Source organism: Ixodes scapularis, unplaced genomic scaffold (assembly GCF_016920785.2).
Source record: "Ixodes scapularis isolate PalLabHiFi unplaced genomic scaffold, ASM1692078v2 PGA_scaffold47__10_contigs__length_4178495, whole genome shotgun sequence".
Taxonomy (NCBI): domain Eukaryota; kingdom Metazoa; phylum Arthropoda; class Arachnida; order Ixodida; family Ixodidae; genus Ixodes; species Ixodes scapularis.
In genome coordinates, this window is record NW_024609876.1 from 1,498,594 (window position 1) to 1,570,682 (window position 72,089).

Sequence of the window (72,089 nt, forward strand, 5' to 3'; positions counted from 1 at the left end):
GAGCCACCGCTGCAACGGCCCGATCCTGACCGACAGGACGCACGTTGCGGACCTGTATGACGCGGTCGAGGAGAGCACATACATGTACAGACTCGCCTTCTACAACGGTTCGGGTCTGACGCTCTGCCACCCCAACCTCCACAAGGACTTTTTGTGCGCCGTCGTAAATTCCGTCTCCTTTCTACGGGTGCAGGAAAATCTGACCGCACTGTGGAGTTACTCCAGGGGCTGCGTCATCTCGGGCGCCGAGTTTTTCGAAAGGGTCTTTGTGCTATTGCGGATCTGGTTGTTCAATTCCTTCGGTAGGGATTTTTACGAGATTATGGAAGAAGTTAGAATTGCGACCAAATAAAAAACTTTTTTTTTTACAATTTGCCTGTATGCATATACTCGCGCCGACAATGGAGGACCAACAAGACGACCAGGAAGAGGTCCACGAAACGGCCATGAAGTATTCGATGGTCTGCATAGCATTCCGATTGTCGATCCTCTACAATAAGTACTACTCGGCCGTCTACGATAGCTTTTTCGAGTTTGCCTCTGCGGTGCAGGTCTCGCCAAAGAACGAGGCCGTCTTTACTGGCGTGGTGCTACCTCTATGTAAATATCTTTTTGAGACGCAGACTTCGCGGACGACGGGCATTCGCGTCGCCGTCGTAAAGTACTTGCGCTTCCCGGACGCGTCTCTCTTTCCGATGACCGTGGCGATGCCTGCGCTCGTGTCGAGGGACGGGATGCGCGCTCTGATTTACCTCGAGGACGAAATGCCGTTTGCGATCCTCAAGGCCCTCGAATTTGCCTACTCCATAAAGGTCACCACGTCCGAGCGAATCTCGGCGGTCGACGGCGACGACGCGAAAGATAAGGAGCGCGTCGTCATGGACCCAGACTTTTACGTCCACCTGCCTACCGACGACCGCGTCGTGCGATACCTGAACCACGGCGCAAGTTACCGGGACTACGCAAACATGGCCCCCTTCGTATACTGGACTTGCATCAACCTAAAGCGCTGCATGTATCTCGTTCAATTTTCCCGCCTCTCCTACTCAATGGAGGACCGAGAGGTCTTTATTCATCTTCACGCCATCGAGCGCTGCCTTTACGAGCTACCTCTGGACAAGACCTGTGAGCTGCTCTACGAAGCGGACGCCGTTCCTCTATTGGCCTTTGGCAAGAGAGATTCGGCGGTCGAGAAGTTGCTACAACCGTTGCTCGTCATGTCACGCATCGACGAGGGTGGGGAAACGGTTACTCCGAACCAAGTCAACCAAATGACCATTGATTTCATAGACTCTACGCTAGTGAGGTACCTGGCGGGTTGGAAGGCGCTGAGCGATTCTTATCCCGTTTTTGACGAGTTTGAGCAAAAGTACGTGGCTACTGGCGTTCACAACCACTACAGCGTCCTATGTGCAAACGTCAACCCGCCCTTGGCGTCGAAAGATTCGTCTCTACCACGTCGACTATACGAGATGGCTGGTGGATCGTCGAGCATGGACACGCTCGTGGAGGAAGCCATCAAGATTCAGGAAGGAAGGCGGCGTCGCAACCACAAGGTCTTGAGAGCCGGCGACTTCCCCCGAATGCTACTTTCAAATCAACGAGAAGAGATGGTTTTGGAATCGAAATAAATTTATTGCTCTTTCAAAATCTCTACAGAAGAGTGTACTATCGCTTCGTGAATAAACTGCAAATAAACGGTCTTGCCTTCGTACTTTCCTGAAAATTGGGCAATGTAATGAAGTGCCCAGAGATCCTTCCAGATAGTGTCTTGCGTCTTGACGTATAAATTGCAAATTTTAACGTCGGGATGGCCCGTAATCAATACGCTGGGAGAATACCCAAAGTCAAAAACGGTCAGCGATTGCGGCGTTTTTGTCATGAAATTTACTATGCCGTCGTACGAAAATGCATTGTATGATCCGACCGAATGAAAAACGTAGTCTCTGTTGTATATGTTGTCGTTGGTTATTCTTAGATAACGTAGCTGCTCGAGAGTTGCCAGATGCTCCAGGCTCGACGCCCGGATGCGACAACACTCTTCGAACGTGACGCTGACAAGTCTCTTCATGTTCTTCACCATGATGGCTACCGCACGATCGGTCATTTCTGCGGATCCAGTAATTTGAAGATGCGTAACGTTGTTCAATCCGCGACAATGAACGATGCTCATGATGGCACTGTAGTTTGTATTTCTCGATTCGAGTCGGAGGACGCTGTCGGGTACCTCGTCCACGTCGAAGGCGCTCTCGACGCGCACTCCGGTAACGCGTCGCCGCCGCATTAGGTGCGAGTCGGTAGCCGGGAGGGGTACCACGCCGGTAGTCCACATGCGGGGAGATAGTAGGATGTCGAACCAGACAGAGCACACTCTGGCCGCCGAACGTTTACTTTCGGCATCCAAGTGCTGTAGAATCATGTACCATACCTCGCACGGTAGATGCATGGTGTGTTGGAGAATGGTTTTAGTCATTATTTATATATACAAATGATGACGTAGGCAATATTACATAATTTAAACACCCTCCGATCATTTTCATTTCTATAGCGTCGTCGTCGTCGAGCGTGTTGTCATTCCTACCGAGTGCCTTTATTACAGGCGTGGCCCTATCGCGTCTCAAGGTTTCGTGTTCTCGGAAATACGATAGCATAGCGTAAAGTCCTTGGACTAATAAGTTATCGGGTAGGAGCGGTTTTTTTTTTCGATAGATAAGTTAACGGTATAACAACTAATAAACTGCTTCTCGATATCCCTATCAAGTCATTATATAAAGTCCACGCCGAGCGACAAGAACGAGAGGCCGGCCGCCAGTAGCGAGTCCACTCCGAGCGAAGTGCCCTAAAGTTCTCATGTCCTACCAACGCAGACGACCCACGTCGAGCGAGTCGCATCCGTACGAGAGGCCGCCCCACGAAGGACGCGAAATACTGGTGCCTTCGTTGACAATTGAGCGCCGCACATCATACCACAACTTTGGAAGACGACCCACGCCGAGCGAGTCGCATCGGTACGAGAAGCCGCCCCACGAAAGACGCGCACTATTGGTGCCTTCGTTGACAATTGTGCGCCGCACATCATTCCGCGACGTTGGAAGACGACCCACGCCGAGCGAGTCTCATCGGTACGAGAGGCCGCCCCACGCAGGACACGCGGCACTGCTGCCTTCGGTGATAGCTGATCGCCGCACATCATTCCGCGACGTTGGAAGACGACCCACGCCGAGCGAGTCTCATCGGTACGAGAGGCCGCCCCACGCAGGACGCGCGGCACTGCTGCCTTCGGTGATAGCTGATCGCCGCACATCATCCCGCGACGTTGGAAGACGACCCACGCCGAGCGAGTCTCATCGTTACGAGAGGCCGCCCCACGAAGGACGCGTGGCAATGCTGCCTTCGGTGATAGCTGATCGTGCCGATTGGTTCAAGAATTCGCTACGAGTTTCGTGGGTCAAAGAAAACAGAGACTCCGAAGGACACGCGGCAATGCTGCCTTCGGTGATAGCTGATCGCCGCACATCATCCCGCGACGTTGGAAGACGACCCACGCCGAGCGAGTCTCATCGTTACGAGAGGCCGCCCCACGAAGGACGCGTGGCACTGCTGCCTTCGGTGATAGCTGATCGTGCCGATTGGTTCAAGAATTCGCTACGCGTTTCGTGGGTCAAAGAAAACAGAGACTCCGATTTTGGACGCAACCGACTGGCGAAAATACCGCGATCAAACTATGTTTGACGAGAACTGAAAGTGTAGAGAGGTGACAGTAGTATACCCATAGACATACATACCCTGTATTTTTTGAAAAGAAATAAACGGCGTTTGACCCACCACCTCCACTCTTTCAGCCGCCTCTTATCCCATTAGGCATGAAGTCCTAAAGGGTTCCTTTCCACCTGTTCTTAAACAAATGTCATTACGAAAGACAGATCAATACACGTTTTATTTCGTACACGACTCTTACGTCGTGACTTTTTTAAAAGGGCGCATTCGTCTGCCTTTTTCGAAAGGCAGCCTTCTGAAGTCGTTAGCTAAGGCGGGGGTAAAATTTCCTTTTTAAAGGTAAAAATGCATAAAGTTCCATTCAACTCATAATGATGGGGGCGCGGAAGAAGGCCTTTCGAAAAGGCAGACGCGTGCGCAGAATAATTATTGCTTTACACTAAGTCTTATATCGACGTTAATACACGATACTTTAAACGCTCTAGAAACGGGCGGATTCGTCTGCCTTTTTCGAAAGGCAGCCTTCTGAAGGCTTTAGCTAATGAATGATGACGTCGGTAGTATTACATAATTTAAAGACCCTCCGATAATTTTCATTTCTATAGCGTCGTCGTCGTCGAGCGTGTTATCATTCCTACCGATTGCCTTTATTACAAGCGCGGCCCTATTGCGTCTCAAGGTTTCGTGTTCTCGGAAATACGATAGCATAGCGTAAAGTTCTTGGACTAATAAGTTATCGAGTAGGAGCGGTTTTTTTTTCTTCGATAGATAAGTTAACGGTAGCACAACTAATAAACTGCTTCTCGATATTCCTGCTAAGTCATTATACAGAAATAAAAGGATGGTGTAGGTTCTATGACCTACCTCGAGTGCGTCTGAGTATTTTTCAAATTACGATCGTATCTTTTTTTTTCGCACCGAGACAATATCCTGACGCAAGACTTCGAACGATGGAGTCTGACACGCAGACAGATAGCGAAGGATCTTCGCCACCGTCCACGCCCTACAAACGCATAAGACCCACTCCGAGCGAGTCGCCTACGCAGGAGAGGCCGACCGCCAGTAGCGAGTCCACTCCGAGCGGGTCGCATACGCAGGAGAGGCCGACCGCCAGTAGCGAGTCCACTCCGAGCGGGTCGCATACGCAGGAGAGGCCGACCGCCAGTAGCGAGTCCACTCCGAGCGGGTCGCATACGCCGGAGAGGCCGACCGCCAGTAGGGAGTCCACTCCGAGGGAACCGCCGTACAGTCTCACGCCCTACCAACGCAGAAGAGCCACGCCGAGCGAGTCCACTCCGAGGGAACCGTCGTACAGTCTCACGCCCTACCAACGCAGAAGACCCACGCCGAGCGAGTCGGCCGCCAGTAGGGAATCCCCTTCGAGAGAACCGTCATGCAGTCTCACGCCCTATCAACGCAGAAGACCCACGCCGAGCGAGTCGGCCGCCAGTAGCGACCACCACGAATCTAGTCCTTCGTCGGACGACGAAGTAATATCTCTACTCGCGCATATACCCGGGGCAATCACTCCGTCTCTGGTCACCGCGGGGTCGGAACCTTACGAAGTATATTATGCGAATCGCGAAGGATGCGAACCGCACGTGCTTATGATGAAACTTGAACACCGCACCTCATCCCACAACGTTCCCGATTGGTCCGAGAATTCGCTACGAATTTCGTGGGCCGGAAGAAACGGCGCCTCCGCTTTTTTGACGCATTTAATGATGCATCCGAGGGCGAAAGAACTCTGTATTCAACCGACTGGCGAACTTGACGTGATCGATGCATTACGTGTAGAATTGACGCAATTACCGTCCTTACCCTGGCTCGAGACGTTAAAAATGGCCGGATGTTATATGATCGGAGATGTGGACGCGTCCAAAATACTCGCTTCTTATACAAATCTGACCTTTGTGGACCTATCGTCTTGTATGTCGGTAGGGGACGTTGCCGCCATGAATGTTCCAAAAACTGCGCAGACCGTGCTACTAGCAAACTGTGAGAATGTCACCGATAACGGTCTTGCCAGTTTGGCTGCTAACGCGGGAAATATTCTCGTACACGCGGACCTTTCGGGACTAGTTAAAATAACTGACAGAGGCGTGCACGGTTTCTTAGCCAAATGTGTAAAGTTAGAGACAATAAAGTTGTCCGGATGCTACCAACTCCGCATGGACATATTTGACGTGATTGCCAATCGAGCGCCGCAGACGTTGAAGTACATCGACGTATCTTTCTGTTACGATGTAAATGTAGACCTTTTGCATCGAGGACATACTATGTTTGATGAGAAGCGAAACTATAGACACGTGGTAGTAGTATGCCCCTATAGGCATACGCACCCGGTATTTTGTGAAAGGAAATAAAAGGCTTTTGACCCACCACCTCCACTCTTGCAGCCACCTCTTAGCCCATTAGGCAGAACGTCCTAAAGGGTTCCTTTCCGTAGTATAAGCGTACCCATCATCGCTATTGAATGTATGCTTGGGTGAATAACCTTCATAGAGAGCTCTCAACTCGGTCTTTGGTGGTCCATCAGGCTACGGCAAAGTTCACCACAGGCTTCCAGAGTGCCTGTAAAAAATGGAGACTTTGAAACGTCTCAAAGACTATTTGACCTGAACTGCTCCATACCGATCCAATTGATCGTCCCTCCGCCACCACACTTACAGCCACCTCTTTATTACATAACGTACCTGTACACGACAGAGACCTCTTCTAAAGAAAATGTAGGTTAATACACGATACTGGAAACGGGCGCATTCGTCTGCCTTTTTAAAAGGCAGACTTGTGCGTGAGCAGCATAATTATTGCTTTACACTAAGTCATATCGATAATACACGATACTTTAAACGCTCTGGAAACGGGCGCATTCGTCTGCCTTTTCGAAAGGCAGCCTTCTGCGTGAGCAGCATAATTATTGCTTTACACTAAGTCATATCGATAATACACGATACTTTAAACGCTCTGAAAACGGGCGCATTCGTCTGCCTTTTCGAAAGGCAGACTTGTGCGTGAGCAGCATAATTATTGCTATACACTAAGTCTTATATCGAGGTTAATACACGATACTTTAAACGCTCTGGAAACGGGCGCATTCGTCTGCCTTTTCGAAAGGCAGTCTTCTGCGTGAGCAGCATAATTATTGCTTTACACTAAGTCATATCGATAATGCACGATACTTTAAACGCTCTGGAAACGAGCGCATTCGGCAGCATAATTATTGCTTTACACTAAGTCATATCGATAATACACGATACTTTAAACGCTCTGGAAACGGGCGCATTCGTCTGCCTTTTCGAAAGGCAGCCTTCTGCGTGAGCAGCATAATTATTGCTTTACACTAAGTCATATCGATAATACACGATACTTTAAACGCTCTGGAAACGGGCGCATTCGTCTGCCTTTTCGAAAGGCAGCTTTCTGCGTGAGCAGCATAATTATTGCTTTACACTAAGTCATATCGATAATGCACGATACTTTAAACGCTCTGAAAACGGGCGCATTCGTCTGCCTTTTCGAAAGGCAGTCTTCTGCGTGAGCAGCATAATTATTGCTTTACACTAAGTCTTATATCGAGGTTAATACACGATACTTTAAACGCTCTGGAAACGGGCGCATTCGTCTGCCTTTTCGAAAGGCAGTCTTCTGCGTGAGCAGCATAATTATTGCTTTACACTAAGTCATATCGATAATGCACGATACTTTAAACGCTCTGGAAACGAGCGCATTCGGCAGCATAATTATTGCTTTACACTAAGTCATATCGATAATGCACGATACTTTAAACGCTCTGAAAACGGGCGCATTCGTCTGCCTTTTCGAAAGGCAGTCTTCTGCGTGAGCAGCATAATTATTGCTTTACACTAAGTCTTATATCGAGGTTAATACACGATACTTTAAACGCTCTGGAAACGGGCGCATTCGTCTGCCTTTTCGAAAGGCAGTCTTCTGCGTGAGCAGCATAATTATTGCTTTACACTAAGTCTTATATCGAGGTTAATACACGATACTTTAAACGCTCTGGAAACGGGCGCATTCGTCTGCCTTTTCGAAAGGCAGTCTTCTGCGTGAGCAGCATAATTATTGCTTTACACTAAGTCATATCGATAATGCACGATACTTTAAACGCTCTGGAAACGAGCGCATTCGGCAGCATAATTATTGCTTTACACTAAGTCATATCGATAATGCACGATACTTTAAACGCTCTGAAAACGGGCGCATTCGTCTGCCTTTTCGAAAGGCAGTCTTCTGCGTGAGCAGCATAATTATTGCTTTACACTAAGTCTTATATCGAGGTTAATACACGATACTTTAAACGCTCTGGAAACGGGCGCATTCGTCTGCCTTTTCGAAAGGCAGTCTTCTGCGTGAGCAGCATAATTATTGCTTTACACTAAGTCTTATATCGAGGTTAATACACGATACTTTAAACGCTCTGGAAACGGGCGCATTCGTCTGCCTTTTCGAAAGGCAGTCTTCTGCGTGAGCAGCATAATTATTGCTTTACACTAAGTCATATCGATAATGCACGATACTTTAAACGCTCTGGAAACGAGCGCATTCGGCAGCATAATTATTGCTTTACACTAAGTCATATCGATAATACACGATACTTTAAACGCTCTGAAAACGGGCGCATTCGTCTGCCTTTTCGAAAGGCAGACTTGTGCGTGAGCAGCATAATTATTGCTATACACTAAGTCTTATATCGAGGTTAATACACGATACTTTAAACGCTCTAAAAACGGGCGCATTCGTCTGCCTTTTCGAAAGGCAGACTTGTGCGTGAGCAGCATAATTATTGCTTTACACTAAGTCATATCGATAATACACGATACTTTAAACTCTTTGGAAAAGGGCGCATTCGTCTGCCTTTTCGAAAGGCAGTCTTCTGCGTGAGCAGCATAATTATTGCTTTACACTAAGTCATATCGATAATGCACGATACTTTAAACGCTCTGGAAACGAGCGCATTTGGCAGCATAATTATTGCTTTACACTAAGTCATATCGATAATACACGATACTTTAAACGCTCTGGAAACGGGCGCATTCGTCTGCCTTTTCGAAAGGCAGACTTGTGCGTGAGCAGCATAATTATTGCTATACACCAAGTCTTATATCGAGGTTAATACACGATACTTTAAACGCTCTAAAAACGGGCGCATTCGTCTGCCTTTTCGAAAGGCAGACTTGTGCGTGAGCAGCATAATTATTGCTATACACCAAGTCTTATATCGAGGTTAATACACGATACTTTAAACGCTCTAAAAACGGGCGCATTCGTCTGCCTTTTCGAAAGGCAGACTTGTGCGTGAGCAGCATAATTATTGCTATACACCAAGTCTTATATCGAGGTTAATACACGATACTTTAAACTCTTTGGAAACGGGCGCATTCGTCTGCCTTTTCGAAAGGCAGCCTTCTGAAGACTTTAGCTAAGGCGGGGGTAAAACTTCCGCTTTAAAGGTAAAAATGCATAAAGACGTTAGCAGACGTTAGTGTAAAGTCTCCGTAAAAAGGGCGCATTCGTCTGCCTTTTCGAAAAGCAGTGAGTTGTATAAAGGAGGTTCGTTTTAAATGTAAAATTTTTGAAAAGACAAACGCATACGCTAGTGTTTGGCAATCACTCAAAGAGACATATTGGATGTGCCATCGAAGGTTTTATTTTTGACCTTTGAAAAATGGTAATCGAACTTTGTTCTTTAACGTGTATACCACGTTGGTCATGACAGCACCCAAGCTCATGGCTGTCCCACCGTAGAAGAGGTAATAGCCGATCTCCTTAAGCACTCGTATCAAACTGTCGTAATCGGTAGATGTGCCGTTCTTTAAGGAAACTAAATCGTCCACCCACTTTTCCGACGCATCATTGTTCTCGAGTTGAACGTACGGTACGTTCAACTGGTCGAGGCGTTTCTTCTCTTCGTCCGTGAGCCGAATGTCGGGAGCGATTTTAAAGAGCGTAATTTGCTGCAAGAGTGTTTCAGTCATGTCCTTGAGTCGATGTATATGCTTTTCGAGTTCGCGATTTTTTTCTCGACAAAGCTTAAGCTCTTTCTGACTGATCAACATGGGTATGTCTCGCCCCGTGTCTATGGGAATCCCGATTTCATTCCTGGTGATTGGGGTAACGACGAACACGTCGTCGTCAGTCGCGTCCTTAAGATTCTCCTTCGCGCGGTCGCTGCCGTCTTCCCCGAGGACCATGCAACGGCGGCAATGTCCCAACGCTTCCTCGACGTCAAGGTAGCTCCTGTCTTCGCCAAAAATGTTGTACGCCAGGAGTCGCATCACGTGCGAACTCTCGTTTAGACGACTGATGGTATTTTCACAAGCCGGAAGAGAGTCGGATGCGGACCACTCAGTGGCAAACTTTAATGCGCTGATGGCAGACGAGGGTATACCGCCGTCCCCAAAAAAATCGGTACAAAGCGTCAAAAGTCTGGAGTAGCCAATATCTTTGTCGTTCGACTCGTAATAAATGTGATCTAGTACGGGTTGGTAAATCGCGTAGAGAGACAAGTTGTTGGCCACGTCTATCGCGCACGAAGCGTCGTGTAAAGTCATGTCGTTAAGCGACTTGCGTCTAACGACCTTACCAATTACTGCATGGAGTTCCGACACGACCTTGCGGACGGCGGCGTCCTTTACGGCGCCGCAGCGAATCTCGTCGTGCACCGTCCGCTCCTTGAACGTCCGGACTCTATCGACGTTAAAGTAGGCTTGTTGGTACTGCGACTGGTTGGCGTATGCCGCCGTGCACTCGTCCAATTCGGACTGTAGCCTCCCGTTTACGAAATAAACCTTGTTGTATATTTCGGTCAGCGCGTCAAACTTGAGCCTCAGATCGGCCTCGCGACGTAGGCTTTCGTCGACTACGTCCATGTAGTCTTCTCGGTCCACCCGTTCGTAACACATCGCCATCATCTTTTCCAGGTTTCGCACGCGGAGTCCCGCTGTCTCGAAGTCCATCGTCTTGTGGCGTAGTTCCAAAATCTTTTGGTCGCGCGCAAAGTGCAGTCTTTCGTTTTCTTCGCGGCATCTCTCCAGAGTCTCGTAACACTTTGCCGCGTTAGTCGCGTTGGCAATGCTGTAGGTCACGTAGTCGCGAAACAGGTCTCTCTTTTCGTTCACTAGAGTCTCGCAACGATGCATGTAGTCGCGTATCTGTGCGTTTGGCGAACATTGCCGCGAAATGGCGACGGCCTCAGCCCGCATCAGTGCGATCGTCGCCGCGCATTCGTCCCGCCTCGTCCGGGCTTCGTCCGCCTCTCGCAAGAGCCGAACGGCCGACGTCCAGTTGAGTCTAGTCTCATTTTCATAAAATCTCTCCAATAGTCTCTCCCGTTCGACGAGAAGCAGATCGTCACGGTTTCTTTCGATTTCGCTCCACACGTCGTCCTTGAGCGATTCCCAGTTGGTTCGGAAGGACGCGGTGTAGTTTGCCCACGCAGCCTTCATTTCCCTGGCGAGGTTCTCGACCGCCGCTGCGTCTCGCTCAAACAAAGTCTGAATTTTTAGCGACGCGTTGTTGTTTACTCCACTGTTGGTAACGCGCGCATACGAGACTAGATCGGCCGTCATATTTGCGCTCGTCTCGTCCAGCAGCGCGTTCCAGCGAGCCCGTACGCGCATCAACTCTGCATTCAGTCGATCCACCGTCAACTTGAGCTTGGCCTCGTGGCCGTACCATATGTCGACATCTGTATCTATGCCGCTTCCGCATTCTCGCTTGCGAGCGTCGTACAGGTAATCGGCCCACACCCGACACTCTCGCTCGTGTCTCAAGACTCTACCACGATTCAGATGGTCTTCATTGCCATCCCGATCGCACGTCGAATAGCGCAAAGAGTTGTTACCCGAAAAGTATCGTGTGCGCACGACATCGCAGGCCCCCGCCTCGTCGTACCAGAAACACGTTCGCATCTCGTCGGCTATAACTTGCAAAAGACGGGGCGCGTCTTGCGGAAAATGAACGATGGGTGACTGCGCGGCTACATAGGCGCGGTAACTATCGGCCGATTCTGCGCACACCACCGACACGTAGTCGCGCAATCTATCGAGCGTTTGCTCCAACCACGAGCACGAAAATTGCGCGTATTTTCCGCGCAAGAAATTGCACGGATAGTCCAACTGACCAATCATGGCCGCCGCCTCAAAAAACTTTTGCATTGTAACGTTGGCCTCAACAAACACCTCGGTAGGATGCAATAACTCGCCGTTTTCGGCTATCACTATCATGTCGTTTTCGTACGCGACGCGTAGGTCGTACGCAGTCGCAGATAATAGCGCGGAACAAACTATGAAGGCGGCGATTGCCATCACAGTAAAACGCTGCGTAATTTTATTCCAGAATTGCATTGCCACGGTTGAGGTTCTTCTTTAGTTTCTTCCTCTTTCTTGTCGGGATTGGATTTCTCGGTCTTCTTTCTAAGGTACTTGCCGGCCTTGAGGCTAGCGACGGTGCCTCCAGACATGACGAGCCCCATGCCGACGCCGTACGTTCCTTTTTCCAGGGTGTCGGGATCCACGCCAAGATACTCTCCACCCTTTTGAAAAAAGTTTGACCGCGTCCAATTCGTGCATACCTGGCGCAAGTGAGCGTCTGAGTACTTTTTCTCGTGAAGGTCTACGAGCTTGTTTACGTGAGCCATGAAGAGTCGCTTCTTTTCAAATATGCTCATCCTCCACGCGGTGCTCCATTCTGTGTGGTTACGAAACACTTCATGTGAACAGTTACTCAGAGCTACAAATAGCTTCTCCGAAGCTCGTTGTACCAGCTCAGAGTCAAAGTACTCTGAAAAAGAAGAGGAAGACTCTCGGAGCCTGCATGCGGCCATCACGGAATTCGTATCTTCTAGTTGCCGCTTGACGTCGTCTACGTGACTCCTACACCAGGAAATGTAATTCTCGTAACGCAGATCGCACTCCGTGGCCGAATTTTTAAGAGTTTGAAAACACTTTTCTAATCTTTCCTCCGTAATTTCGTTATTTTGCGTCATGGAGGAGACTGTTTCTTCGTAGAGCTTCTTGTTTCTGAGCTCGTTAACGTAGAAGGACGTGCGCGCGCGTTCCGCGTCGAGGCCCGCTCGGAGATTGTCTCTCAGTACAATGTTTATGGGCGAAGGATATGCACAAGTCGAATGCGAAAAACCGATCTTGGGAATGGACGCGAAAGTCTCTGCGATCGAGTTTGAAGACATGTAATGTTTCAAAGATTGCGAGTACTTTTCCGACGCACAATCCTGCCTACATTTTATCTCTAACGCGCGCAGCCTAAACTCACACACGGACGTGGCTTTGAATACGGTCCTATCCAGCTCCGAGGCGAAAGACTTGCGGCAGTTGTCCAGCACCTCGGCGTCGTCCTTGAGATCCACCTCGATCAGTTTCGATTCGCTACACAAACACTTTGTCTTCTGTTGATTTAGATGCATTATACTGTCGAGTATGGACACGTCGCACAAACTCCGAAATCCGCCGCTGTTATTGCCCACGCGGGAGTTGCCCGTGCCGTATAACTTTCGTTCCGAGTCTATGGAGAGCTGGAGATCGGTCACGTCGGTCTCGAGGCGGCTGACGTTCGCAAGACACTCTTTTCGCTTCCTCTCAGACTCGGCGTACGACTCGCTGGTGACGTTGAGTCGACGCTCAAAGTCTTCCGCAGTTGACCGACAATCTTTAAGTGAGATTGTGAGATTGTCCCTGTTCTCGAGACACTCGTCGAGACTACTTTCGGTTGCGTTGAGTAAATTCTCGAGCTTCTTTATGCGCTCTTTATTGTTGTCGTTCATCCGACCCGCTGCTACGTCGCGAGCCTTCAGTAGCCCCATACACGTCCGGTTCGTCAATGTATAATTTGCGTCCAATTCGGCTTTCCAAATCCGGTTTGTTGCGGTAAAGTTTGTCGACATATTTTTCGCAAATTCCACCTCTTTGTCTCTCGATATATTTTCACATTCGGATAGATCGAGCTCTTTGGCCTTAAACTCTTTCCTCAATCGCGTCAGCTCCTGCGTCAGGTTCTCTTCGCGAACTTTCAAGTCGTTGTGTATACTTTGCAATTCGCTGATATTTCCTCTGAGCCACTTCGACCACTCTTCTGTCACTTGGCTAGTGTTTCCGTCGAGCCACGCCGACCACTCTTCTGTCACTTGGCTAGTGTTTCCGTCGAGCCACGCCGACCACTCGTCTGTCACTAGGCTAGTGTTTCCGTCGAGCCACGTCGACCACTCGTCTGCCACTAAGCTAGTGTTTCCGTTGAGCCACGCTGACCACTGATTAGTTACTAGGCTAGTGTTTCCGTTGAGCCACGCTGACCACTGGTTAGTTACTAGGCTAGTGTTTCCGTTGAGCCACGCTGACCACTGGTTAGTTACTAGGCTAGTATTCCCTTTGAGCCACGCGGACCACTGGTTAGTCACTAGGCTAGTGTTCCCTTTGAGCCACGCTGACCACTGGTTAGTCACTAGGCTAGTGTTCCCTTTGAGCCACGCTGACCACTGGTTAGTTACTAGGCTAGTGTTCCCATTGAGCCACGCTGACCATTGGTTAGTTACTAGGCTAGTGTTCCCGTTGAGCCACGCGGACCACTGATTTGTCTCTTTACTAACATTACCGTGGATCCATTGATCTACCAAGTCTGAATCGCACGCGTATAGGTCTACGCATAACTTTGACTTATGTTTCAGGCTCTTGAGAATACGTGTAGCCAATTGTTTATTATTTTTCGGAGCCAGGCAACTGGCAAGTCTATTATTTTTGCACGTACGAACGTTCATAAACTCTCTAATAAAGGACTCCAACTTGTAATAATCTGTCTGATATCTCGTTAAACTCTTTGTACACGTCTGGTATGAAGACGCGCAATTGGTCGGATTAGGAGTGGTACACGCCGTACGACTACATTGCGTCTTGTTACCGCTGATCCAAGTTTCGTACAAGCTTCTGTTTGTTTGTAACCAATGTTGCCAGTCATTGTTACACTTAGTAACGTTATTTTGTAACCACGTGTCATACGCGATCCTATTATCACGCGCCATACGACTACATTGCGTCTTGTTACCGCTGATCCAAGTTTCGTACAAGCTTCTGTTTGTTTGTAACCAATGTTGCCAGTCATTGTTACACTTAGTAACGTTATTTTGTAACCACGTGTCATACGCGATCCTATTATCACGCGCCATACGACTACATTGCGTCTTGTTACCGCTGATCCAAGTTTCGTACAAGCTTCTGTTTGTTTGTAACCAATGTTGCCAGTCATTGTTACACTTAGTAACGTTATTTTGTAACCACGTGTCATACGCGGTCCTATTATCTTTTAACCACTGTACGTATAGACTAACCTTACCGTTTTCGTGTTTCTTACGTTCTTTGTTATGACGATGCCTACAGTGGCAACGCGCCGGAGGTGGACACGTTATCTTTTGCAAAGGTTCGACTGTGGTGGTACTGGTGGATGTGTCTACCACACAGGTCTTGTCGAGATACTCCCTTCGACATCCTTCCATCAAAGTAACGGCCATATAGACGCACGATGCAAAAACTAATTTATACGGTATATTATATTCCAAGCTTTTAAACTCCAAAAAGGTATGTGTACGATCCCCGTACGGAAATTCCATTTCGATGGCGTTTATCTTCTCTAGTATGTATTCTTTCTCGCGCGGAAAATCGCCGAACGCTACTCGATCGACCCTATAAAATGCACTTCGGGGAATGTCTTCCGTTTTAAGGCTATACTGTGGAAAGTACTCTCTCCATCTGTATATAAATTGGTTTCCGACAATTTTTCCTCCGAATCCTCCTCCTCCTCCGTAGACGACGAGCAACAAAACGACGTACAACCACATCTCTTTTTTACGACCGCCCAAAGGCCGAGTACGGACGCCGACGCAAAGCCGCCGCTAGCGTAAGCGTATTTTTCGATAGTTTCCGTTTCCAGTCCGAGGTATTTGCCGACGATCGATAACAACGTGTCGTTATCTCTTTTGTCTTGTCCCGAATCGACGCTAATCGTTTTTAATTTTTCTTTTTCCAATTGCATCTTCAAGTCGATTTCGTTGTATAAAAAGAGGTACCTGTTTTCAAAGTCGGTCCATTCTTGGTCCGATTGCTGCGGCGAATTTAATATCGACTCGACACAGGCGTTGTAATAGCCCTGGTTAGGATGCGGGGGGAGTGGCGGCGGAGGCCGCAACGACACCGTACGAGTATAGTTGTTGCAGTGGCACCGAGTCCTCAGAGATAGCTTTTGCAGTTCCAGAGCTACCTTGCACCTGTCCGTTAGAATTACCGTTTCGTTTGGAGTAGGCGTCACCGTCGTCGACCCGTTCGTTTTAGCAATAGCCTTGACGGCGACCATGTTGAGAACGCGCACTACCGTGAGAGCAACATCTCTGAGCTGATCGTTCGCCAGGTCGTTCAATTCGATGTCGCCTTCTAGATATCGGTAGACGAGTTTGGCGTGTGCTAACCTCACTACGTCGTCCACCTTAACGCTACGAGCGGTCGACACTAAAAGAACGAAAATAACGAAAGGCGATATCATTTTTATAAAAAATAGTCACCAGTACGTGATGGGTGCAAAGGTTTCCACGAGAAACCGCACTGCTACGGGCAGCCTTTGCGAGTTGACCGTCTTGTCCAAAGAAAAGAAAGGAGACATGACCAGACCGCTGAACGAATACTTTATAAATTCTTCTCACAACACGTACATAGAGAGCGGTCACCAGTGGATCGGTGCGGCGTCGGTGGAAAACTATGCCTACGCTATAGTCGGTGTAGGATGCCGGTGCGTCGAAATAGACGTGTGGGGAGATCCGAACCCCGTGGTCAGGCATAGCCCGGTCTCCATGATCAAACCGTACCTGTCTCTACGAGACGTATTACGCGTCGTGCGAGAAACGGCCTTTGTAAAGTCTCCCTACCCCATGATCATCAGCGTCGAGAATCACTCGAACGAAAACACGGTGGGCTATCTAATCCTGGAGGCGCTTGGCGCAAACTCTATATTTAAGCATCGTCCCGAGTTTGGTCCGGAGTACTTTCCGAACCTGTGCGATCTAATATACACCTTCGTCGTGCGCAGCACCATTCGCGATGAGAGCAGCGTGCTCTCCAAGATCACCTTCCTTCGTAAGGGATTCAACACCGAGAGTTTCGCCGAAGCGTGTAAAAGACCACCCGCGTACCGCACGGTGAATCGAGTGTATCCGTCGCGCATGGCTTCCTCAAACGTCGACCCCGTCGTCCATTGGGCCATGGGCGTTCAGATGGTGGCGCTCAACGTGCAAAATAGGGACGCCGCCTTCGCGTACAACGAGGCGCTCTTTAGGTTAAACGGCCAGAGCGGTTACGTGCACTTTAAAACCAAACAGACAAACGGCAAGAGTCGCGTGCGACTTTACCTACTCAAGGGTTATGGCCTTTCGGTGACAAACAGCATTGTGTTTGTCCACTTTAAGGACGGCCCCAACGAAATTCAGGTCAGGAGTAGCAAGCCAGATTCGTCGCACGATTGGAATGAGACTTTCAAGTTTCGTGTGCAATATCCGCATCTATGCTTTGTAGGATTTGGAAGGGAACCTGCGACGATGTACCATCTCGAGTCGCTATGCGGGGGTGTTCGCTACGTAGAGCTTCAGAGGGAGGGTAAACTGTTGGTACATGCCCGAGTCTATAAATAAAATAATGCATCCCACGTATTTTAGCAATACCATGCCTAGCATGGCGCAGATGCTGGTCGACATGTTTCTAAACGAAGTGTTGGATAAACAGAATAGACTCTACTTCCCCAATAAAGAGACGACCACCCTGTTTCACAACTTGACAGATCCATGCATTACGGCGCAACAGCTCAACATTATCAACAACAAAATCATTCGTCATACGACGGGATTCGTGCAGCCGTCAAACAACGCGGGCAATAACAACCCGAAATATACGACGTGCGCCTTCGTAGACCGCAAGAGGGCTGCCGAGTACGAGAGTAACATAAAGCGAATGTCCAAGCCCAAAGGTGGTGAAAGGACCGTTTACTATATCGTAAGGAGCATACCCAACAACCCCATCGTGTCCGTGTCACAGACAAACTTTTCGCACAACGTCGCCTATAGCATTCTGGGCAAGCGTCTCTACCCCGCGGCCTTCGCGGACGAGGCTAACGTCACCCGCTTAGCAGAGTTGAACGGAGTGCGCGATAAGACCACCACCATCGTGGCTCCAAATCTACTGACGACCGATTCGCTGGAGGGCAACACCGTCTTTACTCTAAATTCCGGTCTCAGTGGCGGTGGTAAGGACGGTGTCGGCATAGACGATTCCGTCAAGCGCGCTAGGATGACCGATACAATCCTTGGGAATAAAAAGATTGTCCCCATCCACAACTACCTACGAGGCGAAGGGCGGTTCCACACGTTGGACAGGTACGAGAGCCGCGGTATAAATTATAAGGACGTCTACTACAATGGCAAGTGCAACCCGATACAGTGCTATAGCGTCAACCTGTTGGCAGACGAAATTGTGGAAAAGTGTTACAAGTTTGTACGCAACAGCGACGCTAAAACGACTCAGGAAATTAAGAAGATTATTCAAGAGCACGGGAATCCATCGGCTCTGATAGCGCGCGTATACGACGTATTCGCGACCATGCCGACTACCGCGCGCAACAAAGCGGCCTACAACGTATTTGTGAAAGTTGCTCAAGACTTGAAGTATTACGGTTATAGAAAAATTAAAAGCCAAGTACAAGACGTCGAGCCCATACGTCACGTCATATCTGATGAAGATCTCGCCGCTCGTCGCGAATTGGATGCACTGCTCACCAATGTGGAACTCAACCAAGACGACGCAGACGCCCTTCGTTTAGAGAGCGAGCAAAATTATTATCCTCCTAGAGGCGTCGTAGAGCAACCACAACCGGAGGCAGCGGGCGGCGCTGCTCCAGTCCCGCAGCAACAAAGACGAACGGTGCTGAGGATGTTTACGCCTCAGGTAAACGAAATAAGCAGTACCGTGGAGGATCCAACGCTCGAATCCTACGACGCCTTCGACAGCGCGCCAACCATCAAGAAACACGTCATGAATATTGTCCCGCTACCTAGTACGACCTCCATGCGATTACTGCCTCTCCCGGCCGACTTTGGTGATATCCCGCCAGACACGCTGTTACCGAACGAAATATTAGCGGAACTCGCGCGTCAAAACGTCAATGTTAGAACGTTTGCCGACGTACAGGAACTGCGAAACATTCTCGGAATCAACACTTACACGATCATTTTGGGTCGATTGTCCCAAAGGCACAATCTTCTTTACGCGTCCGTGAAAGAAACGCAAAAGTTAATCGAAGCCGACAACGAGATAATCCGAGATACGTTCGCGCAACTAAAGTCTCTGCAGTCCCGAGAATACTCCGACGAAGTCGAGGCCGACATAAACATGCGCAACGCTACCATTACTCAGAGACGCAAGTCTATCGAAGAAAAGAATCTTTATTTGAAAGAGACAGAGCGTCAATTGAGCGACATTGCTCTAAACTACGAGTTCATTTTCAGCACGACGAAACGGCAACAGGAGAAGTACAACAGTATCGTTGCGGATTTGACGAGATATGTACGCGACAGACAGGCCGAAGCGGAGCGGCAGCGGGTAGAACAGGAACAAGCTGCTGCCGGCGGCGCTGTAGGTGGTGGTCTTCAGTAAGCGACGCTCTCGATGGCTCGAAGCACGTAGTTGCGCACTTGTTCGTCCGGCTCGTCGTACAGCGTGTAGCTTTCGTCTCCGGCCAGGTCTCGCATCACGTCTTCGTACGCCTGTTGCTCCGAAAAACTCTCGGCTATTCTATTCGGATTTTCGCCGTCTTCGAATCGGGAAGAGAGGAGCCGAATGGCATTGTGCACGTAGCTGATGTAATAAATCAGAGCCTTCTTGACCTTGCACGGATCTCTAATCTGTTTTTCCAAGACTTCCACTTGGTTTATCATAGGCTCCATTCCGGATGAGAACATAAGTGCAACGAGCAGTTTGGCGTGGCCTATCCACATGCGAACGGAATCCATATTCTCTATCTTGGAGAATACTAAATCAAAAAATCTACGCGGTAGGTTTTTCTTGCGATGGCTCCTCCAACCATGATAGATAACGCAAACGCCTATTTATACGCGATGCAAAAATATTTGAAAAAATTGCGAACCGAGAGGAGGGACGATTTTTTTAGTTTTTTTGGAGAAGGGAACGTTACGTGGGAAGACACGCCCACTTCATACCCATGTCCGCCAGGACTCGACTGTCCAAACGGGAGACACGTCTTTACCGAGGCCGGCTGTAAGACAATCAGTTGCGCTCCTTTCGTGCCGTACAGAGAACGCGGCTATCATCCGGACGATGGAACCGAAATCGTTCGCATCACGCGAGCCAACCGCAACTCCTTTTCAAAGTGGTGTTTCTTAGACGCACAGACCATAGGGAAAGCTGCCTCGTCTCGCATCCCAAGATACGCTCCGGACGCACAGGGGATATTTCGCGAATACTTGGACGTGCCCGACGTTCAAAAGCACGTGTGGGCCAAATTGTACAAGACCGACAAAAAGTACAAGTGTTTCGTAGAGAACGTAGAGATGCAGATGATTTGTAAGTTGTTTCGGATGGACATGAAGTTGCCGAGCGATGAGGACTACGATCGCCTGTACGATATTTACGGGCGACGAGCCCTCTTGTACGGCATGCCGCTCCCCACGTACAACGAGGCCTACTGCCACCACAGAGTCGCCTTGTCCTACGACGCAAAAAAGATGCAGTGTTATAGAAACGCCAATCAAATAATCGTGGAGGAATTTCTCATGGGTCAACTCTACAGGGAAATATGGGTATCTATACACGGCTTCCGTAGATAACTCTCTCCTCCGCGTATATATGTAGAGACCGATCGGAGATAGCTTAGAACGATGATGTACTTGGGGGTGGATAGACGCAACGTCTGCCTCTACAACAAGACTCGCATCCCGGACAATGGCTGCGTGGATTCCCAGATTTTGCGAGTCGTTAATGAGTGCAAGAGCTACGACAAGGTCTTTGATCGCATCGACGACGACTGCGTCGTAAATCTCTGCGATGAACTCAACAACAACGACATCGAGACGCAAGACGACCTGTGCAAAGCATTTGTGCGCGCCTGTAACCTCTCAGACAACATCGACTCCTTCCTAAACTACACTCGTCTGACCGTAGACGTGATTGACCGGAAGGTCTACGAAACTAGACGACGGCTGGACAGGCGATTGGTGGAGGCGACGGATAAAACGCGACCTTGGTACGTGGTCCGAGTCTTGGAAGCGGACCTAGATCTAGGCAAGGGAATCTCGTTTTTCGCCTCCGACGAAGCGTCACGCAGATGCATGTGCGTCTTTGATCCGGAGTACTTCTTTCGTATCTGGTCAGTCAATAACCCTCGGAGCAAGGTCAAGCTTCACTTTGCTCTGTTCGAGTCTGACACCATCACCGTCCAGTGCGGCTCCAGTCGCTTTGTCGCCGACATTCTGTGCAAATTACGTGGGACTAAGACCCTGCACCCCATGGTGCACATGTACAAGAACTTTGCCTATAACGACTCTCTGTTTGTGCGAAAAGTGCGGGAGCGTAAGATCAACCTCTACGATGACAAAAAAGAAGTCGTCGCTGGAAGACATTCGCGACATGTTCTACCCAAAGCGTCGGCGTCCGACAATGAAAAGAGGGGAGAGAACCATCTTGTGCATCGACTGCTGCAACAAGACCGCAACAACAGGCGACGTGGAAATCTACGAGGACGAGGACAGGGAATTGGTGGACTGTTCCGACAGATTGACAGATGCCGTGTGTGCAATGCCCGAAGAATGCGTCGAACCGAGCACGCAATGCGATGGCGATTTCCTACGATCGGATATAGAGCTACGGCATCGAACGTCCGGCATACGCAGGATTGGTGTTTCGATAGAATGCAAATCTACGCTACGCTCAGAGAGCTCTTTTTCAAACATTTGTAGTCGGCTAGGACACAAGAGGACCGTCTTGCGCAAAAGGTACGATCAATTTCTAGAAAACCTAACGTTCGGTTCCAAGACTCTGTCGGAATTGGAAGAAGACTGTAAACGAGCCATGGGACGAAAACAATAAAATTGTTTTATTTCAAACCCTTCCACTTGAGTGTTCTTGCAAAGTTGCCCTTCTTGGTGATACCCGGTGTGCTTGTCTTGGGGTGTTGAATGCAACAACCCGTGGATTCCGTGCTGCTCTCGCTACCCTCCCTTTTAACGGTAACGACTTTGGGTTGGATGTCTATCTTTGTCTTTGGAGTGTAAATGTAGGGTGTCTTTGTAGCAAACAGCATGGCGATGGTGCTCCAGTACATTTTCCAAAATTGTCGCGCGAAAGGCTGCATAGCTCGATCGACCTTGTCGTTGCACTGTCTACAGCATATTGAGGTGGACGTGTATTCACTGAGAAGTTTGCATTCGCAGGTCGTAGCGACCGCCGCAGTCGTCGTCGTGGAGTCGTTGTCGCAGCTGGACAGTTCGGACACGACGTCGGCGTACTGTTTCACGACGGCGGTCGAGATTTTTTGTCGCGAAAAAATTTTAGAGAGCCATAGACGCAACGGTTCCACCAAGCGGCAATTTTTTGTTTCCAAGATTATCTGGAGCGTTAAATCTCCGAAGCGTATACACTTTATTTCAAAAAAACTAGGCAAGAAATTATTTAATGGACATACACACGATTGGAATATGGTCTGACAAAGGGCCGGTAATGCATAATCGCTGCATCCGTGTCCGGAAAGCTCTATTCTTAAGACGCCCTCTTTTGCTTCCGCCCGATCGACTTCGTCCTCTCCCGACGCCGGCACAATCTCTTCGTCCAGGACCGATTGTTCAAACTGACGAACCAGTAGCAGAAGCAGTTCTAGGCTACCCATCTCCATGATGACAAATAGCCTGTATAACGAAACTCCCATACTTTCCGATCTGAGGTTTTTTTTTGGAATACCCGAGGACGTACACAGGCGCGAAGATTATCCGATAAAGTTTGTCATGAACAGAGATTGTGGACTATTCAAGATTCTCGTGGACGTTGTACTAGCCAAGTTGCTTAAATTTGATCCCGAAACGGAGATGATTCGCGACTGTTACCCCTGGATGTACGTCCCGTGTTCCGTCAACGATTGTATATCCAACTATATGAGCTTTCTGGGGTTTGTGCACGTGAGGTTCCGCGACAAAAGAGGCGAGACGGTAGATTTGTACCACGGCTCTTACTACCTACCAATAGGCTGTTTCACAAACGACGGGACCAAAGGCGTGCTCGGGCGCATAATCGTGCGCGGTAAGGAGAAATATTTCACTAGCTACGAGAGCATTTCACCAGACATACCCTGCTTGGGGCGCGACAACGTGCTCAACGTGGGCAAATACGGCAAACTAATAGACAGCGTGTGCAAAAAGGAAAACATTGCCGACGACGACCTGGAAGACGCGACTTGGTCAGGGGTACAAACCAAGACGTGGGGAGGGCGATACGACGGTAACAACGGCCTGTCCCTCGCCGCCGCGAAAAAAATTAGCTGCACGTTCAAGTCGTACAACAGCACGCATTACGTCCCCGTGAACGTGGTTCACGGGGTCTGTTCGCGCGGCAAGGACAAGTACGTTTTGGCCACGCGCATATCTACCTACTCGCCGGGAGTTGAATACTTTTTGCTCACGGAGCGCGACTATCGCGAATTGTACCGCGCCAACAAGGAACTATTTTTGATTTGTGCAATTAGTAAACGCCAGCTCTCTTCGTGCGTTTCTGGTTACAAGGGAATCACCAACACCAACGACTACACAAACAAGACGATCAAGCAGCCTTCCCAGATCATAGCCGACTACGTGAAACGCTGCATTCGCAAGAACGCGAGAAACATCGGCGTCCTTCCGAAGCGGCTCCAAAAGTCGGTGCCAGTACTGCGGAACTTGCTGCGAATAGATCACACCAACATAAACGTCATAACGCCTCATTTTAATCGGTTCGTGCTAAGTGCGACGTACGAAACTCCCTTCGCGAGCGTCGCCAACGAGCACCGCACGGTCGTCAATTTTAGCAAGACCAACAAACAGAGTTGCATGCGACAGGTACAGAGTTCGCAGTACGGTTTCGTTTCGTCCACGGCAACCCCGGACGGAGCCGAGATCGGCATGTCTAAACACCTTACGCCAGGAACCAATTACACCAAGAACCTGCCGTCGTACGAGTGCGTCGCCGTGCGCAATGCAGTCGTGGAGTTGCTGGGCGCGACCTTGACGACAAACCCCAGCGACGATCAGGTTCTCTCCATGACGGAAAGCGACGACCGCTGCTTCGTCACCTTCAATTCCAAGTTTATAGGAATATACACCCCTAGCACCGGACCGCACGGCGTGGAATACGAGTTGGACAAGCCGCCGGAACTGTTGAGGTTGGCGGAGACCATTCCCGACCTGCACGTAATTTACGAGCGGATGTGCGTCTTGCAGTTGGGCTACGGACAGAGTGGCCGCCTGTATCGCACGACCGAGGACGGCAGGCGCCTGCTTCAGTCTAACGCGGTCTTTAGACGGTCGCTGTCCAGCTTTACTCGCGAAACGTCAAACATCTCCATGTGCATCTCGGCCTGCCTCAATCGTTTCAATAAACACAACGACCCTTCGCGCAACACTCTGGGTTTCGGCATGTTAAAGCAGGCGACGTCTCGTTCCCAGATCAAGGAAAAACCATTCGTGGTTCATAATTCCGAGTCCAAGATTTTGCTAAACGGGGACAACGACGCCGACTTTGTGGAAGCCGTCGTCTTGCCACTGGCGATTACCTGGTGCGTAGAAGACGGGATGGTCATTTCAGAGTCTTTTGCAAACAAGGCTACCTCGATACAGACCAAGACCATGATCATCGCCAACAACGTGCGCAACCAGAGAATACTCAAGAGGCTGCCGCCCAATTTTGTTCGCTACGACGACGACCTATGGGGTGTCGCTCCCGGTACGATAATAAACTACGAAAAACCCCTAATAACCGTAACCTTTGACGACGTGCACGCTGTGGTCGCGGGGAAACACGTGCTCTACAGTTCGGACGACGAAGACGGCGAAGACGACGCCTCGATTCCGGACGACAGGCGCTACGCGGTCGTTTATCAAGGAAAACGTATTCATTACGGGTTCGCCTTCCAAAAGTGCGGATGGGTTCCAAATTCGGAAAAATCAAAGATTTACTGCGTGACAACGAGGTACCTCAAACCTACGTATGGCTACAAGTTCGCTACGATGCACGGTCAGAAAGGTGTAGTCTGTCGTGTTCTCCCCGACTCGCAAATGCCGGTGGGAGTAAAGAGCGGAACGGTCCCCGACGTAATCGTTCACCCAAACACGCTTCTTTCCCGCCTGACTATGGGTCAATTGAAAGAAGGTGAGGCGCGGAACAGCTTCGTAACGGAGAGATACGCGCTACCGCACATGAACGGACACCTCTTGACCAAAAACGCCATAACGCCTCACAAGGTCATGTTGTTGCACCAGAAAAACATTCCCGAGGACAAGTTTCACATGAGGCACAAGTTGCACGTGTACAATTTATTCACCAAGCAGCCGACCGAAGGTCGAGCCAACGAGGGCAGTTCGCGTTTGGGCGAGATGGAGATGTCGGCTTTTATGGCTACGGGGGCCACGGTGAGCCTTCGTCACTTGGGCACGCACCCAGACATGATGCACAAGGCGTCCAAGTGCACCGCGTGCGGGACGGTGTTCGACACGTTTATCACCTCGTGCGAGTGTGATAAGAAGGGCGGCACTTTAGATAAGAAACGAACGGAACCGATAAATATAAAGTACGTAGGCTCACTAAGCAGACACATTCTCTCCAGCATTCGCATAGGAATTCGATTGGAACACTCGTGATGGAGTCTCTATTGTTTCGACTCGCCAGCGGCTACGCTCTCAAAGACACGTTGGAGGTAGTGAGCCAAGACGAAAATCACGTCGTGCTCGATCCGCTCCCAGACAAGCCGGGTGGTCGAACTCGTCGAGTATGCATAAACAAGGACGTGGCAGCCCAAGTGGTCGTGATGTACGTGAGCGCCAAAGAAGATCCTCGAGGCGAGGGCCGGGTCATCGATGGAGCGCCGCCTCGCTTCATAATGGAGTACGGAAGCGTGCTTGATTTCTTCAAGCGACGTCACGGCCTACCAGACTACGTTTTTGTTCGGACCGAGAAAAAGAAGCAACAACTGTGTACGGTCGGCATCCACAACCGCAGAGACTTTGAACAACAACTAGGACAATCGGTGCGGGTGATTTCGTTTTTATTCGACGTTTCGCCACACAGCATGTACACTGAAAAGCGACTGTACAGCACGGCTACGTATCCCGTTCAGCGGAGACACAACAGCTTGCCCATGATTGTGGATCCAACGTGCATCTTAAAGTCCACCTGGTTGGCCGAGTTACTCGCCGCCACGTTTGTTGGGCGACCGCCAAACACGATCGACGAGGATGAGAGTCCGGATCCGATGTGGGTGGCCAAGACCGCCGCCAAGTTGAAGCAGAAGCCGCTAACCGAGGAGCAGCGAGCCGAGTTCGTGGCCACGATCAAAACACACTGGTGCAAAAACCTCGATAAACTTTACGAATAAAGTTTGTTGAACAAAAGCAAAACTGCAGAGTCTTGCGTGTGTATCTTGAAGTATTTGGCTTCGTTTCTTTGTAAGCGCGCAATTAGGTTGCTGGCAACGTCCAAGTACTGGCTATTTTTACCTTTGACCATTTTAGACGTCCGTACGAAGACCGATTTTGAGTAAATTAGATTTGCAGCGCGCGTCGCGGTGAACGCGAAGGGGCAGCGATCGCTGCGTCCGCAAAGAAAGAGAACGTCGGGCAGGGGTGCGTCGTGTTTGTTTCTCGTGCTTTGAAAGTCTGTAAAGACGTACAGCGGATGACTTCGTAGATCCAACGACGGCGATGCGATGCACTTGGAGAGGTAGTCGTAAAAGTAGGCCGAGTCGTTTTGCAGCGAATGAAGACAGAGTCCGGTGTGTGGGTACTGCAGCGTTTTGGGGTCGGTCGCTTCGTACGCCTCTACGGAATCGAATACGGTCAAGTGTTGGATGGTCGGTGCTCTCGCTCTTGTATCGTACGGCGCGTGGCGATTGGACTTGCGTCTTTCGGCGGCCGTCGCTGCCGCCGTGACACCGGCGGCGTCTTCTCTCAACGTTAGGTTAAAATCGGGTTTGGAAGGGGGTGCGTGTAGAATAAACATTTTTGTTAGAGGTGCGTCGATTCGGATATTTTATTAGCGGCGCGTGCGATTCTTTTTTTTACGCTACTATTAGGAGCGTGAGGAGGAGGGGGAGGAGGAGGGGTAACTGTTTGCTGGTCCGACGGAGTTGGTGGCGCCTCTAGTGAACTGACAATTTCCTTTTTTGGTCTCTTGTAATTTTCGTACTCGGACTTTGACGCACTTCCCAGATCGGGCGAAAAATCTACGTCGGTAATGTCGAATATGATGGACCGTCTGTTTAAAGACTCGGAGTCGTAGACGAGCGACTCGCGCCCATCGTCGAGCGATAAAAAGCTATTGCGGTTATGGTCGTCCACCACCGAATGCATGTCGCGTTCGGTGACTTTGACTGCGGACACCACGACCGAGCCCCTGATGACAAACATCCAAAAGGGCTGTGCAACCACGATCGGAGCACCGTCGTAAGGGTTTTCCAGGAAGGCCACGTATTCCCCTTCGTAATCGGTCTTCTTTTCCATGGGTAGGCAGTGATCGAGACGCGTGTAGTGCAACAATTCCGGTCTGATCGGATCGCGAACGACTCGTTCGACGGAGAAGGTCGGGAGTTTGACGGTGCGCATTTGTATGGTCGTTCGCTTGTGTTTACCAGTCGAGTTTGCGAGGAGATCGGATCGCACGGCTTCCAAAAAGGTCGCATCGTCCGTCTGATGAGTTATCGGAGTGTACACGTGCACAAAGACGGTCGGGTTCTTACCTGCAAAGCCCCTGGCCTTGCAGGTGAACATGAGCGAGGTGCCTATGGGTACTCCGTCGCCGGTTTCGTTTCCCTGATACAGGCGACCCACCTTACAAAAGCTCTTGAAAGAAATGGCAGACTGCTCGGGCTGCTTATGCGATATGATTATGCGATCTACTTTCGCGTTTGGTAAAACGAGGGCCACTTCCTGTCCGAGCAACATGGTCAGCGAGTCAAAGTTTGTCTCTTTAAAATCTACGGGTATCTTGAGCGACTTTGCGATTCGCTCGGCCTCGACTTGGCTCGGGCAGACGTACTTGATCAGTGGCGATTCGCGAATCGACCGTTTAAAGAACATGTTTTTGCAGCCAAAGTATCGGAATACGTGCTGGCTGTAATAGTCGTATTCGCGGGGCGGCGGCGGCGGCGGCGTTTCACCGTTCTCCGCGGTGCCGTATTTAATCAAGTAATCTGCAACCGATCCCAGTATGGCGTTTACGTTGTTGCATCCGTCCTTCCTGAGGGCGTCTACGGCGTAGTTTATGCTTACGATCGCCGTGGTGGGAACGCGTTCGTGACCGAGTAACGACATTTTTATTCGTAATCACCTTCGTCTGTTTTTATTAATCGGAAACGAAGTGTTGTAGAGTCCGATGGTGTCGAGTCTTCGTTTGAGGTAGCGGATCACCGCGGAGTTGCGTGGGTCTCCCCCGTCCTCGTCGTGCGATAGAATCTTGAAGTAGGCCTGCTGTATAGGGAGTCGTAACTCCTCTTCTCGCGCATTGGACGCGCTCTTGATGCAGACTGTGACGAGGTAGACGATGCACTCGAAAGAGACCACCGAGACGACCAGGGGCATGTGCTCCGTGTTGAGCCCTAGCGCCAGTTGGGAACTGTCGTGCCGCACGGCGTTAACGACAAAGTTGCGAGTGTACGGAAGTGCCGGCCCGATGTGAGAAGCGGCCGCCGTCTTTGACATGCGTCGAGCCACCAACTCTTCGTACGTCCCGTAGTCCGGCGGTTCTTCCTGTCGGCGGTAATGAACAACGCTCACCGACAGAAAGGCGTGCTCCGAATTCACCTTTTGGGCGTACACGTAGTTTACGATCCGCTTGCCGTCGTACCAATTGTCCGATCCGTAGCGTATGGGATAGGCCACGCAGTCCAGTCTGATTCCACCCGTCAAGACATCGTCCCCGACGCCCTCTAAAACGTAGCGCACAGAACACCTTTGCAAGTGTTTGGACGGTTGAGAGTCGCACATCACCACAATCTTCAGCGGTGGTTGATTGGTAGGAAACGCCGAGCCTCTGTTCATGTTTTCAGAGAGTTTGGAATTGCGAACCAGTTGCTTGTCCTCCCAGGTGTACACGTCCACGGTCAAGTCGACCTCGCCGCGCTGTCTTAGCACGGACATTTTGACGAAGGCGTCCAGAGTGGTGTGTCCGACGTCCACGCACCTCGAATGTGACGCTAGAACGGAACGCAGGTGCCTAGGCACTTTGTACACCGTAATTTCGGAGCAGTGACTGCGATCCTTGAAAAAATAGTACGCCTTTGTCATCGCCGAAACGGAGTTGGCGCGCCTCCTGGGCGCGATCGCAATGTCGTCGACAAACTGGTAGGCAGACGCAAAGGGCAAGGTCGTCTTGGTCTTGTAGAGCGCAGGACCGCACATTGAGTCGGCGTTGCAGTCGTCGTAACAGCCTTCCGAAAAGAGGTGAACGAGCTCTCTTTCGAAGCGGTGATACTTTTTGGGCAATCTCCCGTTTAGTTTTCGCTCGGCGGCGGTGGGCTTGAAAACGACGACGTCGCAGATTGGACTGCAGGTGGCCACGCAGCCGGTCCATTTTATCCGCGGACGCCGACTGAAGGTGGAGACGAGTACGTGTCCGTCTTCCAAGACCTCGAACCGTTTTCGGTACATGTCTTGGTGATTCGTCTTTGTCAAGACCACGGTTTCGAGAAAGGGTAGGTCGCACAGGAAGGCCGTGTTGGGGACGTGGATCGTCTTGAGTCTAGACACGGAGGAGACGGTGCATTCCATGGAGTATAGTAGCGCGTGGCTGACAATCTTGTACTCCCGCTTCGAGTAATCGGTGAATCGGCTCCGCCGCTTGGAAGTGAGCGTGCGCACGTGCGAAACGACGGTGGTCGGGTGAAACAGTTTCTCGTCCATATACTTTAAGAAGCCTTCTCGGAAGGCGAGTACAAACTTTGCGCGCATTTCGCTTTCGCGCTGGCCGACGCCTCTAACGTTGGTCGACACGCAGGTCACGATGATGCCGTAGATGCTCCTCGCGTCGACCGAGGTCACGGTAACATCTCCGATCTTTACGCAACGGACGTGGTCGTTTGTCAGACAAACGTCGTGACAACGACGCTTTACGAACCTCTGAATCTTTGACAGAATCAGCGAATGGTCCAAGGACGAACAAGGTACAGGTAGTTTGTCGCAGTCCGAGTTATCCAGGACGTATCTAAGAACCATCGAGTCCATGGCGGTATTTGCGATGCACCAGGCGTCTTGTGCTTTCTCCACGTCGTTGTCGTCCTCTGCTACGGGAAAGACAAACCACTCGCTAACGACAATCTCCTTCATCCCTAACGGGTCGTAGTAATGTGTCGTCGCACAATAGTCGTCGCACACGTACACCACCTTGTCCTCCTCCTTTGGATTATCCGACCAGTAAACGCTAGAGACTTTGCTGTGCCGGTTCGGTCCGCACGAGACCCAGGGGATGCGCGTCGAGGCTTTGACCGTGCTACGCCGCAGATGATACTCGTCAGTGATGTTGTAGATGGGTATGTTCTTGTGGTTCGGTTGGGCTCGCGAATAGCCACGGTAGCGCTTGTAGACGGTCGACGTGTCTCTGGACGATACGTGCGTAAACTCCTGGCCCTGGAAAACCTTGTCCAAGACCGTCTGAAGACTATCCATGTCGTACATGTATGTCACGTTGTAGTCGATGGGCGACAGTTCGTCGTTGCAGGTATACAAGTAGCGAAAGCCGTCGCTTTTACCGGTTCGCTTGTAGTATCTTGCGTAATCTTCTCGAAGAACGTCCGCCACGATGCTTCTGAAACGCTCGCCCATGTGGCGATTAAAGACCCGGTAATGGAAACTGATGGTGTCCGTCGTCTCGACCATGCTGATGTGGTCCTCCAACACGTCCAGCGGAAGGTCCTTGTACTTTTTGGCCAGGTATTCCTTGTCGGGACGGCGAACGACGTCGTCCATGAAATAGTCCCGACCCGAAAAGTATTCGGGGCATGCCCTACGCAAGATGGATTCGTCCATCAGGGCAGCTGCTGCACGAATGACGCGATACGACACTCTTTACCCATCACGTCTCGAAATCATCGATAATAGCATATATACCTAATGTACACATCCGCCACGTGATCTTAAAACTTGGCCTCGAGAATCTCGAGTAAAAGCTTTGCAGACTAAGTATGAAACAGGATACGATATCCCAGTTTCGATCAAGGACACGTGGGAGGAGTTAAACATTTTATTCAACGTCATTTAGAAGGAGAAAGTCAAGGACTCGTTGCCAGCACTCGTAGTTTAAAATTGGTTCGTTCCTCCTCACCTAAACCCCCGTCATTTTCCCCACTCCCCTCACCCAGGGCGTAACAACGCTTGCACCTACAGCAAAGCTAACCCTGCCCTCTCCCCCACATCACGACATGACTACTACTACGCGCACAGCGGAACTGGGTCTCTGCAAATTCCGCTAAATTCGAAAAAAAAACGTTCTTCGATAACCCGCTTGGCGTACGCCAGTAAGAAGGGCAAGCGGTCCTTGTCTCGGGGGGTGGCATTGCCCAAAGTGCCTGGAGAACGAAGCCGTGTCTAGTACGTCTTCGAAATCGCGTACATACTCGTACTCGTCAAAGTTCTCCGGGTCGGTCACAAACTCGACGGCCCTCTTCATCCTCAGAAGGTTTTCGCGAAGCACACCACCCACGTCAAAGTCTTCGTATTTGTTTTTCAGAATCAGCGTGAGAAGCGTCTTTGGTATGTCCGACGCTATCTGTCCGCATTCCTCCATCGACAGAAATGTCTTCATTTCTAGATGACCAAGCGACGATATCGCTTGAAAATTCGACGCTTTTTATGCAGCGATGACGGCGTAGTAATAGGTTGATTACTACGATGGTCTAGCTATAGGGGGGGGGGCTTGCGTAGCTGTTCGTCGCCGAGCCGAACAAATGACGTAATACGAAACGCCGGGGGGTTCGATTTCAACCAATTCCATACAACCGTTATATAGGCATAGGTTGATGTTGGTCAGGTCCTTTCCGATCCAGCATCTCCGGTCCAGGTCGCAGGTGCAGTCGGCGTGTATATCGAATCCTCGATATTTCGAGATGCGTGTTATGTATTGTCGGTGCCGTTTCATCTTTTTCAAATTTTTTTCCATCCTGGTAGTCGTGTCGTGATGTGGGGAGAGGACAGGGTTGGCTTTGCTATAGGTGCGTAAATGGGGCGTGTATATATACATGTAATACAAAGTCGCTAAAGTGTTATCACGCCTAAAGAAAGTCGGGGCCGGGCGCCTCGTTAATCGAGGAGTACGTTCCGTCCAGGGTCGTCAGGGTCGCATATCTCGGATGATGGAAAGAGTAGTGGAGGGGGGTGGGGGTCTACGACCTTGAAATGTATATATATATACACACACTGAGATGGAGGCGGCTAATCTACACACAAACTATGGAAAGACACCAAGAGTATATGAAATGCATCCCGAAAGAGCTCGTAGAATCGTATTTAAACATGAAGCGAGCCTTCGAGTTGCGAGGCTTCGACTGGCACGCCGACTGCACCTGCGACCTGGACCGGAGATGCTGGATCGTAAAGGACCTGACCAACATCAACCTATGTCTATATAACGGTTGTATGGAACTGGTGGAAATCGAACCCCGGCTCTTCACGTTACGGAACCTGGTGGGATCTGTGTATTTCGACAAGTCGACGGCGATCTGCAGAGTTCCAGAGAGCTACAGCATCATCACAGTCAACCTGTTGCTACGTCGTCATCGGTGCATAGAACGCCTTGAATTTTCGTCCGAACTCATCGCTTCGAAACATTTTGACTTTGTTCTGGAGAGCTTGGCCGACAATGACGGTGTCACCAAATTTGGCATTCACAATCTACACGGCGAATATCTGAACGAAGTGTTTGACGCGGCTTCGCGACTCGGCAATTTAAGGGAGCTGTGTCTGGTGGATACCGTACTACGTCGGGACGTTGCAAACACCTTCAAGAGAGTTCTAAGATACAATCCGTGGATCGAATGCGTGGAGCTCATCCGAAATTCTGTCGAGGGTAACGACGAATTTTTCCTAACCACGCTAACGATGCTACCCAAACTACGCAAATTTGTCTACGACAATAACAGTGTGTACGAAGATGGCATCTATCACCTCGCCACGTTGATGGAGCGAGACACCTGCCTCCTCGAAGAACTCAGACTATCTAGGTGCCTGCAAGAGGAGAGTGCCGGCGTGCGATTTTTTGAGGCACTGGGCGAAAATTCGACTTTAAAGGTTCTCCAACTAAAGGCCTGCCTACTATCCAACGAAGCGATCGACAACCTGGCGGTCGCGCTAAAGAAGAATCGGCGACTCGAGAGACTGGAAGTGATCTACTCTCGAATGGAAGGGGATTGGATCGCACCGATAGCCGAGGCGCTACGCCTGCATAATCGGACGCTCAAGAGACTCGACCTCGAGGCGACGAACGTGTGGCCGGAACGATGCGTTCTCCTACTCGAAGCCATGAGCAACAACACGTCTCTAGTCGAAGTGAATCTCGGCTATCTCTGCGGCATAGACGAGGTCTTGGAAACGATCGTGGAGCGAGGTTTACAAGATCGAATTCGTATTGGAGTCGTCGGCACAGTGATGGGTCATGCTCTGTGTGATCTGCGGGCCGTGAATCTTCTCTCGACCATTACGAACCTGACCGTAAACTATAGCGGCATCAGTGTGGTGAGTGCCTATTCGAAGCTACTCTTTCATTTTGCGGCACATTCGACTGCCTTGAAGGTCTTTAAGGTCAACCTACTGCCACTCGTCTACAAAGAGACCTGCGACAGTATAACCGAATTTTTACGAGCCACGACGACGGTCGAAACCTTTCATTTCAAGTCTCTCATGAGCAACCTCACCATGGTGGACAGCGTCATGATGGCGATGGCAGAGAACCGAAGCGTGGTCGATTGGTCTTGTGCAGACTGCGTGATTTACCCGCAAAGTCTACCGGTTCTGCTCCATATGCTGCGCACCAACAAGACGCTCGCGTACTTGGAGATGTCGGCATATTTAACTGCGGAAGACTACGGGCAAATTGCGTCCGCCATGTCCAAGAGTATTCTCAGACTCGCTATGCAAAACGCATACGAGGACTTTGGAGTTGGCGAGGTGCTTCGCCAAAACCTTCTGAGAATGAACAGGGCCGTCGAGTTTGTAACCAACCCGGAGGACTTTGTCGAGTGCGAGTGTGTACGTGACTTTGAAGACGTGCTGGACACCGCCTCGTTTGCAAGGCACTTTGCTCAGGCTCACCCCCAAGACAATAGCCGCTTGCCATCGATGTTGGCGCGCGCCAAGCGGTCTATCAAAGGACGATTTTTCGAATTTAGCGGAATTTGCAGAGACAACGTCCCACTGTGCGAGTCGAGTGGCAAGCCTATTCTAAACTACGAGTGTTGGCAGCACGTCTTTTCTTTTCTCACTCTCAACAACGTGGTGTGGTGAATAAAAAAATGTACAATTCGTAATCTACTTGGTGGTGTATTTATCGACCTAGCTAGAGCAACAAGTCTGCTCTAGAGTAGCATTTATTAGGGCCCTCTTCTCATTAATGGCATTGGTAAAAATATTAACCCGTACCGATGAGTTGACCTTTCTAATTACTGATACCGACACGATCGACCTGATATCAGAATCGAATAGTTCTTGCATAAATATATAAAGATGCATGCACGCACAATGTCTACTGGTGCATGCATCTCTTTTCATCTATGCTTTCTTTTATCCGAGAAAGTGTGCAAGCATGCTTTTAAAGCGTTGCCTCGAGCCCAGCTTTTTTTTTTTTCTGGGCGCCGGCCAGAGTTTCTAGAGCGTACAATCGTCTGCCTCGATAGAGGCAGACAAGTGTTCCAGACCACTCGTGCCGTCGTCTTAGGTAACTATTAATATTTAATCAAACATAAGGAGAGAGTATAAAGATGTTTATTTGATGTCCTTTAGCTTCAAATACGAGGCGACCGCCTCCCAACATTCTCTGTTTAAAAATGGAAAGGCACACACAGACATTTCACTGTCACATATTCTTGCCAGTTGAAAAAAGTTTTCACGAATGTAGCGGCGAGCCCGCGCCAAGACGTCCACTTCACTCGAGTTGACATTCACACAACAGCCGTCCTTGGACGTAGATGGTGATGGGGGGCGTACATCGCACAGCAGAGATTCCAGAGCCCGCACGTCGTACATGTCCGGAGCAGCATCCGCGACGCTTGGATCGGCCACAAACTCTGCGGCTCTGTTCAAGAGCCACCTGTTTTGTCGCACTGCCTCTTGTATGACGAACACTCCCGATCCTCCGGGGCGAACGTTGTAATCATTATGCAGCTCGACACATCGAAGCCGAGGGTTAAGTCCCTCGAAGCCAGCGTAATAATCGATGCCGCATGGCCTCGTCGACAAGCACAGTTTAATCAACGTCTCGTTGTTTTTGAAAACTTTGTAGAGACTTTGCAGGGCTTCCGAGCTCGCGACGACACAGTTCAACCATTCGAACGATTCTAGTCCGTGGTTTTCCGATAAGCCTTCCAAAACTGTCTTTACGACCAACTGGCGTTCTTTTCCACACGTGACTAGAGTGAAGGTCTTCAGAGTCTTAGAGTCTGCTATGAAAGCGGCCACCTTTCGATCCACACTGATCAAAAAGTTGGCAAAGATATATACGTGTTGCACGTGCGGGGAGGCGCGGAGGGCGTCAAAAGTCTCACCGAGGTATTGGTGAATCTCGCCTGACATTCCATATTCTATGCTTACGTATTTAAATTGTGCCAATAATTCTACATTTATGCGGCCATCGGACGAAACGACCAAATTCAAGCGCTGGCACTGACCTCGCTCGATGGCCAGCTGCGCCAATTCGTCGAAATCTGTCACGGCACCAAGCGTCATGACTTGTAGGCTCTTGTTGATGGATAAAGCCTCTATCAAAACCCGTAGGCTGCGCGTAGACAAGGCCATGTTATCTATTAGATTAATTTCGATTAAAGACCGATTATGGGCAACGGCCTCAGCCAGATAGGATACCATATCGTCGTTTAGGTTGGTGAAATTGATTTCGAGCGTCTCGATCATGCAATTTGTCTTCATCAACAAGCGCGCCAATTCAACGACGGCCTCGTTTTCGATGTGAAGGCCAGTCAACTTTAGGCGTCTGATAGACGTCATTGCGCGCAGAAAATCTGCCTCTATAATACCTCCATCAAAGTGCAAGTTTTTGAGGGCGCAGCCCGGCCTCTCTAGCATTGCTTGCACGGACCTCAGATCTACAAATTCAATATCGTAAGATAACTCCTCCAGTCCGATTTGAAACTCTAATATCCACCTCAACAGGTGAGTTGAGAATTCCTCATACATGGTGGTCATTATATTTACGATACGTAGATTACGGAGGTGTTCAATGGCCCGATGCAGATCCATCATGTCCTTGGTTACTTGCTCCATGTCAAACATGTCGGTTTCCGTGCAAGTTTCATCTACAACCAATTCTCTAATAGACGAATTTTGGCGTATGCCGCACAAAATCAAATCTCTAAACATTACGGTACTTTTGCCTACCAATTTCGAAGCATTTAGTCGAATTACGCACGAATGTTGCCTGAAGAGAAGGTACATTATCATGGCCGCCTCCGATTCCTTGGTGTAGTCCATGTCGTCCTCCACGCCTTCGCCCGTGTTCACACATTCTACCGCAAGGCATTTCGCTGAAATCTCGACAATTTCAAGTCCCACGACAAAAAGTATAGCATTAATTGCTGTTAAGACATGATGCATTAAGAGTAGCCCGCACGTAGACCCGGAAGTACACCCCCTCTCCAGTACAGGGAATGTGGTCTTCACGGTCTCGTATATCGTCCACCTGCTGACAGTCTGGAAAAAAAACTGTCTATATAATAATTGAATGAAAATACAAAGAACAAAAAAATACCTGATGATCGAGCTCCATAGCTTTACTGGAAGTGGTGGATCCGAAGGATAGCGGGGAAAGTCCTGATCGTTGTCTAATTGAGAGCGTGACTAGTAGTCCTGCGCTAGTGGGCGATCGCTTAAATATCCGATACCTCCTTCTTTATTTGCAATATCTCTATTCCGAGGTCATTGATAAATAAACTGCTCCGAGAAAATCCACTCGAAATAGCGTCCTTCGACGCATAAACTCCTCTATACTGATAACATCTGGCACGTCGCTTAAAAAAGTGGCCGCCAGCAGTAGGAGAGGGGGGAGCGGTGGAACTTTGCTAGCGCCACACAAGAGCGAGTGGACAAACGAAGAAAGAACTGTTTTTTTCTTTTTTTGGAATCGCGGAGAGGACGTCAACCCTTTCCCCTTCGCCGTCCTCCTGCGATCTGGCACGTCGCTGAAAACAGTGGCCGTCAGAACGAAAGGTTAAACACGAGCGCAGCGCAATTTTTTGCTTCACACTAAATCTTATATCGACCCTGGTACATGTTAATCTCAACGCTATGGGAACAGATGCATCCGTCTACCTTTTCCGTAAAGCAGCCTTCCGAAGGCGTTAGCTAAGGCTGGTGTGAAACTTTCGCTTTAAAAAGTAAAAATGCATAAAGTTTGTTTCCAACGCGTAACAATGGGCGCGGAAGAACGTCTTTCGAAAGAGCAAACACCTGTGCAGCGCATTTTTTTTGCTTCACACTAAGTCTCATATCGACCCTAGTGCGTGTTAATGCAAAACCTCTGGAAACAGGTGCGGACAAACGCAGAAACAATTTTTTTTTGAATCGCGGAAAGGACTCACCGTCTCTGCGCCGCATCTACCCTATTGTTTGCCGCTTCGCGCGCTTCTCCTCTCCTTTTTTTCCTGCGACCGCGCTCCACATGGCTCCACCGTCGATGTTTTCCCCCCCGTATAGAGGAGGTTATCTTCAAGGTCTTCCACATACTCGATAAGAGACTTTTAGTAGATACTGCCCACGACACTGATAACGATACCCGATAATCCGCCTCCCTTGTATATGCAAAATATAAATATCGGAACAATCCACGAAAAAACTCTATTGTTGCGCGTGACATGGTGGCCGATTATGTGGCGTCTTTTCAGTGTTCGCATATCACTACTTCCAAGGCCGCGTTCTGCTTCGAGTCGGCTATGGTGGTGGAAGCCGAGTTAAACCTCGGCTTAATAGCGATCTCGAAGCATAGAGTAATCTACACAAGGGAAAGAGTGGCCACTCGAGCCGTTTCGCGGCCGAGCGTTTAGTTTTCTCACCGACCGCTAAGTGGTGCAAGTGTGCCAAAGAATGAAAATATTTCGTGAGGTTTGTTATAAATAAATACTCAAGTTTTAATTTTATTATATTTAAAATTGTTGCAAGTATCATAAAGGGTGAAATAGTTTTTGTTTACTACGTCAAGAAGATCACGTGATGTACGGGCCAGTTCCGGTTCCTGCAGTTGCTCTGAGAAAGCGGCTGGAGTTAAAGCGGGACGGACGGACGGACGCGTGCGTGCGTGGACGGCGTGACCGCATGGTGCCTGACATCTGTCAACGCGTTTTGTGTTGAGCACATGTGAGTACAGCGAGCAGAATGTGAGCACAACGTGGATATTGTCTGCGCCTAACAGGTTTCTTCAGAAGGTAAGACGTTTTCTCATTTCTTTGTTATTGCTTAGTCGCGAGCAAAACACGGCGTGCGCATACAAGGGCAAGAGAAAAAAGCGAACTGTATCGTGTCCGTTGGTTTTACCCGTTATTTGCATGCTCAGAGGTCCAACAGACGCTGCGAAATAAACCTCAGACAGCAGTCGGTTTTTCCCGTGTGTGTTATTATTGTTACATGGGCTGCGCTATCGTACTAAGAGCTACGAATATTTGTGTTTATATCTTACATTTTTTTCTTTCTCAGATGCCCTCCGGTTGCTACTACGGTAGCTACTGCTGTGTCGCATGGTGCGAAAACAATGGTAAAACGCACAAGAAACCCGGCACAAAATTTTTCCGAATCCCACGTGACGCAAGGTAGGTTGGCGTGAGCTCCTTCTTGTCAATAGTTCCTTGGAACCATTTGCATACTTGAGCATATAAAAAAATCCCAATAATTTATTTTTCTTCACAATATAATTAATTACTAGAATGCGCTTTTAAATCAAGCGCTAAAGTTGACTGGATGCCTTAACTGTAATGTGGGGATTTGGGCTAAGCGATCTCAGGTCAGTTATACTAATTTTAGTACTGACTTACCACTTTGTCTTTGAAGATAAAAACTGACAAATTAATCTTGTAAGACAAAATTGTTAAGGAAAAGACGCAGCCCTTGATTTGTCTCGCACATAGCTTGAATGTATCGCTTTTAATGTGGCTCTAAATTGGGGTTATAAATGTGGTGCTTCATGATGGGGTGAATTTTCGTGTTTTTTTAATGTGGCTCTAAATTTGAGTTATATAAGCGCTGCTTCATGGTGGGGTGAATATTGCTCTCTACTGATATTGTCTTTTCCTAAAGAAATGTGAATGTGCACCTGCTGTTAATTAGCTATAAAATGACCTGTTGTTGGGCGAGTTGGTGAACGTTAGAAATCATGTTTTTTGTGCGAAAGGACAAACGCAAGGGTAGACAACAAGCACAAGCGCGCTTGTGCTTGTTGTACTCCCTTGTGTTCGTCCTCTCGTGCAAAAACCATGATTTCTTAGTTGAGCTACTTTTGCACTACTCTGGAGCAGGACCCCAAATTTGTCTGTGTGCGTTGAGACATCCAAAGCAATCCTGCCAAATAAAAATATGTCCCCATCGCTTGCAAGCGGAGCCAAAATGTCGAAGAGAGGGTTGCAGATTGGCATCTAACATTTTGTTCCAAAGTGTACATTTAACACATTGGAAAATAATATATATTCCAGGTCAAAGGCTTGGCTCGACTATGCCAAGAGGTACGATCTTCTTGGAAAGTCTGCTTCGCAACTCTATGCCACCTATCGTGTCTGCAGTGATCACTTCACTGCAAAAGATTTTATGGACCCAGGGCAAACAACCCTAGTGCGATCAGCTGTGCCTACTGTTCGTCCTCCCATAAACTGGGCATCTGCAATAGGTGATTGTAATAATGTGTTTCCCTCATATACACAAAGGTATAAGTAACTTTTCTATGTAGGCTAATAAGCCCATTCTTCCAGGTCCCACTCAGGCAACCAGCTCGTCTGGCCCTTCACTCCAGTGCAGCTCCGTCGCAGCGAGCCGTGCTGTGCTTGGTAAGAGGTTATCTCGTCATGGTGCACTTCTGTGTCTAATAGTGAAACCTTTCCAGACCAGGCAGAGCCCGACAGACTGCAGAATTCCCCACTCCCATGCAGCTCCGCAGTAATGCACTCTGCAGTACTCGGTAATATAGAGTTATTTTAAAGCATCAGCCTGTGCCTAATATGCGCACTCTCCCAGGTCCCACTCAGGCAACCAGCTCGTCTGGCCCTTCACTCCAGTGCAGCTCCGTCGCAGCGAGCCGTGCTGTGCTTGGTAAGAGGTTATCTCGTCATGGTGCACTTCTGTGTCTAATAGTGAAACCTTTCCAGACCAGGCAGAGCCCGACAGACTGCAGAATTCCCCACTCCCATGCAGCTCCGCAGTAATGCACTCTGCAGTACTCGGTAATATAGAGTTATTTTAAAGCATCAGCCTGTGCCTAATATGCGCACTCTTCCAGACCCAAGTCAGGCAACCAGCTCTTCTGGTCTTTTCGCTGGCCACTGTGGTCCAGGTCAACACTGTAAGTGTCCCGTTTTGCTTTCGCCACTTTCTGAAACATATTTGTGTGAACCTCTATAGCCAGTAGATAATACAATATGTCCCAGAAGGATCAGTTTAAAGAATTCTAGGTCCCTTTATAAGCTATAGTCTTTGCTTCGTGTGTGTGGCATACCGATCTAACCATTTGTATTACTAATGACTGGGGAGGTGTGGGAAAATGGAACACACATATCAAGCGGAGGTTTCAAGAGAATTTTTCATGCTATTTCAGCCTTTCGAACTTGCAAGGTTATCAAGGATTTTATGTGAAGACATTTAGTGCAGAACATTTTACATGACTAAAAAAAGAATAACGTAATTGGTGGTCAGAAGTTTCACTGGCTTTGACAGTGCTTAAAAGGTAAAGCACAAGAAGAAAATTCAGGCTTCACTCCACACCTTACATGGTATGCTACTGCTTAGTGGTGCTTGTACTGGTTAAATCGTATCGCACTTATTGGAACTGTTTTTAATCTCACTGACTTGTTGCCATTTTTATAGCTGGTCCAAACCATCCTGCACCTGTTTGCCGCAAGCTCACGAAAAGGCCCGAGGACATTATCAAGCGACTCCAGGCAAGAATTTCCAGCTACAGAAAGACGATAGCCAGACTGCGGAAACAGCAGCTGAAGACTCCTCAGACAGCTTCTCAAGCTCTGGAAATAATTCGGCCTCATGTTTCTGAAGAGGTATTTCACCTCATATCATCGCATATAAAGAATAGGTCGAAGGGCAAGGGGAAGCGATATCCCCTGTGGCTGAAGAAATTCGCGCTCCATCTGAATTTTCATGGACCGCGGGCATACCGATTTATGTCTTCAGTGTTCACGCTACCATCTCGGCGTTCACTACGAAGGTGGCTCGCGAATGTCAAAATGACGCCAGGTATCATTCCAGGCATAATGTCATCGATTGCGTCAAAAACAAAGTCATGGAATGAACGCGACCGCATTTGTACTTTAGTGTTTGACGAGATGATATTGAAAAAGAACTTGTCATACGATGTGGCGCAGGATGTTGTCCTCGGATTTGCAGATGATGGTGTTGAGCGAACTTCCAGTATTGCTGACAGAGCCCAGGTTTTCCTCCTCTCTGGAGTTTCTAGGAGGTGGGTGCAACCTGTAGCATACACTATTGGGCATACGTCAACACCATCCTCTGTAACTCGTAACCTGCTTATGGCATTGATTGAGCAGCTGAAGGACATTGGCATTACTATCAAAGCAGTGGTCTGTGACCAGGGTGCCTCCAACGTAAGTTTGGCGCATCAACTTGGAGTGTCTGTTGAGCAGCCATTCTTCAAAGTAAGAAATGAAAGTGTCTATTTTATTTTTGATGTCCCGCACCTGATAAAGACCACCCGTAACAACCTGCAAGCCCACAAGCTTCACATCGGGAGTGAAACTGTAGACTGGAACTACATTGTGCAACTTTACCACTCTACGCACGAGATGCGACTACGATTAGCCCCGAAACTGACAGACCGGCATATTTACCAGAAACCTTTCAGTAACATGAAGGTGAAACGTGCGACTCAGGTCCTCAGTTCATCAGTATGCGTTGCACTTTTGGCTCTTGTGTATGCCAGACAGCTCCCTGAGGCGGCCATGTCCACCGCATACTTTTGTGACCGCATAGACAAACTTTTTGACTGTCTTAACAGCTCGAGACCAAAAAAATCTGAACAAAAGTTACGCTATGCGATTAGAAAGGGCGACACTGAAATCGTTGATTTCCTTTGCAACCAACTTCCATGGGTGGCAGCCTGGAAGTTTGAGGGTAGACGGCAGCCACAAACAGTCACTGGGTGGCAGGTTACTATCAGGGCCGTCCTCATGCTCTGGGAGGATATTTCTGAGAAATATAACTTCAGCTTTCTTTTGACACGTCGACTGCAGCAAGATGCCCTCGAAAATATTTTTGGGCAGATGAGGCAACAACACGGCTGCAACACCAATCCTAATGTGTATCAGTTTACTTGTGGACTGAGGCACATTGGGATTAGGAAGCTCCTAAAACTCTCGGAAAAGGGAAATGTTGAAGATGACAACGCTAACCTCCTTCAGGAGATGTCCCCGTTTTCACTAGAGACAACCTCAATCGCTGATGCCGTGGAATGTGCCCCCGTGGACGACTTCCCTCCATTGGACGATATTTCGGAACTTGCATCAAGTAAAGACTCTAACATAATAGACGACTCTGCTACCTATTATGTTGCAGGATTTCTAATCAAGCTGTTCCTGGAAAAAAGTTCACAGGGTTGTCTCTGTTCTGGGTCACTGAGGGAAGGGTCTGACAACTTGAACTGGCCCCACCAATATTTTACGATGCTTAAAGCCTTTCATGTTCCAGGAAAGATGTTCGGCAACTTAACTGTGCCTTCGGAGGCTGCTTTCACTTACATTCAGAGCCTGGAATCTCACTTTATGTGTGTTATAGAAAGCGTAGCACACCTGCGCAATGTCTGTGATGTTTTGTATCACCATCTGTCGCGTATTCGTTTTTTGCGTTTATGCTCCGAGGAGTGTCAGCGGAGGTTTTTGAAGATGTTTTGCAGGGTGCGGTTGTGCTGGCATGTGCGCTTTATTAATCGAAACCTGGAAAAAGTTCGGTTTCATTCTTCTGTTGCTGGCGCTCAACTCGACAAGTTCAAAGCTTAGTATGGTATGGTGTTTCAGGTGTCTATGAAAGAAGGATTTTTAATTGGGTTGTGCAGTTTGCATGCCGATTATATTTCTGGCTTTTTTGCAACTTTATAATGCAGGACATAGGTTTTTTTTATATACGGGATGAGGACGTTTTGTAGCAAAGTGATCTTTGATGGGTGCGTGCGTGGAGTATATGCCGAACATGTCCGATATGTTAATGTTTTAATCAATGTGCCTTGTATATTGAGCAAATGTTGTATGATTACTTTGGCAACAGATTTTTTGTATATTGTTAGGTAAAACCACCTAACACTGTTAGGTGGTTTTACCTTAGCTGCCTGTTCTTGCTGTACTTTCCCACAGGCCCTGTACTAGCATTGCTATATTTCCTGCTGCACACACATTGTGTTGAATATGCATGGGAATGTTGAATATTCCCTGGGTCTGTATGGGGTCCCTTTTGTTAGCCTACGAGAAGTGTTAGGCTACTAAATAGGGTAGTGTATATTGACATTGAATCTGCTTCTTTGAATTCTGTGCAGTCTAGGCTGTGCTCTAATAGCGTAAACGACCTAATCTTCGCGTGGACCTAATTTTCGCAAATATCGCGATTTGATCAAGTTCACAAGAAATTGGTAACGTGAATAAGTTGCCCTATGGACATGAATACATGCAATGTCACTCACGGTGGTGAAAGTTTGTGCCCGCGAAATATTCCCGAAACTGGCACATCGCTAAATGTCGAGCTCGCAACAATAAAGTTGCTTACAGTACTTGTTAATGATAGCTATGGCCACATGTCCACATTACTGAAACTGCTCAGCATTGTGACAACCAATGATTAATTCAATCAAACCGTTTAGCATCACTGGAAAGTTCTGGTTTAGAGTGTTGGTAAATGTGGGACTCTTGTAACGTTTCTTCTTGATATGAATGTGTGTGCCCTCATGAAGAATACTTCGCGATTCTGAATTGTCCAAATTTGTTTATGATTGACCTCAAAATAAATCATTCTGAAGCACTTTTTGTTGTTGCCTGAAAATACTTCGTAAACACGTAAACAAACGGAAGCATTATGACAAGAATAGATATCTTAATATTTCACAGCAGTAAAGACAATAATTTTTGCTCTTTCCTGGTGTGAAGCCTCTAATCAGGAGCATTTGATTTGTGCCATCAAGTAAGAGAAGCCGCGCGACAGCACGCTCGGCAAAAAAAGCGCCGGAAACGAAACCGAAACTGAAACCACCGGAACCGGAATCAAGAGTAAGCTTTTCTCATCGACCGCTTGGCGCGCTAGTTGTTTACGGACGAAAAAAATCACCACATGTGCAAACAGAAACGTCATTTTTATTCCTTTCTCTTAAATCATCACGTCACTGAGTCGCAAGTATGACGCCACGTGGTCCCAACACTTGTAATTCAGGAATGGTCGAGCGTCAAACACCATGTCGTTGCTAACACGGATCAGGCGAAAGAAGTGATCCCTCACATATCGGCGATACCGGATTAGTGACTCGGAAAGCGGTAGCGGACAAATGTCTCTCATGGTGGCGTAGTGATGAGCAAACCCCGTGGTGTAGAGAAGCGGTTCCAGTTCCTTCACGTTAGCTGCTTCCACCATCACGGTGTGGTTTGGACGCATCAAGAGTCCCATAGCCCTGTTCATTCGGTACGCGTTGCGGCGTAGCGTCTCCGCCACTTCGAAACAGCACTGATCGTCTATCAAATCTAACGTCAGTACGTTGGGGCCAATTTTTTGGGCCATCTGTCGATAGCCTTTGCCTGTGAGAGCTAACCTAATTCCTATGTGCACGAGGGTACGATTTTTAGACAACATTCGAAATAATTGTCGCTTTAACGCATCGGTGATCAGGCCATATTTCCAAACAATCCGCGTGATGCTTTCGTTGCGCGCAAGAGCAATCAGTATGACTTTGGCCACGTCGGGATGCACCACATCGCTGTCGATTTGTAGAGTCTCGATGCTCTTTGTGCGCGCGATCAGTTTCGCCAGTCCATGGATCGCACGCATAGACACCATATATGGCAGCTTGACGCAGAGTAGCTTTAACGTCGTCGACCTTTCCAACAACGCGCACATATTCATAAAGTCCACGTCGTGACATTCACGGCACGCTATGGACAGTCTCTCGATGTCTTGCAGTTTCGACTCCACGATCGCATGCAGGCCGGGTGATATCAATTGCATGACATACACGTCTATGCGATGAAACGTGTCGGTCACGCTCATACAGTCGATCAACTGACGAAATATCTCGCCGTCGTACAGCTTCCACTGACGCAAGTTGTCGTTGGAGGTTAAGGCTTCGATGATGTATCGATAACCCACAGTGGTGATTTCGTTCATTTCGACGTTCAATACTTGAAGGCGCGGATTGCTTCTCAGACAGTCCCCCAGGTACCGAGCTGAATCGTCCGTCAAACCACAGGCATTGAGCGCGAAGTCGACCAAGATTTCGCTGCTCGCGACGACGTCTGCGATCATCCGCGTCATTTCGGTAGTCAACTCGAAGGCGCAGAGTTGGAGACTCTTCAAGGTTGCGTTTTTCGCCAGAGCAGACATTAGTTTCATGTCGGTTAGGTATTTGCGCAAGCACAATACCAGATGCAAGTTCTCCAAGACGCAGATCGGACTCTCGAGTATCTTGCATATGCTTCCGAGAAGATCCGAGTTGATCGGATTGTTGTACAGGAGTCGCTTGAGGTACGTGGGCCTATCGGCAAGGTATCGAAACACGTCGTACGAGCCAAAATCGTTCAGTGCAAACTCGATGTCTTCTAGCGGCAGAGAAGCCAGGGCGATGCTAAAGTCATTTAGGCTAGAAAACGGTACATTTGCGTTGACGAGAACGAGCTTTCGAAGATTCTTGAGAGCATGCAGCGACTTGAACAGCATGTTCTTCATAGTTATTGCGCTTTCCGTACACGTAAATTCCTTCACACCGATGCTGGCCGAAAGTCCCTCGTAAATGACTTTGTAATACGGACTATTTAAAGCATACGCCGACAGGCGCACGTACCTGATACACTTGTGCGTTTTCAGGATTAGATGCAGCAATATAACGGCTTGCGTCATGTTACACTTGCCCGACAGTTTCTGACAGTTACAGTGTCCTACGAGTTCCACAAGAGCAAACTCCCCGGGTTTCACTTCCTTCAGTTCCATCTGGAGGCAAAAGAGGATGACGTTGATGGTCCACAGGTCCTTGAACAGCCAGCATAATTGGTCCTTTGCCTTGACACACGACGATTGGAATTTGATGCCTTGCAATCCAAACTCTCGTGTCAGTTGACCGTAGGCTTCTATCAGCACGTTCGAGGGGTCTCGAGAACGTAAATATTTGACGAAACCTTGACGGCGCTTGGTAACTCTCTTCATGTTGGAAATCTAGCGTGTGTAGTCGTTTGAATGTTCCTTCTTTTATACCCAGAGGATGACCTCAAAAAAAAAAGACTTATCGTATCATCGTAGGCGGCCTTGAAACACCAACGGGATGTTGCTCGATGTGACAGAGGCAGGCGTCGCGAAAGTTTTTGTGGTGGAGAGCTATGGCTCGCAAACAAGTTCTGCACGTAGTAATAAGGTCGTCTAAAGATTTTTCGAAAACGACGTCGCTCAATTTAAGTTTCGAAGACACTTCGAACCAGCAATAGTAATTCATGAAGGGGCTGGCGTCGGTAGCCATGTCGGAGCTCAGACCAACGAGTCGGAAGAAATGCCGCGCAACGTATTGGCGATAACGCTTCAACAGTTCGGGTAGTCGACCATCGCCAACCACCCGATCATAGTGCTTGGCAAAGTAGCTCGTAAAAAGGACGCTTTCCAGTTTCGCGACAGTACTGACGGGTAGGTTTGCCGTCACGCAATGGGGGTCTCTAACGAGATCTAGAGCCCTGTTGCAGCGGTAGATATTCCTCCCGAGAACCTCCTTCATCGGAAACGACCGATAGGTGGACGCGTAGTCGAACGACAGGATGTTCTCGCCGATCGCTCGAGCCACCTTTTCGTGCGCGTTGGGGTGGACGCCGATGGAGAGGTCGATAAGAGTCTTGTTTTTTCGAAATAGCTCTTCCAGAGCGTTGAGTAGATCGCTCTTTCTATCGTCTATCACGCACTCTGGCCACCGGAAAACGACCACGCTTCGATTATCGGCCAAAGCCTTAAAGATCGAGGTCGCCATGCAAGTGCTGCTGCACGGCGAATTGATGTAAAATTCGCGAACGGACGTCGTTTCTTTGAGAAAATCAGCTAGGGTGATAAAGTTTGACGCGATCTCGTCGCTTGGCGGGAAATTCACGTGCAACGTTCGTAGAGATTTGGACTTGAGTAGAATCTTGCATGTGTCGTAGAGATAGTCGTCCCAAAAAAGTTTCATGGTGCGAATGGAGTCGAGGGTCCGTCCGCCCAGTTTGGCACACGACGCCTGCGTCGGTTTCTCTATGCTCATGACGTGCAAATCGTATTCCCAAAAAGGGTCGAGCGAGTCGTAGTTGCACAGTAGCAACTCCCGTTTCCTATTACCTACGACTGGACAGTGGAATGTCAACGCTCGTAGCAATGCCGACTGAGTGGCGTGCGTAAGGTTGTTGTAGCTAAAGTCGACATTGAGTAGAGTCCTATTCGTACTCAGACCGCGGGCGATGGTCCTTACCGATGTGTCGGTCAGAGCGCATCGCGTAAAAACTAACGACTCCAACTCTTCGGGGTTCGAGGCGATATAGTCCGAGAAATGCTCGGCGAACGACGGAGGGAATTGTGAACCGTCGAAGTTCAGTCGTCGGAGTGTTTGGTTCTCCGACAGGGCGTTTGCAAAGGTTACAGCGGCGGCATCCCACCAGCGGCATTTTAGGGTCAAGTCTTTAAGGACGCAACGTTTGTGTCTCAAGATCTGACATAGGCCGTTAGCGTAGAGATTGACCACACACGACTCTAGACGCAGCGTCTGTAGATGCCTCGGGTCTCGTGCGACGTCTCGTAAAAGATCTACGGACTCGTCTCCTCTGTTTATCTGCGCGAGTTCTATCCACTTTAGGGGAAGACGCGCCAGTAATGCGGCGAATTGGTTTTGGCAGGGCACGTATGTGCGGACGAGGACGAGCTTCTCCAGTCTGGTCAGGGTTCCCCAGGCGTCCAGGAGTTCGGACGGCAAATCCTGAAAGACATTTATTTCGAACGCACGCAGTCCCGGGTTGTGTTTCATGGCTCCGTAAAGCCGCTTGGTAGTCGAAGATCCGATTACGTACTGCGAAAACTCCACACAGCGTATGCACGAGTGGTAGCGTAGGAGCGAGTAGAGCAGGTTGCGGCAGTCGTAGTCCGGGCTGCGAAAGTCGTTTGTGTTTTGGACAAACACGATTCTCGAGAAGTCCCTCAGGGCGAAAGCGCCTGGCTCGTCGATCGTTTCTTTCAGCTCCATGCCGACTGTGTAAAGGATTGAATTCATCAGTGTTATTTCGTGCCAAGTCCAACAAGGTCCCTTGCCTTTCTGCGTACACGTTCGGTTCGCAAACTCCATTGTCACACGCCTGTTGGATATTTTTTTTGCGAGTAGATAATCCGGTTCTTTATATGATTTCAATCTGGACTTTCGAAAGCTCCGGAAGCTCCAATGGCTTGAATGTGGAGACGGTTAGCGCGCGCCCCGATCTAACTCGTTCGTCTAAGACGCGTACAATCTTGTCTTTTCTGGGTTCGTTTTCCACAATGTCTCTAAAGATGTACATGGTTTCGCTAATGGAATAAGGACTCCCTAGCTTATTCAAGGCTAGGGCCAGCTGCCTGTATGTGTCGAAAGTATCGAAACTTTTTGCAGGTTTCGAAGGAGTGAGTTTGACATTCGCAATCGTTTGGGCCATGCGCTCGGCAATGTCGTCTGTGCGGAAGCTGATGTTTGAATTCTTGTTGCCAAAGCCGTCGAGCAGTGGAACGATTCGTTCCAAGTCGGACACCCTCTTGTTCTGCCAATACGCGCAATTATTCACGTGGTAGTTTTTGTAGAACGAGTCTAGTCGCGAGTCGCTGCCTCGTTTGTCAAACATGTGCGAAACGGTCACGTAGCCATCGAACTCGAACGTTATATTTAATGGATAGGAATTAGAAGATGATTGTATAAAAGACTTTGCGTGCGGTGACGGTTCAATAAGGTTGATCATGCCTTGTGAAGCGATTGCGTCGCCGTCGACGGTTACGTTCTTGTATATGCAATACTTATAGGCTTTTAAAGATTTGTTTGTCACCGGAATGTCGTGAAGCAGTCTGGTGCATAGGTCCATCGTTTTCTTTCCGCTATCGTTTTCGTAAATCCAGTACTTTAGGTTCGAACCAAAAACACCCGTCTGCGATCCGCCGTACTTGATGGGTAGAGAAGTCACCATTCGCAAGGTGCCCACATCGAGTGGCATCGTAGAAGTCCCATATTTTAATTTGAGTATAAACTTCAACCACAACTTTAGATTTTCCAAGTCGAAATGCATTACAGGTTCGTAGACGGATATCGTATCGTAGCCCCTATCTACGAAGACCGAGTGTTGGGAAGGTGCGAATGCCTTATTGGCGGATCCCAAAGTAGGTTTAAAGGTTTCTCCGACCCTGTCTATCGTGCGATTCCAATCCCCGTCGTCGTCGATGTGCTGCGCAACCAGGGCTTTAATCTCGTTTACCAAGGGCTCCAAGACGGGGAGGCGATATTGTTTAGAAACGGTGCATAGTCTTTCCGACAGGTTTGTAGAATCGACGGGACTCTCCAATTCGATCATGGCGTCGTACAGGTTCGCCAGAGCGTCGGTGCTTTCCTCGCACATCGCGAAAGCATCCGTCCAGAGTCTTTCCTTCAAATAGACGCGCGATCCGTGAGCGTTAAAGAAAGACACGGGGTCCATGTACAAGTTGTCTATACATCTAAATTTGTCGCGCAGAACCTTGGACGTTCTGCTCGAGAGCCACGAGTGTAGCGTTTGCTTAAACCTTTCCTTAAACTTGGTGATTTTCGCTGGATCATCGCCAATGTCTCGCGTAAAGTCGGCGGGATAGGACGACGCCGGTCCGCAGGGCCGCGAAAAGATCAAAGAGGTAAACATGTTATAAATTGATCTATCTACACACGCGGCTTCTAGAGCGTACCTCTTCACGCAATCGTTCTTGAAGACCGATTGCGGATCGCTGGTCACAGGGGTGCTCTTGCCGTAGAGCAGTTGCAAGCACAAGGCCATGCGCACCCACTTGCTGGACAAGACGCTACCGTCGGTGTCGCCCCACCAGACCAGGTTATCTCCGTACAACGGCTCGTACACGAGGGACCGGAGCACCGACGCCGCGTTCGAGTATTTGGCCGCTACGAATAAATTGTTGTTGTGGGACATGCGCCTCAACAGGTATATTTTAGCGGGTGTGATTACCACGTGTTCGTCTCTTTTAAAGTGAGGTAGGACCATTCCTTCCACTTTCGCGTCATCCCGCCCATCTACGAAACGTAGCAAATCCTCCTCTTCGTCCTTCGGGACCCCACCTACTTCGATCGTCTTCCACTTTGCTCTAGCCCATGAACCGTCGGCGGGTATCCCGTTCCACATGAATTCGCACAGATGGGTCACGAGGTTTTCGTAAATGGTCTGTAGTCGTTCGCGCTCCTTTTTGAGTTTGTATATTTGGTCCTGAAACTCTTCGACTTGGGCCGGACACGACACGTACCAACTGCGGCTCGATTGAGGCGGGGGCGAGTCGGCGTAATCTTCTTCTTCTTCTTCGAAGACCTCCCCCCGACTCTGGGCCGTGAGTCGCTCGGATCTCTGCGCATTCTTCACGCTGTCGTTCAGCGTGGTAAAGACATGATTGGGCGTCACCGTTACGTTCACCGGATCCTTTTCCACCAGTCTGACCTCGAGCAGTCGAGTGCTGTAGAGCCTGTCGACCGCTTCTGGGGAGAGTTCGTGGTGCGTCAGCACCGTCTCTTTCTCCCCGCGAAGGGCCGCGATCGACGTTACCCCTACCGTTATTCGAGTCTCCGCGCTCAAAGAATCGTAATCGATCCGCTCTTCGGCCCGGCTTTCGAAAGAGGACATGATCGCTGCAAAAACGTCACCACCGTACGCTATGCATGCGTCGATCATCTGGTCTATTACGGCGGTCGATTTGTAAAGGTCAAAGATGCGTCTAAAGTAATCCAGACTCTCTGGTTGTACGCGTTCTAAATCGAACGACGCGGCGCGATAAACATTAGAGGTCACGTAGTCGGAGAGTATCCAAGGGCGCCCGCTCTGCTGTATCCATCGAATCGAAGCGGGTCGCGAGTTCCAAGTCATGGCTATAAAAACGGGCAAGTCGTGCCGCCTGCGAACTTTTAGATTACTCTGACAGTTCGATATGGCGGCAAGGAGAGAGGCGACGTAGTCTGCTCTTTTGCCGAAGCGGGGTATACGAAAGAGACCCGAGACGCTTCGGTCTGCGAGCGGGTAGTCTACCTTCTTCAGGAGAAAATCGGACATGCTCTCGTCGTTGGGGGACCAGTTGGTGTAGTAACCCACCTTGCAAATCAAATAGTCCAAGGTGCACAAGACCCTGTCGTCTCCGTCCAACACGTAAATGTTGGGTCGGAAGATAGCTCGATCGGGTCTATTCTTGAGAGCGTACAGGTCGAGCTTTAACCAAGACACATTATGAAAGCGGTAGGCCGCGATTTTATTGCCCAACACCTGGTCGTCTCTCGTCAACAGAAGCGAGCAGGGACTCGGTCCGTAGACGGTGTTGACGACGCGGTCAGAGTCTCGCACCGCCAGCAGCACGGCGTCGTTGGCTCGTTTTAGGCGGGCGCTAGACACTACGACGTTCGAGGAAAGATTCTGGAAGAAGACGGAGGTCTGCTCCGCGTTGAGGTACTCCAAGAATTTGTGGCACGACACGGCAAAGCGAGTGTCGGTGTGCGTGCCGTCGAGCTTTTCGCCCCAAAACGGGAGGTAGAGCCGGGAAGACCTCTTTTCGTCGTAGGGCTTCCGCGCGTTCAAAACCTCGTTTATGTAGCCCGCGTCGTAGGACAGCGCTGTATCCATATTTTTATCTATACATACGAGGACGGTTTCGAGATTATTTTCAAAAAGTTGTATTCGTAAGACGTCAAGAGTATTCCTCGACCGGAATTATTTATCGTAAGCCTGTGGAGCAAGTAGCGCGGGTGAAATCCTTCTCCTTCTTCTTCTTTCAGCAGCTCGACCACCGCCGGAACCTTGACGTCAGCCAGATCCCTAAAGAGTCGCGTTCGCACGTTGGGCGCCAGTTTTGAAAAACTCTCGTAGCCGATCTTTCTGTGCACCGTGACGATCTCGTTTTTCGCGCTGCGTCGCGAAGTGAGTCCGTGGCTCGAGAAAGCGTTTTCGGCTATGTATATCGAATAAAAATCGTTCCATTCCGTGACTTTGTTGTCCGTGGCTATGCTCGACGGTAACACAGCGGTCTCGTCTATCTTGGCAAAGAGCGTGTTGAGAGCGTTCGTACAAAAGACCTCGCCTATTGCGTCCAACGGTGCCGAGTTTCCGTCGCTACCGTACGCGTAGGAAATTTTACCCAGCTTAAGATGGACGACGGTGTAGTATTCGGTCCAAAGAGGATGAATCTGCACTTCCCCGTCGGTCAGTTCGTATTTCTTGGTAACCTGTAAGAGAGCCGACGCGTCGTCCAAGACGTAGCAGTGGTGCACGATCGGGCTCCCATCAAAGCCGTTATCTGAGAGTGTAGTGTAGTCCATCAGGCCTTCTAGGAATCTAGCCATTTGAGCTATCATCACCTTGGGGACTAGACCAAAGTCGCTACCCATGCCTGTCACTAAGTCTCCGTACCTGTCATTTGCCATGAACACTTTGCGAGTAGCGACATTAGTCGCCTTAATTAAGGCTACACTTCTTTCCAAATCTTCTCGGTCGATGGAGCCTCCCTTGTTAAAGATGTTGTACAAGTGTTTCGCATTACTTATGGCGTAGACGTCGTATCGTTGGACGTCATCCTTCATGACCTTTAAGCTCAATGCCCATATCATCAGGGGGAACAAGACGCGCGAGCTAATTTCCGTTTCCAAATTTTTCCACGTGTCGGTCCAACGGTCCACGTACCTGCGGTTCGCTCTCACGAAAGGCTGTAGGGGCATACATAAACCCATTCTCTCGTTTTCGTCTTTCACCATCAAGTGTAACGGTTCGACTTTACAAGCGGTTTCGTTGAAGAGCGTCAGGGTGTTCATGGCATAGAGTGTCGCGTCGTACAAGTCGTAGTTCTGGATCGCTCTATTGGCAAAGAATATGTCTCCATCGTTGTCCACGACATAATCGGAGTATAGAGCCACTGAGAGTGGAGTGCTAGTAAAGGGTAACATTGTGGTATTATTTCCTGACTTTAACCTCTCTAGTATTCGCTTCCAGTGATCTGTGCCCGTTCTCTTAGCAGCGTGAATGGACAAAGAGTCGACGATCTGCCATACGTCTTCGTTTATGAGGTCGTCATCTCTACCCATTTTATAGGTGTACACTCTGTTGAATACGGATCCTCTCGAAAGTAGCTTTAAATGCTCCACGATTTCAACCTCGTATGTATCTGCAATGTCGTACGTTTCGTCTCGCTTACACATTGTAGCCAGCGCTGACATTATCTTTTCATATAGAGCTTCGTACGTCTTTCCATTATTAAACGTGTCTTTAGGAAATGCCAACATTTGCTTAGCCTCGTCTGTTGAATATCCATTCTCAGAACTATTGGCTACAGTCGGCTCGTACGAAAGACCAAGTTTCTTTACTTTTTCGAAAAATCTCTTTAAATAATTGCATTCTACGTTGGTGTACTTGATTTTTCGTTCAGGCTGTAAAGGTATGGGAGATATCAAATTCACTCTATCTACGGTGACTGTAGACTCTCCGTTAGTTATGAGAGGTATGGGCGAACCGTTTTCTGGAAAGTATTGGACGGAGGTCTGTTTGGCAACCACCCCATCGGCGTCCGATGGGATATCGAACAGAGGCGAAGCCATCGCGCAATACAACGGAGACGTTAACACCATACATAATATCTCGTGAAATACCATCCATCGCTCGTCCTCGGTCTTGTCCACCGCGACTCTCGTCTTGTCCAAGTATTCCGTAGCCTTGGAACGTAGAAAGCGATTTCGCCAGAAAGACTTCACTTTCGTCCATAGGCGAGTCCTCCAGTCTGCTGGCAAATCATACTCCGTCCGAAATAAACGGTCGGTCGTCGCCTCGACGTAGTGTATCAGCCCGACTAAATATTTTATGTACTCGTCTATCTCCGACGTTGGTCCTACGACAATGTTTGTGCCCGAAAGCGCGTAGATACTGGTCAGCCAAGGTTTCTCGATGTAGAAGGTGTTCCCGAGGCACCTATAGCAAAGTTCGTAGTCCGTGACAGTAACGTGCGGTGGCGGAGCGGAAAGCTTACCCGCGAGCCGCATGAGCGGTGGCGGGTTTCTGGAGTTTATCAGCATTTTCAGATACATATATCTACTTTTGAACGAAGGCACGATTTCTTCTCTCGTCAACGCGAGAGTGAATCTGTCGAACACGACGTTCTTGGCCTGATCAGTCTTTCCAAAATAATCTCTGCAGAAAGCGTTCTTCACGAGGAGTCGCCGGTCGCTGTTGGGAGGTAGTTTATAAACGCCCCTTTCCAACAGAGCATAGTCTAGAGAACATAGTATAGTCAAAGGAGTGTTGGCCTCGTATTCTCTACACAAGTAGACGTAAGCACCACCCTTGTAGTGGTAAAAGCTAAGATCAAAGACCGTCTTACAGTGACTACAGTATTGATTCGGTAGTATGTTTTCGACTTGGACGAGCTCGTCGTCCTTACCCGAATACAGAGCCTTATCCGTGACGAAAAAGTTTAGTCGAAAACCGCCTTCCTCTAGAGCAAAGTGTGGGTAGTACGTTTTGCGTAGGCCGGAGACCAAGTCCCACCTGAGTTTGTACCTGACGTTCATGGCCATCAGGAAGGGTCGGACGTTGATATCGGTTGGTCCATAGTTTGAATAAACGGACAAGAACATCGGTAACGACATTTTTATTATCTAAATGACGCACAGGCCATGCGATATTTGGCGATTCCGCCCTTGTCTATCGCGCGTTCCATCCTGTTGTCCACGTACATGGCTCCGTGATGGCGAAGAAAATTGTTGGAGGAGACCTCGTCCGAAACCCCCGAGTCGAAGAAGACGTGGCATTTGCCGGTCAGGAATTCGCAGGCCGAAGTCAAAACTCGCACCCATCGCGCCGTGGCGAAAGGAAAGTTGAGCAGCTTGAAGGTCAACTTCTCTACTCTTCGCCTGTTTTCCCTTTTCTCTTTCGTGTCGCCGAGTACCAGAGAAGGGCGGTAGGTGGCCGAGTCTAGCCACGCGTCCAGCAAGTGACGGACCTCTAGATGCGACAGCAGCTTTGGAAAGTAAGCGGTGGGATCCCTTACTCTATACGAAAAAACGACTTTGTTTACGTAGGTCGTGGGATCCTGAAACAATAAATGACTGTTTTCCACGACTTTCTTGATCTCCGAGTCGTATGTGGCGAATCTGCTCCAGGCATCGGTATTGGAGGTTCCGAAAATGTTACAGAGCATCACGTCGCTCTTTAGTGCCGCGTTATTTGGCACGGTCTGTCGCTTGCACGTGGCCGCAACCGCCCCCGACGGCCCGTACAGGACAGAGTGGAGGACGTGGATGGACTTTGCGTCGAGAGAAACGTCACCGACGTCCTCCATCTCTATCCTCACCCTATTCATCGGCCAGTCGCGCATCAGGCCGTAGTAGTACCTCTCTAATCGTGGTGAAAAGACTCCCACCTGCAGGTAGACTTTGTTTTTGACCGCCACGTTGGGTGGTCTGACGTGGGGAGCGCACACGGACGGTCTGGAGCGGTACAACAGTCTATTGCGCGCGCTATGGTACAACTCGCTTGGAATCTCTACCTCGCCCCCGACGTCCGAGTGCCTCACCAAATACGCTTCGGATTGCGACTTCAACACGAACCACACGTGGGGTTCGACCGACCACACTTCTTGCAGGAAGCAGTTGCTCGGGTGCAAATCGGAGACCCTCCTCTGCGCCATCTGAGCCGTCACGCTAGATATTTCGGACTCGAAGAGCGTTTGAAGCGATCTTCTCATCGAACTTCGTCGCGCCGCGGTCTTGGACTCGCAAAGGTCCATCAATTGGAGTACCTTTTCCTCACTAAAGACTGTCGACGAATTCGTTGGAAATAGATTGTTCAGGTAATGCAACCTATAATAAACGACCGAGGCCAGTGGACCTATGGAACAATCCGTTCGCGCCGCGCCCACGAACCCTACGTAAGGGACTAATATCTTAGCCCAAACTCCGGGGCTTAGCAACATGCTACGAAGCCTTTGGTACGCGTGTTTAATCACCGGATCTACTACCGCCGCTTTGAAATCGTCGTCGTAGGTTCGATTCGAGAACAGCGGTACGTGATTCGAGTTGGCGTCGAGGTTCGCGGCGGTCGACTCTTTCAAAGAGCCGTCGTCGGAGTAGAGCCAGGCTCCGTCGTTACAGCACGTCTCTAGGGCAAAATCTAACCAGTCGCAGGACTCGCATGCTCGCGTGACGTACGCCGCCCTCTTCCGCATGCCCCGAGTGATAGCGAAAAAGTTGTTGCCGAATCGCGAAAGAGTGTCGTTTCCGTACGCGTAGCTCGTTCTACACGCCGTGACGAGCCGCTGTGACATACTGCAGGTAGGGACCCCGGCCAGCGTAAAGACGGCTTCCCAATCCCCCGCCGATTGCAGTTTGTCGAGCGGTTTCGTCAATAAACACGACAGAGCCAAGTCGCCGCCTTTTCTCTTTATGACTTTGACTGTTACACCCTCCTCGTTGAAGACGTAGTTGCTGAAATCGCTCGTCACCGTCAACTTGTCGGTTATCACTAGGCTTTGAGCAGCCTTGACTGTGACGGGGTCGGTGAACAAGAGCGAAAGCCAAAAGTCGGTGACGAGTCTGAATGCTTCTAGGATGCCGAGGAGCGGCCCGGCGGCATCCGTGGTGAAATCGTAAAACATCGGAGCGTAGACTTTAGGCGTTTTGAAGAGCGGCGCCAGTAGCCTAAAGACTTCGTTCTGATCGAATGGATAATTTGCCACCGGGACTGCTTTACCGTTCGCAGCTTCGTTTAGAGGTGAATAGAGGCAGTACACGATCGGTCCGTACAACAAGCAGGCGGCTTGGTGAACGATTTCCGGACACGAGTCGTCGTCGTCTACCAAAGCGCTCCAGAGTTGGCGTTCAGAGAAGCGGTCCCCGACCAAGATTTTGGTCACCCAGAGCCCGTAGTCTTGTCCTCCCTCGGGACTCGGGTAGACGCTCACCAACGTGTTGCCGACAGCCGCGGCGTAGTCGGCCAAATCGTCCAGAGTGCGAGCGCACCCCCGCTGCTTGGCGGCTACAAATTTATTCCAGAGCATCGCGTTGTTGACCGCGTCGTTGGGATGCCTGAACCTGGTGGCCGCGGAAGACGAGAATCTGTCCGCGTCGTCGAATCTGCGTAAGGTCCTAGTTCGGTAAAAGTAATCCAGCGAGCACAGGTACTCGCCGGTGAGAGGATTTATTAGGTAAACGTAGCCGCCCGTCCAACGCGACGGCGCCAGACCACCGCCGTCGTCGTCGGGCACCAAGGTGACCGGGTCGACGGGGGGCGGCAATCGATGCAGTAGCCTATGGTCGTCCGGATCGTAAGGACTCTCTCGCAGGACGAATGCCAACTCTCCCAAAGTTCCTGGGCTTATGTTGGCCTCGAATGCGCTCTTGGCAGCTACGGCGGACAAGTCCCCCGCTTCGAAATCTATCAAAGGGTCTAGAGTCAATGAGACGTCCCGGGTAATTTGTACGGAATACATTTTTATTATTTGAGATCAGTAAGGTTTCCGGAAGCGAATGCTACGCCTCTTGACACCCAACTGCTCTTCCGTCAGTAGGGACGCGCCGACGCGCGCCACAAAGTTTTCGTAGCAGTGGCCGACCCGCACCATGGAGATGGTCCTGTGACCGGGCACGTCGTTCTTGATCATGACGGCTTTGACGTACTTGTATAGGGTGCTCAGCTTGTCTATGTCGTACACGGGGCACGGATACTCGTCGGCATCCAGCCCCCGGACGAGCGGGCCGTCGTAGTATCTGTCCAGGACGTTGGATATGAGCGTTCGGAAGGGGTCTCGTCTGTAGACCCACATGACGGCGCCCTTGACGCACGAGACGAGGTGCATGAGCTCCACGAAATAGGGCACGACGTCCCAGCCCTTCAAGACTCTCGGGTACTTGGACAGGTACAGCAAGACGTTTTGATCGTGTCGATGGCTGGCGTCCACGTTGTGCATGGCAATCAGCGGCGGCTCTTCGCCTCTACCGGACGCGAGTTTGTAGGTGACAAAGTACCCGTTGGACACGGGGTTCAGGTCAAAGACTGTCCACATGTTGAGGACGCCGGACCTGTCCACCGCGTATCCCGTCGTTAGTCTAGTGACGTCCTCGAAAGATTGCCCCTCGATGGCTGCCTTGCCGGCGGCTTCGCAAAACTCTTCTCTCTCTTGCGGCCGCAGGTCTTCTTTGACGTATTTGCAAAACAGCGGTATGGTGACGTGCAACGGCGTGGTGTCTTCGAGGTTATTAGGAGCTTTGTGGACCGTGTCTAGATAGTACTTGATGGCTTTCTTGGTTCGCGTGCCCAATACTTTGGAGTAGTAGTAGTATAAAAGCGTGCGAGTGAAATCGTCGTACTGTCTGGCGTGGTGTAGATCGTACATAATAAAGTCTTCGTCTATGGGGTCTTGTAAATCGCCGTCTTCTCTCGTGTCCCGAACGAGCCTAAATTTGTATCTAGGAACTTCCGAATCCACCACTTTATCCACCGGACCCAGGTAGCCGAGCGTATAGGCATTCAATACAAAATCCAAGAAGTCGTACGACGACGCGGCGTGCGCGAAGGCAGCGGCACTCTTCATAAGAACGGCAGCCAGTGGTTTCTGCGGGGCTAGCAACTGCGCTGGCGTCTTAAAGAGATAGGAAGCTCTGAGTCCGGTGATGGTTATAGTGTTGAAGAGTAGGTTGTAGTCAAAGTTGTTTATGTGAGAGTCGACGATTTGTGCGATCGACACGCCCTTTATGGACTTCATGGCCGTCCTAAAAATCCACCTCCACATTTCGGTACACTGAACGTTCCTTTGCGGACGCGTGAGTAGAATGGACAAGGGCTCTATCGGACTAGCGAACGTTTCGAGTATGAGGTCGTCGTCCACGGCAAAAGTGAATATAGCGTTGCACGACGTCGACTCTCGCGCCAAACAAACGTGGCCAGTGTAAACTTTTTCCCGTTTCAGAGATGGATCTACAGCGTCGTCGTCCTTTTCGTAGTCTAGGACGTGTTCGTTTTTGTGTTTGGACACGTCCACGTCTTTCGGAAACGTGGTTTCGACTTTATTAACGAAATAGCGTAGCCAGTCGTTGACCAATTCGTTGAATAAGGCTTGGGCTTTCTCCCAATTAATTTTTTGATCAGAACCGAACAATATTAAGCGTTCCACGTCCTTGTGTAAAATGACGCAGCCCTTATCAGTCGTGGATAATTGATCCGTAATATCGACTAGGTTAGCGAACGGGTACGTCCGTGCATACGCATCCTGTTTGTCGAAGTCGTACTTGACAAAGTATGGCTCCGCATCTATGTACGCATCGGCCAAAGTCTCGTGAGCATTACCGACCGGAACGCCTTCCGTATTCATCGAGAGCATCATTCGACTGTACACCTCTCTCCCGAACAAGACACACACGGCGGTTTGCACTGCCCTGACTTCTCGCATCGCATTGGTGGCCATCCAGAGAATGTCGTGCGCTCGGCGAGACGTGTCGAGGTCGCCAAACATCTTGGCATAGTGCGGTTCGTCGTTTATCCTGTGCTTCGTATACTTTAACTTGTCTAGCGCCTCGTCGATCACGTAGGCCAGAGCCAGACCAAAACCGTAACCCACTTCGTGTTCCCTGTAGCTCTTTAAATCGCCGTATAAGACCGTTTTTCCAGCGGCAACCGCCGCTCCGACGTCTTTGGAGTAGTATAGGTCGTCTCGCATTCCGGCCATGCCGTCTGTGCATATCCTCTGCCAATAGAGACCGTTGCATATGGCGGCACTTTTCGGTCTCACGCCAGTCGCGTTCGACACGGACCACGGGTTGCGGTTGGTCACGTCCACGGAGTTGTACAGACAGTAAAGGTAGTCTAGCGTGCATAGGTATTTGCCCGAGAGTCCGTCGATCACGTACACGTAGCCGCCAGACGTGTCCTCTTCGGAGGCGTGCGTGTGGTATACGTGAAGCTCCGACGACGGCGATCGGTAATAGGGCGTCTCCAGTCTATAATGCGGGGCCAGCAACAGGTCGCCGGGGTGCGCGAAGGTCTCGTCTCGGTTGCCGACGGAGTCTTTCTTCCACACCTCCAGCGGATGTTTCCGTAGAACGAAGGCTATCTTTTTGGCATCGAACGGGTTGTGAAAATTTAACACAATCCCGTCGTGTTGAACCAAGACGATGGCATTGACGCTGTTAAATTCAGCTATCACGTCCTTTACCTTTACGGTCTGGCGTTCGTATTTCAAGAGCGGTCCGATGTCGACCTTACAATCGAGTGAGGTCTGCACATGCATGGTGATTGCCATCGTTTTTATTTCTACATTAGTACGTTTAACCGTTTATTATTGCAACATAACCCACACGTCGGAACGGTGACGGTAACACGTGCGGATCGCCAAAAAGAAAAAGGCGTAAACTACCGCCACGACGCAGAGCGATGACAGCGTGCTGAACAAACTCCACACGGTCTGTCGCTGGGAAAATTCTTGCACGAAGCGTCCGGTGTAGCTTCCGAGAAAGGTCATGGGCTGCATCACCGTCTTCCCGATCAGATCGCTCAGCACTAGGAGGGGGTTGACGTGCCACATGGCGCCAATGTGGAGGTTCTGGTAGAAGCGTTCGCACAGATCGTCGTCGTGCATATATCGCTTCAGGACATACCACGGCTCGTTTCCGACTACGAGGCATTTTTCGGGAATGCCTTCCGGATACTTGATATTGAAGGTGTCAATCTCGACCTGCTTCAGTTGTATCAGGTAGATCCAATGCCATGCGAAACTCGTGACTAGGAAACAGCCCACAAAGAGGCAGAGTTTGCACCTCCAAGAGGTGCCATAGCCGACCATGATCACCGAAGTCATGGCAAAGAACACGAGGGCCACCACGTTACACGGAAGCAATCCACATTGTGCAAATATGTAAAACATCGCGTCGCGTTTTTAATACCGCCGCCGCCGTTTGTTTTTAGTTTAAGAACCCTCCAATTACCTTTAGCGGGAAATACTAGGACCGTATAAACGATGTTCGCATTGGCAATTGTGCTGACGTTGATCACAACGAACGTGGTGCAGTGTTCGGAAAACGCTAGACTCTACGAGGAGAACTGGTGCATGAGCATGACCGAATGCTCGGTCAAGACCAAAATTCCATACGAGAGCTTGGAATCCACCAAGGTTAATCTCGGCCAATACAGAAGCATAGTGGCCGCCGCCAAAAAGAAGGTCCACGAACGAGACAAGATTGCCGACTGCAACAACTCTACGAGCGTGATGGTCTCTTACGAGGAGATACTCGACCTAATGATGTACGCCACGGTAGACTATTGGGGCAACGTTAAAAAAAAATACGACAACATGCATCTGTGCGCCTATCCAGACTTTACTCTCAAAGTGCAGTGCAATATCAGGGAAAGCGTGTACGACGTTCCGCGCGGCTACGTCTTTCAAAAGCCGTACGTGTTTCAGACGTGCGAGTCACCGCACATTAGATATCCGTGTAAAGGCAACGAGGCGTCCGTCTACACCCCAGAGCTCGTGAAGTGTCCCTTAATCAACGGGACGACTGTCCAGGTGGGGAGCCGAGTGAGAGTGACGTGCAGTAACGGCAAAAACGCCACGTTTCTGTGCGGTCACGACTACAAGTATCATCCGGTAGAGGATCTGGATAGCGCCGAGAAGGCTCTCAAACGCCTAAAAATCGACGCACTATGCGACGAGAAGGACGACGACGACATCAACGACGACTCGCATAGAAACAACGAATGGCTCACGATAATTTGCATCTTTATTCTTTTGATCACCACAATTACGCCAGTGTATCTTTGCGTAAAGATAATTTTTGATACTTAAAACGAAAAACCCATACCGTCCTTTTTTTTTGCCTGGGAAAACAACGGAACGACGGTCAAGGCCACGCACCCCTCGTTTTTGTCGGGAGGCACTTAACGTGTCTCCTTATCGCGATATCTATATGTAAGCTTATCTCGATGTTACCGCCCATTCGACCTTGATAGGGCCGTCTAAAGGTCACGTCGGATGGAGGTATATTAAGGACCGTTTCTCCCCGACTACGGTATATTGCGACCAGCACTCTAAGGACAAGATGACTATCGGGCACCTTTGCGACCCAGATCTCGTCTTTACTAGGAACGTCAAGGCGGTTCCAAAGACGTCTTGCGCCCTAGATGCCGATCACGCCTGTCTGCCAGAAGACCCGTTGCAGTACGACTGGTTCCTCTTTGCCGATTTGGTCAACGACCATGCTCAGGATAAGCATACCAAGGACTTGTGCGCACGATTCATTAGGTATCTCGCCTTGAAGAAGGAGGGCCGCCCGCTCGACAACACCGATCCCGTGACTCTACCCGCCGATGTCGATGCCAAGAAGCACGGAGTGTGGCGTCTGGTCAACGAGAACCCTCTGGAGCCTTCCAAGGAACCGTGTGGCAACGTTCCCTTGGAGATGAGACAAGAGTCTCACAAGACTCATTACAAGTTTCTGCAAAACGCGCAGTATGCCATCGGCTGCAAGCAGCAACTCCGCCAAACTCCCAAGGCTTTCCCCAAGACGGTTGCCGTCACTAAGATCGTAAAGGACGGTCGTCGACTCGAGTACGCCGAGCAAAAGAAGAGTTTCTTGGACGTCATGAGCTCTATGAAGCTGGAGATGGTGTCGACCAAGAACAAGACGTCTCGCCTAGAGTTCAAGCTGGCCAACGGACAATCGGCGACCGGTGTGAGTTTCATAACGGATCAAGTGGTCACGGTTGCTCCTGGTCTTCACTACGAATTTTGGGTGTCGGCGGACCGCAAGTGTGTGCGTACTCTGGAAAACGACGGTCCCCACTTTGCCGTCTTTAAGCAGAACATGAAGTTGGGTGTGGACGTGTGGCCGCTCTTGAACAGTGAGATGGCAGTGACGGCAGCCATCGGACTGTTTGCGTCTTTCTTTTCTTACGTTCTTCGAAACGTGGGCGTAAAGGACTCTCCTTTCGAAGAAATTGCAACGATGTACCCGTTTCACGCATTTTCTGAGAAGATTCGTCATTATATATTCGGAAATCCGCAGAGTCCGCAATACAAGAACAAGTTCATACCTATAAAGATGTCGTACGCGTTCGACAATTTGAGCAACATGACGGCGGAGCAGCGCGAAGACTATGCCAGGCTGGCGAGGAAGCACCGGAGCGAAGAGGACGTGAAGCGTGGTAGCGAGTACTGTTCTGCCATCCGCAACTTTTGCCCCAATAACGTCGTGGAGCCACACGTAAATAATCGCACCTTGTCTTACAAGCCGCTGTGGAATCTGACGGACATTGGAAAAAACAGGAACTCCGTCTACAAGGGCTTCATGCAAATTTCGATGGAGCCGATTTACCAGGTAAAGACCTTCACCTGCCGCATTCACTTTGCAACGGCAATCTTGAAACCCATTGACGTGGACTTTGGGCGTCTGGACGCCGACATTGATCTGGACGAACTCGAGGAGGACGAATTCAAGACCTTGATGCTAGAGAACATAAAATCGCCGTCTACCAGCACGGAGGAGGAGTCTAAGGAAAAGTTATTTTCCGACGACGAAGACGAAGAAGGCGCCTCTACGTCTCCAAATGATAAGCTCTCTGAAGACGAAGAAGACAACGAGGAAGCTCCATCGCCAAAGAAGGCTAGATTCGATGAATGAAATAAAAACGATCGCCACGATGTTTGTTTCTCTGTCGTTTATGCTACTGTCACTCGCCGTTGCCACGGCGAGTGGTAGGCGGACGGACGCTGACGTTAGGATATGGGAGAATAGACTACTAGGTCGCGGCGACCAAGAGCCAAACGCAACTCTCTCAATATACGAGCGCGTGGCTCGAAATCTCGTAACCAGAAAAGACTTTATGCGCTTTCACAGAAAGAAAGTCATAGATTGCCGCGAGACTGCCTATCTCGAAGCGTCGAACGACGTCTTTATAAACGTGAGTAGCATGTACTACGCGCAAATGACGGGCAACTTTCGCCAGGCGCTGCTTTACCCGTATAATAACAAGATGCTGGCGTGTGGTGTGTCTACCATAGACCTTTACGTCTCCTGTAATACGGCGGGCAATTACTACGAGTTTGTAAACAGTGACACGAGGCTCGAGTATCCTTATGTCTACGAAGTGTGCGCCCACCCGTTCGCCAAACATTACATGCCAAACTTTACGGTCCAAACGCCACCGCACGTGGCATGCGCTATGGCCGATCCGGACGTCGTGCAAGTGGGCTCGGCTCTGATCGTCGATTGTCCCGAGGGTAAGGCCAAGTACGTGTGCGGTCACGACGGGCTCTACCATTTGGTCGTGGACGCCGAGGGTACCTTTTTGGAGGACGTGGACGCTCACTACTTGCCGCACACGCTCGAAATGGACAAGGTGTGTAGGGAACCCGGCCGTTACTACTCTAGCGAAAACGGCAATCTTTACACCTATAGCGTCCCCACGCAGAGAGAGGAGGAGGAGGGCGAAGAAGTAGCAGTGTTGGTTTGGATCGCGACCGCCGTGGTCGTCGCGGTACTCGCCAGCCTCGTGGGAGTGGGCGTCGCGTACGGAATAAGGGCGTTGTTGGCTCGCAAAACGCAGCGGCAACAGCAGGTCGATATTACCAAGGAGGAGCCCATATACGAGAACGTCACCTTGAAAAGAATCGACTCGCTGATGCTCAAGTGTCGCGATTTCATGATGGCCAAGAGGACTGAATTGTGAATAAAAACTTCCATGAATACCCAATCGGTCCTCCCCTTCATTTTGATCGTTATTACTCTGCTCTTTATCGCGTCAGTGATCATCGTTTCGCTGATAGTCTTTACGCGTCTCCGATATGCACTTTTTCGTCGTACTACTGGTGGCCCCGACCGTGACGGTCAGGAGCGACCGGGTGGACGATCGCATATTTAGGAAAAAGTGGTGCTTTTATCAGAATCGCTGCGCCCACGGCACGGAGACTCTGGCGAGCGAGCAGGTGACTGCCGGTTCCTTCAGCGAGGAAACGTATCGCATCTATTCGGAAGGCGTGTTTGCCTGTAGGGGAGCGCCCTACTTGCGAAGCAAGGACGGACGAGTCATTCCGATCAAAAAATACTTTAATCTGAGCGCTGGCGGAGGTTCGAACCATTACCTGAGCGCCGAGTCAAAGGAGTATGTAATATGTGGCCATCCGAAAAATAGCATTCCGGTCAGATGCCACGAGTACGAGCACTGGTACGAGCCCGTCCAAGAAGACCACGTCGTGTCGTGGCCCTACGTCGTGGACGTATGCACCTTCGACCCAAATAATCGCGACCTACCCCCCTTTAACATATCGATCCCGCCGGAGCTCAACTGTAGCATGGACAGAGGTCAGATTCCCGTGGGGAGCCGGTTAAGCGTCGACTGCGGGTCGGGTGCAGTGACGTTCGTGTGCGGCTACGATCGCATGTTTCACATTGACCCGCACAACGACGGAAGATTCTTGGACTACAAGTTTGGAGATGTACAACCGAGCTACTTGGAAGCCGCCTGCGAGGACTTAAAGTATTACGAACGAGAAATCTTGTCCATGCCGATCCAAGACGCAGTTTCCATGGCCACTTCCTTACGAATGTGCGTCGCCGGTAAAAATAACGAAGAGTATCACAACTTGATCTTTTACGTGCTTCTCTGTCTAAACAGCGCCCTACTGACGGCCGTTATCGCCGCGATCGGATGCATCGTCCATCACAACACCCGTCTAGAGAAAAACGCTTCAACCACCTACGCTCCTGCAGCCACCCACGACGACGAGGACGGTGGCAGAACCGCAACCACCGCCGTGTGACGCTGTGATTGTGTAACCGCGCGTGTATAAAAGGACTCAAACTACTAGCCAGTCCACGGCATTCCGGCTCAGCAACACTTCCTTTGATTTCCTCCTCCCAATACTCCGACTGACCAGTCCGTACCGGGGCAAATGGAGGATCCATGGACTTCGTCGCAGTCGTTACCAGAAGAAGCGCATAAAGTGCCACCGCAGCAGCGAATACCTCTCCGATATGTGACGTCTTTACCCGCCATATACCAGTGCGACTCGTTCACCACCGACGACGGAGAGAACGCTCTATTGACCTTGTTTGCGGAGAAACTCCTGGTCTACGGCATTGCCTTCGTTCTCTTGGTCCTGACCGTGCTGGTCATCATGCTGCTTCTGTTATGATAAAGAAATAAAACTTGCACAGCAACCCCGAGCTTGAGTCGCGTGTCGTGCCTAGCGATGTTGCTACTATTTTCGCTTCTGACCGCGATCGAAGCGTCTTATATAGACAGAATAAAGCTCGATCAGGTTTGTTGGGAGCCTTGTCCGAACGTAACGGAATACATGCCCTCCGAGATTTTATATCACGGTGCGATCTCGTTATACGACTATAGAAAGAGTCGGAAGGGATCATTTGGGTGTCCGCAGACTCCCCTGCTTCGCATCGACAACAAGCTGTTTGACTTTGGTGCACATTTCAATCTATCCGAAAACGGACGGGGCGTCTACGTTCTGGAAACGTCGGAGTCGCACTTGCACTTGTGTACAGACTCGCCTCCACCGCTTAAAGTGCTGTGCAATACGCGCGAAGGCTACTACGAAATCTTCGACAACAATCCGCCTGTTCACCCGTACATTTACGAAGAGTGTAAAAAGCCTAGCATGCCCTACGATTACTATAGAAAGAGTTACTTGCAGTGTTCGAATCGACGATACTACATCGGAATTGGCGAATATGTGACCTTAAAGTGCGACGACACCGTTCAATACTACATTTGCGGAGACCGGGGCATCTACCGCCACGCGTTCACATTGAATAAGCCTCAAGGAAACGATTCAAGGAGTGCGTGTAACGACGTCGATTACGTGCTCCGACAACTCAACGAACGCGCCGACAGTACAACAGAGGAGGTCGAAGGTAGCGGTGACGGCGACGACACGCGAGTGGACGACGAGGACTTTGTTACTACTCCTCCTCCTCTTACTACTACTACTACTACTACTACTACTATTACTACTACGACGCGCAGAGATACAAAGTCTACAGGTTGGTGGTCAACCACCACCACGACAACAATACCGAATGCAACGGTCAAATCCACAAATAGTGTGGCGGAAAAAATCACGGGTACTTTGAGAGTAGTTATAGCGTGCGTCATCTTGACGATCGCCCTACGGTAGATCTACAACAAGACCAGCCAGATACAATTGTAGAATTTGTTTTATTGGGGGACCACAATCGTCATTCCGTATTCTCGATTCAGGTTATACGCGACACCGACCAGGTCGGGGGTGATCCATTTGGGAAGAACGCAGATCTTGGCACCGGACCGGAACGTGTCTTTCAAGTAGTCGGACAATTGATGTACCATAAAGTGCGTGTCGATCGACTTGTCGTATTCCTTGGCCAATACGAGCATCAACGCTAGCTCCGCGCTCTTCAAGTTCTTTGGTGGGACGAAGAAAGCGCTCGCACTCTTTAGATGTAGGAGCAGAGATTCGACTTGAGAAGTGTACAGAACGCCAATTCTGGACGCTCGGCTGTGACGAACCAACTTGTCGTAGAGTTCCTTGTACTTGTTCGCTTCGTCGTACTCTACGAAAAACATGTTGTAATTTAAATTTGCCAAGGTCACGAGCTCGTGCCAATTGGACGTGTCGCTGAAGGGAACGGGGTCGACCAAAGGTATCTTTGTGTACACGGCGAGTCTGCTCGTGTGATCCGGCTCGGAGGAGTTGCCTATCGCGCGCTCGAGTTTGCTGGACGAGGAGACCTCGACCGTGTCGTAGTCGAGCGCGAAATTTTTCGGCGTCCCCGTCAGAGTCGGCTGCGCTTCCATCGCGGCGTTGTCCTCGCATACCGACTCTCGTCTAGAATCGGGATAAGTGAGACAATAAAAGTCTTTGGCAACCTTCATTTCCGACTCGTCGCCTTCTTCTTCCTCTTCTTCTGTGATTGATTCTCGACCCGCGGTAACGCTGGGCTCGTCTTCTTCTATGTCAAACAAAGGCTCGTGAGCTACGACGTCTTCTTCTTTGTACTCGTCAGCCTGTTCCGTATCGTCGCCTCTCGTCTTTGCCATCAGACTAACGTAATGTTCTTGTTCGATGTTGCCGATGGCGTCGTCCTCGTCTTCTTCTTCTTCTCCTCCTTCTTCTTCACTTTCGTCAGCAATCTCGGCGTCTGATACGGCTGTACCTAGATCCAGACCGTGGTCGTCGTCGATGAATCCCTCACCCTCGTCGTAATGAGGGCGAACGCGAAACGGTGCTTCGTCACTCACTAACTTTTCAAAGACTTCATGCATGCGATCTAGCTTTATGGAGTAGTCGACCTGCTTCCACTCGCCGGTTTTGCGACGCTTCTTGAAGACTAGGCGAGAGGGGTCTCCTCTAAATAAAAAATCTACGATCTTGCGTTTAGCGAAAAGCATACGTTTTTCCTTTGCGTTCTTCTCGTCCGTCTTTCGATCGAACGTCTTTTTTCTCCACATCAAATACGATTCCGGCCGCTTTTGGAGTACGTAATTCTTCTTCTTCTTCTCGTATTTAATCTTTTTATCGCGGGAAAGCGAGACTGGCTCGTCGGGACTCTGTAACTTTCTTTTCTTCCTTACCACGGTGCTAGGCTGTCTCACTTTTGCGGGCACTAGTGGCTGCTTTGCAGTAGCTGCTTTGGGTTGCTCGCCGATATACGTGGGGATCGTCTTGGTTCGTTGGTAGTAAAATTCCTTCGATGTCAGAGTGTTCCTTAATGTAGTCAAAAAAGTCTCGTATTCTTGGTCGGACACGTTAGCGCCGAGAGCTCGAAGCAAGGCTTCGCCGACCAAGAGAAACCTTACGTGCCGGTTGGATCCGTTGCTCAATATGTCGGCGGCCTCCGCGTAACGCTTTATCGTTCGAGCCATCTTTACCGTCAGGACGTGCTCAAGGTTAGACACCCGATTCATTAGTTCCAACTTGGACAGCTCTCTAGTCGTACCACCTTTATCCGCGAGCCGATGGACGGCGTGTAACACGTCGGTGCTTTCCAATGTCACCTCCCTACGCGCGCATAGCTCGTGGACGAGGGTGTGAAAGTTTTTCTCGCGCAAGAACCGAGTCGCGTCGTCCGTGGGTCGCGGAACAATCAACTCTCCGACGTAGCGACTTCGTTCCAGCGCCGAACGGGCCAACCCGTGTTTCTTACCTTCCACAAACTGGGCTAGCAGAGCCGCTACGTTGCTTTTCTCACCAATCTTTGAGTGCGCGTCGCGCACGAGGTAGCAGTACGCGCCCTCTAAACCGCGAGTTCCCTCGGCTAGCGCATCCAGAAAGTCGAGCTCGTTGCCGGCATCAAATTCTACTACGGCGTCGGACTTTAACTTCAACAGGGCGTTCACGCCCTTGACGAGGTCGTATGCTACTGCGTTCATGATTTTTCTTTAAATAGCGACGTAAACAGGAGGTGGGCCACGGCGTCCCTGCAAGCGGCGTCGAGAAACGCGTCTTTATTAACCTTTACGGACGCATCGAGGAAAGTGCTCTCGAGCCGACGCCATCTCTCCGACCCGGTCTTGATCAAGTTTTCCGCAACATTTGCCGTCATGGCGTCGATTAGGGTTTTTTCTTCAAAATCCATCGAAACCAGCGCCCGCTCCAGGTGTCGATAATAGGCTTCGGCTGCTTCTTTGTGTCTGAAATTCACTTCGCGCGTCCGACCGAATGTAGTCAACTTTGGCTTCTTTACTCCTCTAGCGCCTTGGTCGCTCACAAAGACGCTCAAAGGACCCAGACGGTTATCGCCGTGATTCAGATCGAGAGAATCGGCGATAGCGTAAACGTCTTTGTGAAAGCGACCACTCTCCACGTAGCCAGTTTCTTCTACTCTGTTTTCCGACAATAAGATGGAACCTATTTCGGCGTGCTTCAAGTCTCTTTCCTTTTCTATCTCCGACGAGACTGGTACTCCGTTCAAAGCTGCGTTCAAAATGGCTTCGAAAGCGGCGAGGTAGTTCGGAGAGGTCGGGTCCACGAATTCGTCGATGGCGTGCAGTACGGCGCTCGTGGATTTGAAAGAGAGCGAGTCCTCGAAGCGCGCGAGATAAATTCTGTCAAAGAACTTGGACACGGGCTCGCACCTCTTTACCACTACCTCCGTCCTTTCCTTGCCGTCAGAGATGCGCCCGACGAGGTTCGCGATGTCCACCGCGAGTCGCTTTCGATTCGTAGCCAGTTGCTCGTAATCCATGGTTGCGTTTTATAACAAAAAAATGTTGAATTACGACGCCTTCGTGGACTACTGGTCCGCGAAATTAGACTTTGACTCCGCAAAATGTCGGCAGAAATTTATCGCCGACAACCCCAGGGCTCTGAGTAGGTCGCCGAGTAAACTGGCGCAAGCTCTGGCTCCGCAGCTCACCAAGCTCTTGGACATGGAGCAGGACGAAGTCGTAGACTGGTGCAGGATACTGCCCGCCGGTTTTTACTATTCCTTCGAAACTACTCCTACCGTCAAAGTTAAGGCCATTCAATATGCCTATTGCGACTACGTTACAAACACTACTATAAGAGATCATTCAAATTTTCAGAACGCAACCGAAGACGACGTTTGTGTACTAGAGGGGGATAGTTTTATGCTTCCTAAATTTATGGTCAAGAAAGCTACGGGACAAAGTAGGGATACCCCTCCCGATTTGCTCAGTCGCCCCTTGACGTTCACGCTCGCCGCGAACGTGCTGCAAAGAGACACGAACGTCTCTGAGGTGAGATACGTGGACGTGGACTGTCTATACGCCGCGTCGGCTCTCTCCGCGTACTCGAACAAGATGCTACCGGCAATGAGCGGCGTGATCCGAAAGTGCGCCGAGGAATGGGGAACCTATTTCCCACCTACGTTTGCCAGCGCAGAACTAATAATGTTAGCCAAGGGAGACTTTACCGAAGAGATGGCCATTCGATTCGACGACCACTGTCAAATGGCGTGGAACTGCGCTTTTCCCATGCGGCAAGATACGAAAGACTTGGTCCGTCAGTACGTGAACGCGGTGAACGAAGTCAGGTACCTGGAGAAACACGGTCAGGTCAAGTTGTTGCTACAACACTACGTTGCCGAAGAATTTGCGCGAGGCGTTGGGGTTTGGATAGACTTGGGTTATTCGAACTATCAACCGAGTAGCATTAACCACCTGTTTACTCGAACGTCCACCGCTCTGAGCGTAGCGACCAACAAATCGGCCGTGTTTTA

At 49.8% G+C, this 72,089-nt stretch overlaps 2 protein-coding genes and 1 long non-coding RNA gene across 3 annotated transcripts; 2 read left to right on the forward strand and 1 right to left on the reverse strand.

Moving 5' to 3' along the window:
• The first annotated feature begins 16,306 nt into the window (after positions 1–16,306).
• Positions 16,307–17,416, forward strand: LOC115320260 (1-phosphatidylinositol 4,5-bisphosphate phosphodiesterase zeta-1-like). Its single transcript, XM_040221127.1, has one exon. It carries the CDS (start codon positions 16,307–16,309, stop codon positions 17,414–17,416), a length of 1,110 nt encoding a protein of 369 aa, XP_040077061.1.
• Positions 17,417–34,978: 17,562 nt separating this feature from the next.
• Positions 34,979–38,184, reverse strand: LOC115322294. The gene is made up of 2 exons (XM_029982679.4): positions 36,987–38,184; positions 34,979–36,928 (listed from the first exon to the last, which is right to left on the reverse strand). The coding sequence occupies exons 1-2, from the start codon at positions 37,002–37,004 to the stop codon at positions 34,991–34,993; spliced, it is 1,956 nt and encodes a 651-aa protein (XP_029838539.2). The 5' UTR covers positions 37,005–38,184; the 3' UTR covers positions 34,979–34,990.
• Positions 38,185–38,493: 309 nt separating this feature from the next.
• On the forward strand, positions 38,494–40,224 carry LOC115322289. Its single transcript, XR_003918956.2, has 4 exons — positions 38,494–38,655; positions 38,924–39,036; positions 39,913–40,103; positions 40,186–40,224. It is a non-coding gene; the product is annotated as an uncharacterized LOC115322289 (long non-coding RNA).
• The last annotated feature ends 31,865 nt before the right edge of the window (positions 40,225–72,089 follow it).

Bases quoted from the DNA above. Each gene is read 5' to 3' on its own strand.
- LOC115320260 (XM_040221127.1), top strand. From the start codon at position 16,307: ATGGGTGCAAAGGTTTCCACGAGAAACCGCACTGCTACGGGCAGCCTT.